This window comes from Schistocerca piceifrons, chromosome 9 (genome assembly GCF_021461385.2).
Source record: "Schistocerca piceifrons isolate TAMUIC-IGC-003096 chromosome 9, iqSchPice1.1, whole genome shotgun sequence".
Lineage (NCBI taxonomy): Eukaryota > Metazoa > Arthropoda > Insecta > Orthoptera > Acrididae > Schistocerca > Schistocerca piceifrons.
Genome location: NC_060146.1, coordinates 140,822,210 through 140,875,185, shown reverse-complemented (window position 1 = coordinate 140,875,185; position 52,976 = coordinate 140,822,210). Strand labels below are relative to the sequence as shown.

At 42.1% G+C, this 52,976-nt stretch overlaps 1 protein-coding gene across 1 annotated transcript; it reads right to left on the bottom strand.

Moving 5' to 3' along the window:
- Window positions 1-5,442: 5,442 nt before the first annotated feature.
- Window positions 5,443-36,300, bottom strand: LOC124716765. Its single transcript, XM_047243311.1, has 5 exons — window positions 36,277-36,300; window positions 35,497-35,592; window positions 30,431-30,803; window positions 28,707-28,750; window positions 5,443-6,627 (listed from the first exon to the last, which is right to left on the bottom strand). Exons 1-5 carry the CDS (start codon window positions 36,298-36,300, stop codon window positions 6,307-6,309), a joined length of 858 nt encoding a protein of 285 aa, XP_047099267.1. The 3' UTR covers window positions 5,443-6,306.
- Window positions 36,301-52,976: the final 16,676 nt, after the last annotated feature.

Below are 52,976 nucleotides of genomic sequence, written 5' to 3'. Positions count from 1 at the left end.
CTGAGCGTTGTTAAGCCCTCTCCTGCATCACAGAGAGACCTGAATATGAAGTACTGTGTAAAATATGGTCATCCCTTAACAGAATACACAAAAATCACGGAAGATGTGCAGATACACTTTAAAAATGGAGAACACCAACTCCCAATTGTGACTGCGGAGCCAACAGACAGACCATCCACCACATTGTCCAAGAGTGCGACAGAAGAGTATACAGTGGCAAGTTCAGTGATTTTCTGATGGCAACAGACATTGCAAGAGACTTAATACATAATCTTGAAGTTTGTATTTAATTGTATTGACCATATATAATCTTGATGTTTGTATTTAACTGTATTGCTCATCATCTGTATGTTTTATACTTCTTATATAGCATATTTTGTTTTTTTCTTGTATATTTTTGTTTCAACATTTGTAAGAAGCATAAATTGATGTGCTAAATAAATAAAAACAACATCTTGTACACAAGAAGAACCTTTTATCAGTATTCTGCACAGCTGGAGCTGAATGTAAACTCATTACATTCTCATTAAAATTGTTCCAGTGTTACAACAAGCACTGGCATAAGATGAAGAATGCAAGAGCAGAGATGGCTGTGAGACAATTTGAGCCAATAGTACGCTGACTAGGACCGCACCAAGACAGGATTGGTCTCTATCTAAAGAGAATAGAAGCGCCGCTCCTGCCAGCCTCGGCCGGACAGTAGAAGATGGACACTAGTAGACCCGGACTAGAAAAGAGCACTAGAAGAGCAGTTGAATCACTGATTGCAGAAACAACACTTTTCCACTTTTTGGTTAAATTGAGTTAAGAGCTGATTTCCATGTTACGGCACTTCCTCTATCGAATGAATGCAGAAACAACATTTGTCCATCATTCTTAATGGGACAAACAAGATCCCGACGTTATGAGTCAGAGGAGAAAGAACACTTGTCCAGGACTAGTGCTATTTCTGCAGCCAACGTTGGCTAGCCTGTTGTGTAATATCATCTCTGTGTTCGCATGGTTTTTCTTCGTGAAGCACGACAATGTCGAACAGGGAAGATATGGATGTACATGATGGTGGTGAAAGTAGAAAGAGGAAAAAAGGTATAAAGAATGTTGCGTATCAGCGTGAAATCATAAAAAGGTCGCGAATTAAAGCTTTAGAGTAAAAAAACTACAGTGGAGAGTTAGTTTCAAAGAAAAGCATTGGTGTGGACTGCAAGTAAGTAATGTTCTAATATGGGAGGTTATATGTCAGTAAAATAGTAAACTAATGATTTATTGCGTGACTGAAATATCTGTGTAATTTTGTAGATGTCGTAGAAACTGCTTTGGAAGAATTCCTGAAGAAGAAAGAAATGAAGTATTTTCACTTTTCTACAACATGACATCAAAGGATGCACAAGATTCTTATCTCCAAGGGCTGATTACAGTAGGTAATATTTCCAGAAGATGATGAAGAGTACCAGAAGGAGGCAACTGCAAACCAAGATGCAACAGTTTTCAGTATTTTATTAATTCCAGCACTGGACGATCAGAGGTATGCAGGAAAGCTTTCTTAAGTACCCATGGTGTCACAAACCAAAGGGTAAGGAGGATAAGCAATCTGCTTGCTTGTGGGAAGTCACCTAGTGACCAGAGGGGTAAAAATGCATCAGGAGGGGGGTGCAGAAATAAGTCTGATAATTGATCACATAAATTCTTATCCCCAGAACATTACTCACTATGGCAGAAGAGAACAGCATTATTTAAATACGCAACTTAATGTCCAAATCATGCATGAGCAGTTCAGATTACGACATCCCCAAGCAAGTAATATTAAGTATGAATTTTATTTAAAAATACTCAAAGAACATTTTTCACTTACTTTTGGTCGACCACAAGTTGACACATGGTACTTGTGAAGCGTTTCAAAATAAATTACGAAACAAAATACTGAATGAAAAGGCTAAGAGGGTTGCCGCTGCAGAAATGATGGTTCATAAATGCAGGGCTGCAAAGTTTTCTGCTCGTATTTGTGATGGACAAGTACTGTGTCAAAAAGATGAGGATGCTGCAGGTATTGCCATAGATTTTATGCAAAATCTGTCCCTTCCTACCATTCCACTTCAGGAAGTTTTCTACCTTCGGCAACTCAATGTTAATATATTCAATATCCACAACCTGAAGACAGGATATGCAACATTCTACATTTATCATGAAGGTGTAGCAAAGAAGGGTCCCAATGAAGTCTGACGTTTCTGCTGGATTACATACGAAATGAGTTGCCACCAAACAAAATACCTGCATATATTTTCAGATGGCTGCCCAGGGCAGAATAATAATAATAATAATAATGATAATAATAATATGGCCATGTTCCTCATGGCAGTTGCACCATAATCTCGGTGTTTACTCAGAAATTATCATTATTTCCCGGTCAGAGGCCATTGATTCTTACCCTGTGACAGGAACTTTGCAGTGATTAAGAAGAAAATTCGAGCTGTCGATAGGATTTATAGCATCATGCAGTTTGTAGAACTTATTGTTGCTGTAAGTACCTTTAACAAATACCAGGTTAAAGTTGTTTCAACAGAGTTTGTACTGGCTTTCAAACAATGGTGGCCTAAATTTTACAAACCCAATGCCTTGTCTTTGGACACAATGAACAGCAAAGTGCTCACACGGAATGAGAGACAATCCTTCACCGTTTCAGAATTCATGGAATTTGAATACAACAGTGAGTGTAGTGGGAACGTCATTGCAAAATCATACATTGGAAGCCCGGTGACACACACTTTCTGTTTACTTCTTGATTTAAAAACAACAGTAACTCTACCGACGGCTGCAGCATACGAAAAATGTGTACCACTAAGTGAGAAGAAAATAGCTGACCTCAAGAAATTGGAGCCATATATCCCTGAACAGCACCTATCGTTTTACAGAGCTCTCTAAAACTGGCCTTCAGTAGACAGCAGAGGGCCTGACAGTGGATAATAGACATAGGTACAAGCAATATTTCACTAAGCTTGCTATTTACCTGATCATAATTTGTAGTTAAAAGTAGTTGTTCAGAATCTGTCATGTACACATAAAATAAGAATTGTGGTAATGAGAAATAATATAGCTGATCTTCAGAAACTAATAATAACAATTTTTGTATTGAACATAATAAATTTACAAATAAACTGCTGAATAACACAGACTTACATTTCTGGCAACCAATTGATTTCAGAAACAGCACATGTCCACGAACTTTGCGTATTTAATTCATTATATAATCTAATAATTACATCATTGAAAATAGTGTCTGGACATCACCAGAAACTGTGTCGTTCAAAGTAAAATAGAGCTGTCAAAGAAAATAGAATACTCAGGCCCACAAACTTATTTTTCCATTTTTCTCAAAATCAACATGCATGGACTAATGCTGTTTCTGCGATCAGTGATTCAGTTACTTGTGATCATATCCATTACTTGCTTTGACATTCTATATAGCAAAAGACATTGATTATTTCCATATCACCAATAGCTTGCGACATGACATTGTAAACAAAAGTTAAGTATTGTCAATCTACTTTATCGTAATAAAAAGCATGCGGTTTGCTTGAATTGTTGCGTAGCTATCTGAGAAAGCAGCATCCTTTAGGCACCCTATAAGAGACGAGTGAACGGGACACCACAAAAAACTTCCTCATCAGCCATTAAACATAGTTTGTTGCTGAGCAAATTCTGTGGCTCCTCTTCCTTTTCTACTTCAAGAAAAGGTTGGTTACTGTTTGTTGCTGAGCAAATTCTGTGGCTCCTCTTCCTTTTCTACTTCAAGAAAAGGTTGGTTACTATCAGTACCTTCACTTCACCTTCAGCAGCACCACCACCAGTCCCTACCACCGTCTGTATCAACATTTTGTGACGGTCCCAAACATGTTTGTCTCTATTACTGGCAACACCTCCAGTTTTCCATTTCCTTCATGTTGGTGCAAACTAAGTCAAATTCATTTTATCCAATTTTCTCGTAGCAGCCAACACCTTTCCACTTCTGCTTTAGTTAGTGTTTCGAGTTAGCCAGAGTGACTAGCAGTACTTATCCGCACTGTCATTACACTATTACCATTTGTGGTGGATGTGGCAGCAGTCTGATGGAGCCAATAGGGATTCTCATTTACATGTGTGACACTTTATTTCAACCACTCATTTCCATTTCCAGCAGTGTGAATAGACCACATCTATGCATAACCTTCTGTCAGCACTGTTACCATTTCTTGTTGTGCTTGAGGTTGTCTCCGCAGGATTAAGAGATTCTGGCAACCACTGTGTGTACTTCCTCAGCACTTGTAATTCACATTCTAGAATGTTTTGATCATCATGTTCTAGACTTGGCTCTACAGTGTTTCCCGTGTAGCACAAGTCATCCCAATGTTGATCTCAGCTATCCTCTACCATGTCATAACGTCCTTTGATCATTCTGCACATGTTGAGATGGCCAACTCCTTTTGCGTAACATTATCAAACCAAGTTAATTCAGCAAAGCCAACTGTTTCCAATATTTTTCTTCTGTACCTTCACTACAGGAGCTATTTTATGGATCGACAATCACCTCCTCTGCATATGCTTGTGAATCTTATTTTTGCTGCATAACTCCTTCCGATCTGCTTCATTCAGCTCATTTATGATTTACATTCTCACTGTCAATCATTACCAGATGGTTTTTGAGCAATGGAAGACCCGATTAAGTTTTCACAAAAGCTTTGTTTAAACTTTCTATGAGTACATTTTATCCCCCATGGACATCAGTTTTGTCTTCTGTATCTGTTGGTTCCAAAAACATTCCTCAGTGTCTTGCTAGTACAGCATTACTGAAAATATTTTCAGCTGAGACATCATGATGAGCTTATATACTTTTTCTTGTTTTATTTGGGAAAGTTTTAACAGTATAAACATGGTACTAATGGATTCATGTAAGGATTCCTAGTCACACTTTATGATTCTGATTGGATACACATCTTGCCATTTGATCTTTTCATATGATATTTTAGTAGTTTACATTGGTAGGCACTTCATAATGCCTACTTTAAAGAAATATAATATTAGCTAAATAAGATTTTACTGATTATCAAAGACTGTCATCAATTTATATCTGCAGCCAAATATGTGAACACACAATTATTCAGAAAAAATAAATTACAAAAGAAAGAAAGATACATATTACATGTATCCAAGTCTCCAAGTGTTAACGTCACAGAAACAGTCATTTTACTTCCAATAAGAAACCAAAAGAAGAAAGTTACAAACTGTGTAATTATGGTAAAATATAATTTAAATTCTCTTTTGGAACTTTATATCTCACCAGAAAGCTTAGGAGACAGAGAGACAAACACTTTCTAGTTTTTGTCAAACCTATCCTAAATAGACAATATCCAAATATAAAATGTGGGAATTGTCATAATTTTGGATTTGAAAACATATTTTATTCGCAAAACTAACCACACCAAAATTCCTTTTATAATTTGTTATTCCTGATATTGAACACAAAACTTACGTAACTTAGACCTGGAAACTACAAACGTGCAAGAACTGATTTGACAAGCGGATTGAAAGTACCCCCTAGTCAAACTAAGGATACCAATCTCAACAACACAGAAGTTAACATTCTCATACATGAATATAAATGACTAAACTATATTCACAACATGTATAGTTCGTATTGTACCATTTTTTTTACGAAGTTATTAACTTGTCACAAAAATGTGCAAACAAAAGCTAGAACAACAACACCAGCCTGAACCCAGTGATTTTATAAAGTCTTCAACTGATTGCAACAGACTACTTACTTTTTTGTCATTCATACTATGTGGTAGACTACTACTACTACTACTACTACTACTACTACTCTCTCTCTCTCTCTCTCTCTCTCTCTCTCTCTCTCTAGCTTGTTCTGGGAACTATTACACCACCAAAATTGGATGTGAGAATTTATGTTAACTGCGAGATTATTGAGAAGACTTCAACTTCATCCAATTAAGTACAATTAATCCAGTTGCTCCTCCTCCAGTTATGGATAGGTGACATGTTACTGTATTTTTGCCAAGTCCTAAAATTTCACCACAACAGGTGAACAAAGTGAGCATAGAAAGTCAGAAGGATATTAAGTGCCCCTTGCTCAATACTACTCACATCCTCATATTCGTAAATGATACTTATGTTTTGTTTCACTTAGTGTAGTAGGAGTTACAGGTTTCACTGTAGTAACAAAGCCAGCAGTATGTATTTCTCCAATCATTGTTTCCACATAATCTCTCATTTCTGATGCTTTAGTATGTGGAATGACATTTTTGTTGGCAGTTTCTACATTGCCTGTTTCTGCATCTTCGCTATCCAGTAGTTTAAATCCTTTGGCAATAATTCACAGCAGAAATCACACCTATAACTACTTTGAAGGTGTCTCTGCAAATGGAAGAGGAACACTGACTTATGTTTACTTTGAAAGTTGCAGATTTTGCACTGATAATTTTGCTTATCCTGCTCAGCATCAGTCTTTTTTTCAGGCCCTCTGGCTATAACTAATGTTTGGTTCTTTTTTTCACTCTGAGCCACCGTCTTACTCCGTAACAGAGCACCATTAGATGTCACTGTCTTACTCCGTGGCACAGCTTCATTAGAAGTTTCCTGTAACAGAAAATATTGGTGTTAGAAATACGCACATTTTCTTCGCAACTAGTAGCTCCAACAACATAACTGCCATTAAAAACAGTGGAGGGCACCAGCAAGTAAAATAGTTAAAGACTGGAAACATTTCAGAAAAAACCTGCATTAGTATCCAAATCAGCCAAAAACTTGAATCTTTAGTTTTTCAATTTAACATTATTGATCAGAAGTAAGATAGCGAACAGAAGAGAAAATAGCACACATTTCTACAGAAGGAAAGGAAAAGTTGCATCAAATGAGATACTAGATGCAGGAAATAATGTAGAAGCAACAACAGACTAAGTTCTATGTCATATACCGATAATTAATATAGTACTGGAAAGTTCTAGGTGGAATACAGGTAGCGGAACGCGTAGAGGTACATATTCATTGTACAGCTGAGGTGACCAACTTCTGACAGGCACATATATACAATTAAAACATTACTAAGCTTTTGGATTATTTTCTTATCCAGAGCTAACACACACACACACACACACACACACACACACACACACACACACACACACTGAACTAGATAAAAAAAATCAGTAGTGCCATATCTCAATGAGGAACTTGAAACCTTCAGCCCAAGGCAGGAGCACATAGAGGAGCTATGGCTCAAGTTTCAAAGAATAGTTGACCATGCACAGGACAGATACGTACCCAACAGAGCAGTGCATAATGGGGGGGGGGGGGGGGGGGGGGGGGGGGAGGCGGACAACACCTCCATGGTATACAGTCACTGTAAAGAAACAGAGCTTACTACATAATGTGTGTAAAACAAAACATAGCACTGAAGATAGAGAGATAATGAATGAGACACGTTTGGCTGTCAACAGAGCAATGCATAAAGTCTTCAATGGCTACCGTAGCGGAATACTGTCAGATGATCTTTCACAAAACCAAAAGGAATTCCTGTCGTATGTAAAGGCTGTTAGAGGCATCAAAGTTAGTTCCCAGGTCCTAGCGAATGAGACAGGAACTGAAATTGAGAGTAGCACAGCAAAAGTTGAAATGCTTAACTGCATCTTCAAATGGCCCTGTACAAAGGAAAACCCAGGAGAATTGCCCCAATTTAATCCTAATAACACTGAAAAGATCGCTGAAATAAGTATCAGTATAAGTGGTGTTGAGAAACATTTGAAATCATTAAAATTGAACAAAGCTCCAGGGCCTGATGGAATACCTATCAGTTTACATACCGAAATCGCAACTGAGATAGCCCCTGTTATAACTACAGTCTATCATAGATCCCTTAAACAGAAAAGCATGCCCTGTTCTTGGAAAAAAGCACAGGTCATAACAGTCCACAAAAATAGTAGTGGAAGTGATCTACAAAACTGCCATCCCATACCTCTGACATTGATTTGTTGTAGAATCATAAAACATATTCTGGGCTCAAACATAATGAGGTATCTTTAACAGAATTATCTCCTCAATGCCAACCAACATGGATTTCGAAAAAATCAATCATGTGAAACCCAACTCGCACTTTTCTCACATGACATACTGATGGCTTTGGATCAAGGCAGACAGGTATATGCAGTATTTCTCGATTTCTGAAAAGCATTTGACTCAGTACCACACCTGTGCTTATTGTCAATGATCATATGTGGTATCAAGTTAAATTTTTAACTGGACTGAAGACTTTTTGGTTGGAGGGGAGGGAGGGGGAGGCACAGCATATCTTGGATGGAGAGTCACTGTCAGACGTGAAGTAACTTCAGGTGTGCCCCAGGGAAGTGTGTTGGGACCCTTGCTGTTCATGTTGTATATTGATCACCTTCCACACAATATTGATAGTAACCTCAGACTTCTTGCAGATGATACAGTTATTTATAATTAAGTATTGTCTGAATAACGTTGCATAAATATTCAGTCAGGTCTTTGATAGGATTTCAAAATGGTGCAGAGATTGGCAACTTGCTTTAAATGTTCAGAAATGTAAAACTGTGCACTTCCCAAAACGAAAAAACACAGAATCTTATAACTGTAATATCAGTGAGTCCCAAATGGAATCAGCCAACTCATGCAAATACCTGGTTGTTACACTCTGTAGGGACATGAAATGAAATACCGTGTGGCTAGCTAGGGTCTCCCGTCGGGTAGACCGTTCGCCTAGTGCAAATCTTTCGAGTTGACGCCACTTCGGCGACTTGTGTGTCAATGGGGATGAAATGATGATAAGGGCGACACAACACCCAGTCCCTGAATGGAGAAAATCTCCGACCCAGCCGGGAATCGAACCCGGGCCATTAGGTACGACATTCTGTCGCACTGAGCACTCAGCTATCAGGGGCAGACAGGACATGAAATGGAATGATCACACAGTTTCAGTTGTGGGTAAAGCAGGAAATTGACTTCAGTTTATTGGTAGAATACTGGGGAAGTTTAAGCTATCTACAAAGTACATTGCTTATAAATCACTCGCGTGAGCGGTTCTACAATATTGCTCAAGAGTGTGGGGCTCACACCAGATAGGACTAACAGAGGATATTTAACATATACAGAGAAGAGCAGCACAAATGGCCACAGGTTTGTTTAATCACTAGGAGAGTGTGACACAAATACTGAAGGAACTGAACTGGAAGATCCTTGATGATAGACATAAACTTTCCTATGTATCCATCACAAAGGGATCATGAGGATAAGATTAGAATAATTACTGCACGCACAGACGCATTCAAACAATAATTCTTGCTGAACTCAATATGTGAATGGAACAAAAAACACCGTAATAACTGGTAATTTGGAACATACTCTCTGCCTTGCACTTCATGGTGGTTTGCAGAGTATAGTTGTAGATGTACAACCATATGGTTCTGGTTGTGCGGAGGTTTGCCCCAATTTATTCCCCGTACCACTAAAAACATGAATGAACTAAGTATCAGTGTCAGTGGCATTGAGAAACAACTGGAATCATTAAAATTGAACAAAGCTCCAGCATACAATGGAATCCCTATCAGATTCTATACTGAATTTGCAGCTAGGTTACCCCTCTCAATTATAATCTGTCTTAGATCCCTTGAACAAACAACTGTGCCCAGCACTTGGAAGAAAGCAAAAGTCACACCCTTCTACAAAAACGACAGCAGAAATCTTCCACAACATTACCCTCCAATATTGTTGACATCAATTTGTTACAGAACCATGAGGTATTTCATTATGTTTGAGCTAAGAATATTTTCTAATATAATGTCCTCCAAGCCAACCATCTTGGATTCCGAAAATGTCAAAATCAACTTGCAGTTTCCTCACGACACGCTTGAAGGTAGGGATTAAGGCCATCAGGTAGATGTAGTACTTCTCCATTTCTGAAAAGCATTTGATTCAGTACCACATTATCATCAAATTTAAGATTTACGAGTATCAGGCAAAATTTGGGTGTGGACTGAAGAATTTTTGGTACGGGGGATGCAGCAAGTTCAAGTTATCTTATACGGAGAGTCATCGGCAAATATAGAAGTAACCACAGGTGTGCCCAAGTGAAGTGTGTTATGACCCTTGCTGTTCCTGTTGTACATTAATAAGCTTGCTGGCAACATCAACATACTTGCTGGCAACATCAACATACTTGCTGGCAACATCAACATACTTGCTGGCATACAATATTAATAGCTCAAACATAATAAAATACTTCTATGGTTCTGTAACAAATTGATGCCAATGATATTGGATGGTAGTGTTGTGGATAATTTCTGCTATCATTCTTGTAGAAGGGTGTGACTTTTGGTCTAATAAAGCACTGTACGAGATTATCTTCATAAGATATCAATTTGGTTCAAATGTTGGAAACTTGCTTTAAACATTCAGAAATATAAAATCACACACTTCACAAAATGAAAAAAAGTATTATCCTATTACTATGATATCAATGAGTCACAGATAGAATCAGTAAACACATACAAATACCTGGATGTAACACTCTGGAGATGGCTCAGTCATGGGGAAGGCAAGTATAGTGTCATAAGAGTTCAACTGTCAAACTACTGTTAAACCTTAATTAACATGTTTTCAATACACTGTATTTACATCATTTAAAATCTCATCAAAATAGTAACAGTTATAAGACAGTTCACTAATGACCTAATATGGACATCACATCAGTCTAGATGTACTGGACAATGGTGAGAAATGCTTAAACAGTCTGTCGTGAATAAAGGATAGTTAGTATAAGCTGATATTCTGGTGCAGCTTTCCAATAATAATGTCATTAAAGACCTTCCTTGAACAGTGCTTGAAGCATGTGGGATCTGTATAAAATTGAACTAACAGAGGATATTGAATGTATACAGAGAAGGGCAGCATGAATGGTCACGGGATTGTCTGACCTGTGGGAGAGTGTCACCGAGATGGTGAAGAAACTGAACTGACAAGACTTTTGCAACGAAATGGTCCAATCCCAAATGTCAAAACCTACGCTGAAATTTTCATACAATAAGAACAGACTGAAATAAAAGTGTTGTTGAAACTTTAGCTGCTAAGGCACATTGCAAATATTTTTAAAAAGTTACTCAGTTTTGCCATACAAAGAACTACTTATACCAGCAGTTTGTAAAGCCCTTCCTGCCTGGCACAAGAACTGACAAATGAGCAGATGCAGCTGTGACAAGAGGACATATCTCCACATAGCGCAAATTCCAAAGTGCACATATGCACATTTTAAACACTTAAACCACACCAAAAACTCTCAAATCATTAATTTCTTGAATAACTTGCAGTTCATATCATCAACTGAACTGTTGCAGATTTAACTGTTACACAAATAACAAGCAGAGGAAAGAAAATCAAGGCAGTGTACAACATTAAATTACAGCTGACTTCCATCAATTGGGACTTTAGTATGTTGACATGAAATATTTTATAATAATTTCTGTAGCACGGTTCCTGTGATATTTTTTTTAATAATGTATATTTTAGTAATAATTAAACATTTCCTTCTTTATTTCCAGTAGCCACAACAAAAATGCTGGCATCTACTGGATGACAAACATTTTCTTTACACCATGCACACCTTGTAAAAGAAAAGGTATTTAGGCAACTCACAGTAATTACTAGTTTTATTTAAACAGAACTGGTATGGCGTTAAGAAATGGTTGTGGCTGCTGTTTTGCACACTGTGCTGCATACTAGGCATACTTGATCAAATTTGTAAAACCTGGTGATGCAAACTGACAATGCATCAATTGCAAAACCTCAGAATGTGTGGATGTGAAATTACACCAGACTGATGGAACTGCCCAGACTCTGCTTAATACCTGATGTTAAATGTTAACTGCCTAATGGAATTGTTATATCAAAAGTGACCGTAACACGGAATTCTACTGTGGTGAATTGCTATAAAATTCTACTGAATGACTATTTTTACTCAATAACAATAATAATAATAATAATAATAATAATAATAATAATAATAATAATGGACTGAAGGAAACTACAAGTTACTTCAAATAAAATAAATTGATGCTTCATTATATTAAAAGCAATGACACAGCATAAGACTTAGTGACAAGACCAATACAATTGCAATAAAGGTATGAAGGAACTGGAAGGGACACTACCATAGCCTGGCTGCACATTCAATCACTAGCATGAATGCAACCCTCTAAATGTTTTAGCTGCTCAAGTGGTTGGTTGAATAATGAATGAATGTAATACTATCACTGAAACCGGGACAAACAGTGTTGAGGCAACAGTATGCCCCTTCACAAACATCAATGCCCACCTATTGGCAATGCTGATGCATTCTCACATGAATCAGCTGTGGTGGTAAGTCAGCTGCGTGTGGTCACATGTGAAAATCCAGAAGCTCACTCGTTAGGACTCTGTGACACCGGGAAGTACCTCCACTGTCTGAACTCTTAAGCTCTCAACATCTAAAACCAGCAACCTTTCACCCTTCACACCCAAACCGAGGGTGTGTCTTTTCACATGTCTCTGCTCCCAATTCTGCTGTTTGCACTGTGCCAGCCACAACCCCAACCCAGCAAAAAATATGCTACTGTTGCATGAAAACTGCCATGTTTAACAAACTCCTACTACACAATGTCTCCACGTGTAGGGCAATCAGAGCACATATTCCTTGTCACTTTGCTCTATATTCCCATCTGGCATTCAGTAGGTGATGGGCAAATCAGAGAACTGTTTATATGCACGAGTAAAAATTTCTCGGTGTACATGCCGCGCCAAATCAGGATAAATCTCCGAGCTTTCGACCACTACCTCCATGGTCGTCGTCAGGGCTAAAACTGACTGTCGTGAACTAGCGAGGTTCCCACTTTTATATGCAAAGGACGGCTTCTTATTGGCTGGAATACGTCAGCGATATGGCGCGTAGCGAAGTGGTGCCCTCTACTTCCATAGATGTAGTTGCTATCCCGCATTGCTTGCAGCGCCATCCCTTAAATCAGGAGGTAAAGTGCGAGAAGTTTTTCTCAGCGATTTTTCTTTATCCAGTGCACTCTTCCAAGTGTTGCTAAGTGCATAGCCGTTGTCTCTATTAAAGTTATTATCGCTAAGCCTAATTTCGACTGCTTCCCGGATCACAGAGTCCCAGTAATTCGATGTGTGGGCTATTACTCTGGTTTCTTCAAATAAAATCTTATGCTTGTTAAGCAGGCTATGTTCAGCCACCGCTGATTTTTCCAAATACCTGTATTTCAGGTGACGTTGGTGCTCGATGCAGCGGTCGGCAACGGTTCTTACAGACTGGCCCACGTAATTCTTGCCGCATTCGCAAGGAATAGTATAAATTCCCGGCACTCTTAAGCCGAGACTATCTTTGACTGGTCTCAACATTTCCTTAATTTTCCTAGGTGGTCGGAAAACTGGTTTTATTCCTTGCCTCTTCAGGACTCTGGCTGTCTTGCTCGTTGTAGCACCGCAAAAAGGAAGCCGCGCTAAGTGTTGGTCCTCTTCTTGTATGTGGCCGGCATCGTGTCTTACTTTCTTGGACAATACTGATTTAATTTCACCGGCAGAATAACCATTCCTCTTGAAAACAGTCGTCAAATGGTTGATCTCGGGACCGAGGTGGTCCTTGTCGGAAACAGTCCTGGCTCTGTGTACTAAAGTATTCAGCATAGCTCTCTTCTGAGACGGATGATGGAAGCTATGGCTATGCAGATATAAGTCTGTATGGGTTGGCTTCCTGTACACAGAATGGCCCAGTCGTCCATCCGGCTTTCGCTCTACCAACACATCTAAAAAAGGTAACTTCCCTTCCTTCTCTACCTCCAATGTAAATTTTATGTTTGGATGTACACCATTCAGATGTTCGACGAACTGCTGCAGCGTGTCGCTGCCGTGTGGCCAGATTAAAAAAGTATCGTCGACGTATCTGTAGAAGCATGATGGGCGGAGGTGTGCACTGCTCAGGGCTCGTTCTTCAAAGTCCTCCATGAAAAAATTCGCTATTGCTGGTGACAGTGGCGAACCCATGGCTGTTCCATCCGTCATTTCATAATAATTTCCACTGTATAAAAAATAAGTGGTCGTCAAGGTATGCCGGAACAAGCAACGCGGGATAGCAACTACATCTATGGAAGTAGAGGGCACCACTTCGCTACGCGCCATATCGCTGACGCATTCCAGCCAATAAGAAGCCGTCCTTTGCATATAAAAGTGGGAACCTCGCTAGTTCACGACAGTCAGTTTTAGCCCTGACGACGACCATGGAGGTAGTGGTCGAAAGCTCGGAGATTTATCCTGATTTGACGCGGCATGTACACCGAGAAATTTTTACTCACGAAATACGTCGCGAAAGACTTCGTAGCCATGTTTATATGCACTTCTGAAATTCCAGATGCCCTGACCATGGTTTTGTTATGTTTCAGGGTGCAAAAACAATGAGGGTCATACGTGCCCATGTCAGAACTGTAGAACATGAAGACAAAAAAAAGGAGTTGACTACATGTTAAGCCCAATCGCTGGAAGGAAAGGTAGCTAAAAACAGGGAATTCGAGAGAGGTCCATGAAGTACGCCATAGAGAAACGGAGGTCCTGAACTGAAGATTACATGGTCCTTCACCATACTGCCATGACAGACAAAAAGTAAAATGCAGTCGACAGCCCATGCATCGTTTGCTAAAACGGCCGATAACTCAGACGACAAACATAAATGAGAACATAAGTAGTTAAAAACATCATGTCAGAAATGGCAAACCATCGAAGGCTGGGGGCAATGAGCACAAACTGGTTGTGGAGCATCACTTAACACATGGCGATAGTTAAAAGGAAAGTGCCCAATGCGCCACTTAGTTAAAATGATCTCATGGCGAGAGGGCCGAGAAGAGTTCGTCCAAGCTGCTGGGAGAGGCTTAGTTCCCTGTAAATAGTTCCATGAAGGGAGGACCAGTGATGATGCCAAAATGTCACCACCTGCTGACAGACAGAAAAACAGATCATCAAAGGGAATGGAAGCACTAGCGGGTCGAGGTAAGAGGACTGCAGTCTTGGCAGCAGCATCAGCAGCCACATTTCCTGCCAGACCGATGTGACCAGGAACCCACATAAACATCGCAGTGGCTCCATCAAGAGTGAGCAAGTGACAGCTTTCGTAGACCTGTTGCACTAAGGGATGGATGGTGCACAGCACACAGAGGCTCTAAAGGGCACAGAGAGTTAGAGCAAATGACTAGAAGGAAGCTCTTACTAGGCTTAGGTATGACAGTTGCTTCACACCAGCATCTGGGAAATGTGCTATCTGCCCAGATGCAACTGTATGTATAAAGGAGAAAGTGCTTGCCCTGAAGAGAAAGGTTCTGCAACATCTGAATGTGAAGGTCATCTGGCCCTGGGGCAGAGGATTGGGATGAAGCGAGAGCACGATCTAGATCCTCATAGTAAAGGCAGCTCTGTAGCATTCACGACTCTAAGAGAAGAGAAGGATATTAACCGAGTCTCCTCCATTTATTTTCGATGTGAGGAAGGCAGGGTGATAGTGTGTGGAGCTCAAAATCTCCTCAAAATAGCAGCCAAAGATGTTGGAGATAGCAACAGAGTCCACTCTGACATCATGTGCTACTGTGTCAGGCCAGAAGTTGGGGAAGGGACCTTGGTCACATAGAGCCATTGGAGGTTGGCCCACACGATGGAAGAGGGAATGGAACTGTTAAAAGAAATAGTGAATGAAAGCCAGCTAGCTGTTTTGCTGTCCTGGAGAATGCGACGACACTGTGCACACAACTATTTGTAACGAATGTTGTTTGCCATCGTAGGATGACTGTTACAAACGTGGAGAGCACATCTCTGTGCACAAATTGCATCGCGGGATGCCTCAGTCCACCAAGGGACCGGGACACAGCACACTAAAGACGATGTGCATGGAATGGAACATTCTGTGGCAGTAAGGATAATGTTTGTCAGATGTTCTACCTGGTCATCACAAGTGGAGAACTGTTGTTCACTGAAGGTCGCCAAGGATGAATAAAGCCTCCACTCGGCCTTAGAAAGCTGCCATTTGGGTGTGCATGAAGAAGGGGTAGGAGTCAGCAAACGGATAGCACATGGAAAAAAAAAATTGCTTGATTAAATGTCAGAGAATGGATCAATCGATTTGATGGGCAAGCTGGGCAGTGCAGAAGGAGAGGTCCAAATGGGAACAGGTATAAGTAGAGTCTGAAAGGAATGTGGGTGCTCTCATGTTAAGGCAGATGAGGTCAAGTTGACTGAGAAGGTCAGCCAAGAACACACCTCTCGGACAGGTTCCGGAAGAATTTCAGAGGGGATGGTGTACATTAAAGTCACCAAGCAGCAGAAAGGGGTGATGATGTTGCCCAAAAACCTGGAGGAAGTCTGCCCTTGTGACACCCAATAATGGAAGGATGTAAATGGTACAAAGAGAAAAGGTCATGCAAGGAAGGAAAATGCAGATTGCAACAGCTTGAAGCTAGGTAGTCAGGCAGAAGGGTTGACTATGAATGTCATCCCAGAGAGCACCATGACTCCCCTATGAGATGGAATGCATGTGGGCACTAAGGACGTATCTACCTTTCTCATCACACGCTAGACTCCAATGACAACCTGATCAGAGAGGTACATTTAGATTTCTGCCTTGGTCAGACCATTGAGCAGCCTAATGTAAATAGCACCATGGGAAGAATTCAGCACTTTATGGGGCTCAACAGGATAGCTGTGGAGGAGTGAAGTTGCAAGCAGTTGTGCTTGAGAATCAGAAGTAGTATCCAAAAGCAAATTGCCTCTGCATAAACGAGAGCAGGATTTCACAGGGTACTGATGTAGCCATCTTTGAGGTGGAGGTCAACATTTAGGAAGGTGGCTTGTTGGGTTGAGTAGGACCAGGTGAAACAAATGGGGGAGAAGTTGTTGAGGTTCTGGAGGAATGTGGACAGGGGGTCCTCACCTTCAATCCAGATAGCAAAGACGTCATCAATGAATCTGAACCAGGTGAGGGGTTTAGGATTATGGGCTTTTAGGAAGGATTCCTCTAGTTGGCCCATGAATAGGTTGCATAGGATGGTGCCACACGGGTGCCCACAGGCATACCTTGGATTTGTTTATAGGTAATGCCTTCAAAGGAGAACTAATTGCGGGTAAGGATACAGTGGGTCATGGTGACTAGGAACGAGGTTGTTGGTTTGGAATCCGTCAGGCATTGGGAAATGGGATTAGGAATGTTAGTGTACAGGGAGGTGGCATCAACAGTGATGAGCAGGGCACCATGAGGTGAAGGGACAAGAACTGTGGAGAGTTGGAGGAAATGGTTAGTATCTTTTATATGGGAAGGTAGGTTCCAGGTAATAGGTTGAAGTGCCACAACACGATGTGGCATGAACTCTACTAATGACCGAAGTAGTGCTGGAGGGAACTGACACCATTAATTCTGCAGGGCTGTTCATAAATCCGCAAGAGTACGAGGGGGTAGAGATCTGTTCTGAACAGCATGTTGCAAGGCATTCCAGATATGCTCAATAACGTTCATGTCTGGGGAGTTTGGTGGCCAGCTGAAGTATTTAAAATCATAAGAGTTCCTGGAGCCACTCTGTACCATTTCCGGACATGAGGGGTGTTTCACTGTCCTGCTGGAACTCGCCAAATCTGGCAGAATGCACAATGGACATGAATGCAGGTGATCAGAGAGGATGCTTATGTATGTGTCACCTGTCAGAGTCGTATCTAGATGTATCAGGGGTCTCATATCACTCCAACTGCACATGCCCACACCATTACAAAGCCCCCACCAGCTTCAACAGACTCCTGCTGACATGCAGGGTCCATGGATTCATGAGGTTGTCTCCATACCCATACACCTCCATCCACTCGATACTATTTGAAATGAGACTCGTCTGACCAAGCACCATATTTCCAGTCATCAACAATCCAATGTCAGTGCTGACAGGCCCAGGCGAGGCGTAAAGTTTATGTCTTGCAGTCAGCAAGGGTACATGAGTGGGCCTTCAGCTGAAAGCCAATATCGATGATAGTTTTATTGAATGGTTCACATGCTGACACTTGATGGCCCAGCACTGAAATCTGCAGCAATTTGTGGAAGAGTTGCGCTTCTGTCATGTTGAATGTTTCACTTCAGTTGCTGTTGGTCCCATTCTTACAGGATCTTTTTTCAGCCGCAGCGATGTCTGAGATTTGATGTTTTACCGGATTCCTCTCACGGGACACTCGTGAAATTGTCATAAGGGAAAATCCTCACTTCATCACTACCTGGGAGATGCTGTGTCCCATCTTTCATGTGCCGTTTATAACACCACATTCAAACTCACTTAAATCTTGACAAGGTGCCATTGTGGCAGCCGTAACCGATGGAACAACTGTGCGAGACATTTGTTGTCTTATATAGGCCTTGCCGACCACAACACCGTATTATGCCGGTTTACATGTTTCTGTATTTGAATATGCATGCCTATACCAGTTTCTTTCATGCTTCGGTGTAAATACATGCACAAGCTTATACAGGCAACAACATAAAGTTATCATAACTTCAAAACAAGAACTAATCTTCCATTTTCATTAACATTTTCACCATCAGCAAATCTGAAAACATAAAGATTGGATGTTTTCATGCCACTTACAGGAAAAAAGTAAACTTTTGTTTGCTAGTTTAATAGTTTGAGGTGGTGGCTTATGATATTTAATCCTGAATTGTATCTGAGCTGCAGAAGTGAATTTGGATTCATAAAACCGTAAACAACACTGCACAAGTTCTACACCATTATATGACTCCATGATCCATGATTACTGTTGAATAGCTCATTTGTGCATGCCACCTAGAGGGAACATTGGGAACCAACAGTGTTAGGTGGGAGTAAAACTTTAATACATACTGCACTCAGTGCTGTTTCAAACATTTCTGTATCATTTAATTGGATACATAAAAAAATCTTCTACCCAAGCAGTGGCAGAACACACACATAAAAGAAGGTTGTGAATCATTATTTGGTTGCTTCAGTCCAATTTCAGTAGTCAATTTTTGCAACTCGTGTGCACTGAAATAGTAGGTCACTGATTGCAACGTTTTCATAGACAGTGCTCAGGCTGAAACAATTAATGAGTACCTAATCATTAATGGACCACTTGATCAGGAAGCATAATTAATATAAATAAACAATATAGCAGCTTACAGCCATGAGGCAAGTTCATACACAGCAGTGAGGCTTATTAATGAGATCAGGATACAACGTTTTAAGAGTAGGTGAAAAGGGGTGGTACGGGAGGAAGTGTATACAGCTAAAGAGTTACTAAATGTCAAATTCAATTTATCCCATAGTAAATCTGTGTCAATATTCCAAAGTTGCTTTCCTAAAAAATTATCCACAATATATATTAGAAACCAAGTAAACCATGAATAACTGAGGGTATTAAAATCTCTTGTGTAAGAGGGGGGAAAATTATATAAAGGCTAGAGTATGTTAAGATAAATAATTGGCATATTACAAAAAAAATTTGTATTATTTTAAGGAAAGTCTTACAATGTCCAGAAGTATGCATGTCCTGACAGGAATAAATAATGCAGATAATAAGATTAAAACTATATGGGATATTGTCAAATGGGACACAGGACAGCTAGCCAGTCTATAAGATACCATAACATAAACCAGTTGACAATGGTGTGATTGATAATACATAAGTTGCGAGTACTTTTGGCAGTCACTTTCTAAATGCAGCAGCAAAAATAAGAATAAATGGTCCAGTCAAAGAAGCAAGAGACTAAAAATATCATTTCACTTACACATCACTTTAAGCAACTACAAGTAGCACCAGCATCGTTCACCAAAATTGAAAGAATTATAAAAACTCTAAAATACAAAACCACATGTGGTGTTGATAGAATGTCAAACAGAATTCTCCACATAAAAGTGGTTTCAACTTAGTAAGTGATGTCCTTAATGATACATGTAATGCATTGCCGGCACAGAGAATTTTTCCCGACATGTTAAAATATGGTTCAAATGGTTATGAGCACTATGGGACTTAATATCTGAGGTCATCAGTTCCCTAGACTTAGAACTACTTAAACCTAACTAACCTAAGGACATCACACACATCCATGCCTGAGGCAGGATTCAAACTTGCGACCGTAGCAGCAGTGCAGTTCCAGACTGAAGCACTTAGAACCGCTCGGACACAACGGCCAGCGTTAAAATATGCAATGGTTAAACCTCTTCATAAGATCGGTGACAAGACAGGCTTAAACAATCATCATAAAATTTCCTGACTTACGGGGAACGCTATTTATACAGTCACTCATCAAAGAGAATACACCTTAAATAGTTAATATCGCCAGTTGATATTTTTTGCGGTTTTTCCATGGCGTTTGATTGTGTATATCATCTTATTTGCTAGTTTGAATTATACTTAACAAAAGGAATACAAAAGATTATGCTGAATAATTCAAACAATGTCTGAAGCGAAGAAAATTTTAGTGACTGGGGAGAAACGACAAAGGGAGTCCCACAGTGTTCAATTTGGGGTCCATTCAAATTCCTTATCTAGGTGAATGACCGTACACCTAAAATACAAGCAACATTGGTTTGCAATGATACTAGTGCTATAATAAATCCCATTAAAGAGAAAGCAACAGAAGGGATGGTAAACAATGGTTCTCAGAGAACTGTTAAGTGGTTCTCTGAAAATGGACTTCCCTAAATTTTTTGGGGGAAAAAAACACTAATTAAGTCAGTACAAGTAACTCACACCACAGCACATGAGCACGAGTCAGTGAATAGGATAGAATGCTCCAAATTTTTGGGTGTACATATTGCATATTGATGAAAACTTGAACTGGAAGAAGCATATTACTGAGCTTCCCAGACAGATCAGTTCAGCTGCTTTCGCTCTTTGTATAACTGCTAACCTTGGGAACAAATGAATCAGCTTCCTTAGATATTTTGCTTAGTTCCACTCACTCAGTAATGTCTTATGGGATATTTCTGGATTAACTGAAAACTCAAAAAAGAAGTATTGGCTACACAAAAGTGAACAGTAAAAACAATATGTCGCGTTAACCTATGGACGTCAAGTAGGTACCTCTCCAAGGAGCTATCACTAATGAAATTCCGCCACAATTTGAGAAGTACAGTGATGTCCACACCTACAACACTGAAGGGATAAATGGCCTTTATTTTCCATTATTAAAACTGCCAGTGGCTCACAAAGGAGTGTAACATGCAGCAACAAGAATTTTGATTATTTGCACAACATAAAACATCTGACAGATAGCAAAGCAAGTCATTTCTCCTGGACAGCTCGATTTTCACTTAATTACTGGTAACCAGTAAATAAAAATATAAAAATTCAAAAATAAATAAAAATTGTTTTAAGTGTAGCTGCAAACTCATGTATCCATTCCTGTGAACTGGTGTGTCCCACATCATTTTGACAAAAGAACATTGAAATGATTTATGGGACATGTAATTAACCAACTAATACCTCTTCTGGAAGCAAGTCTGCCTCAAAAGAGAGAATAAATACATCACGGTCTTGAATACACCATAGTCTATATTGCTGTCCGGTGGTCCTTTATATACACAATGTATGAAGTGGATCCCTTTCCCCTCTAAGTGTTCACATAGTTTTCCATTGGTGTGCAGTGTGAGGTCACTGTGAAAACTAGCTCACGGAACACGCTGAGGTTACCATGATGGTAACAGGGGTATCACCCAGTTGCTTACAAAGACAGTAACACCTGAGACTGGGTGGCATTTGATGAATTAAAGGTGGAACCATTTTGCAGTTTGCTAAGGAAATAGAGTTTGTCAAACATTTTCAATATCTTCCAGAAGGAAGAAAAAAACCAGTAGTTTTGTAGAAAGTAGGACACTTCATCTGCTTGGGTGCAAACCAGGAACTGAGGGGAATAACTCTCCAAAGGTCACCTGCATCGGCTTTCCTCCATCACATGGTCAAGGAAGGAAAGTTCCTTGGGTGGTAACACTTGGCTTAGTATACTCTTACATCTAATTGTGATCTGCCCCCATCAGACCCTGCCCAACATTGAAACCCACCTTACATCCACAGAAATCCATCACCTAAAAACTGATCCCAACCAGATAATCTTAACTGCCAAAAAAGGTTTTACCAGCAGTCAGGTATGTCCATCTGCAAGCCCTGCCACTAAGATGCCAATCCACAAATCCAGCTGACATTTCCTAATCTCCATTGACTCCAAATTTACAACCTTCTACATCCTCACCCATAATTACTTCTCCACAAACAAATCCATGGTACAGCAATGGGGACCTGCATGGCACCATCCTAAACTATTCATGGACCATCCAGAGGAATCCTTCCTAATCACTGACAATCCCAAACCCCACCTGTTTCAGAGTCATTGACGAACATGTCGACCAAGGCAGAGTGCTCTCACCCCACATTCATCCAGAAACTAAACACCTTTTCCCCACTCGCTTCACCTGGTCTTCCTCTGTCCAATAAGCCACCTTCCTTTGTTTCTACCTCCACCTCAGGCATGGCTACATCAGTACCTCCACCCTCCGGACCTACCAACCACCAACAAAACCTCCATTTCAACAAGTGCCAACTAATCCATAGCCAGTCATTCCTTCCATACAACCTATGCACCTGTCACTGTTTGCAGTAATGAGCAGTCCCTATCCAAATATGCCAAGAGTCTCACTGAAGCCTTCACATACCAAATTACCCTCCAAACCTCATCCAGAAACGGATCCCTTGTGCTTTCCCACCTGTAACCTACCATCCCCCACCACCCACTGTCTAGCCACAAAGGAGCACTCCTCTCATGACTCAGTAACAGCAAGGACAAGGGCAACTATATCACATTCACTGCCCAGATTTTGACTATTACCTGTTGTGCCCTGAAATTAGGAATATCCCCTCCACCCCAACCTAAGCAATACACTTGTCCATTCCTAGTCCAACCTTGCTCCCAACTAGTTGCCTCATGATTCACAGACCCAGATGCAAGACCTGTCCCATAGAACCTCCCACTACCACATACTTCATTCCTGTCACTGGCATCTCCATCCCATCAAAGACAGAGCCACATGCAAAGGTAGCCATGTTATCTACGAACTAAGCAGTAAACACTGTGCCACATTCTACGTGGGCATGAAACCAAATCGCTGTCTGTCCACCACCAAACTAGGGCTGAGAAACAGCTGGACTGCCCAGTTGCTGAACATGCCACACAACACTTAAATTATTGCTTCATAGCCTGTGTCATCTGGATTCTTCTCGGCAACAGCAGCTTTATTAAATGCACATGTGGGAACGCTGCCTACAAGAAATCCTTTGTTCCCATAGCCCCCTGGCCTCAACCTTCACTAGTCCTTCTCCTCCACCTGCCTATCCCCTTCCCTACTCCCACTCCAGTACTACTCCCACACACCTTCTATCCCACCAATGAAACTAATTAGTACTTTCCTCTTCTGTATTTCTATCCTCCCCCTCCCCCTCCCCCTACAGAACAGCCTCATGACACTGCACCTGACAACCCTGCCCAGTTGTAAAAAGTGAACTTTCACAACTGGAAATGTCACAATTAATACAACATTACAGGCTATTATGCTGTGGTCGGACAGATTTCACATTAAAACCCAATGTTCTGTCTGCATCTGCAGACGACATTTTCAAGGGGGATTGTACTTTCTTTGAGAGTCCAATTCACATCCTGACTTACTACCATTTGCGCGTGCTACCATGCAGTGATGCGACGTCACATTTTTGAATAACTGTGTGCAACTGGCCAATGTCAGTTGCAACCGAAAAAGGTGAGAGTGATTAAGACAATACAGAGAGCAACTTTTTCTTCATATACCTTTTGTGACAATTGAGAGCAGAGCACATATGAGACAAGGAAAAAAAATTCCTTGATTTTTCCCAGATTTCCCAGTTAAAAATACGCTTTCTCCCGGGTGAAAATTCACTTTTTCTGAGTTAAGTGACAGTATACTTTTCCTGAGTGTAGAACGTATCAACCATTTGAATGGTTATAGTTTTTTTTCCATCAGTGTAGAATTTCCCGGCACTTTAGAAAACAAAACTCAGGGGAAAAAGCACGTTTTGGAAAAATGTTTGATGTGCAGCAACATGTATACTGCATATTTTTGTATTACGAAATTATAAATTTGAATTCCACCAAACACCACACGTTACTTTCTAAAGCATTGAAATTGAGATTGCTATGTGCTTTTCTAAGAGTCATTGCTCATGTCACGTGATTTCGGCAGCTGATGACAGCGGATACTCAGAGCAAAGAACACGTGACGTCAGCCAACAGCAACATCACTGTTAAGTAGTGCGAACACACAAATCAAATAGGAAAAGTTAATGGTTTAAATTAATTTACATAGTGTTGCTACAAGAAAAGCTTTCACATATAATATTGGTCTCAAAGATTAATTAATAAGCTACAAGAGAAGCTAAGCTTTCACACATAATGTTAATCTTTTTTGAGTGTGTTACACTTTAAGATACGTCACACAACTGGGCCAGTAAAATTTTTAACAATGACATAAATGTTTGATCTTTTGGGCTCTAAATTCTTCTAAATGGTCATCCTCAAAGAGTTGATTTTTAAATGAGAGTTAAATGCTCTGTGATTTAAGAAATTCATCGTACATTCTCACACACAGTTCACCTAGCGTAAAAGGAAATTTACTTTGGAAGTAATGCTTTTCACACAACCATTTGCAGTATTTTCCCGTGATCTGTTAGAAATAGTTTCATTTCAGCAGTAGCCAGACAGCGCCAGATAACCGCTTGAACAGCTACGATGACGCAGGAAGCCGGTATGTTTGTACTTGTAAAACATTGAAAGATCTTACATTATGTCATAAAAGAAACGAGACATTAGAGAATATTCCAAGTGCATCGGAATTTCATGAACCATACTAAAATGCATAATTCGGCCTAAACTGCACATTCTTATGTCCACATTTGATTGTAAATTTTCTTAGAGTACCAGTTCTGTATTATCTCGTGTTTGGTTCTTTATTATGGCATAATGCCATACGTGCTAGAAGATGAAAACATGCACTTGAAATGCAGCGAACAGTTAAAACTAGCCAATAGTGTGGAATTAAACACTTCATTTCAAATTAATTGACTGCTTCAGCAGAAAAGATTAATAAAAGCCAAATATCTTCAGCAAACCGACAAAAATAACTTAATTGTTCTGCAAGGTGATTAATACTTGACTGTCAGAAAGGCGGAAATAAAAAAACCTGAAACTAAAAACATATTTTAGTGTTCCATAATTATGTGAATGTATTTTAATTGGCTTGATAGCTCCCAGCAACAGGAATCCATTTTGTTTTCATTTGACGTGAGAGCAATAAACAAAGAGGAAATAGCAAAATCACTAAACGTAAACACATGTCATGTGGAGACTACCTACCCCACCACTGCAACTCAGACTGCTCTTTGCATCAACCCTGGATCTCCAATATTTCCGAATGGGGGCAATACTAGATAGTAGTGCCCCCTCACCCATCCTCCCTTGAGCGTTTAAAATAGGATGCCAAAAATTTAAAAAATCGACTTTTCAAAAATTTGTTCACAGTGCACATCTTTCTGAAGAGTCTGATACATAAAACATATGTGTGAGGAAATGTAAGACATGTTATTTGGTCCTAAGTGTGCCAAAGTGCAGTGCCACACCTCTTCACACAGAATTCTGCTATCACACGTCACGGTATTTCACTCCGTGGAATTCAAACATGTAATACTTTGCAATGGATGCCATTAAACTATATTTAGGAAAGAAAATTAAAATGTCCTGTGGTGCCTCTCCTGCGAATTATTTGCAACCGGAAGAACAAGAACCCTTCAGGAAATCCGCACTCTTTTTTGTCTACTAGCTAATAATTTGCTGTTTTGTGTGACATAAAATTAAATATGGGATACATAAAAACAATAAAGACAGTACACATTTCTTCAACCCTTTAAGTCTTAGTACTTTTCCTCTCTAATCCTGCTACAGGTTTACATGCCATGCTTTCCTTTCTGGAAAAGAATCTATTACCTCATCAAATTTCGTCAAACGTTTTGCTAAATGAAAAACAAAATGTTGTCTAATATTGAAAAAGCTGTTAATACAAATAGTACCTAAGACTGACAATTTCTCAATCTGATAACATTTATTTTGTCACTGTTTGCTAAATAAAATGAAACAGGTCTACTTAATATTGCAGCAATTGTACCGCACACCAAATAAGCGAGACTGTTTTGGCACAAATGGTCATTTTTATAACAGAATATAATTCATGAAGTACCAATATCAAAAGTCTGTCAGGCCTACTACAAGCAAAAAGTTTTATGTTGGAAATTTCATTCATAAGCCCCAGCTTCTGAACCACGAGATCGAAAAGTAGTAGCACCAAATTTTTGTATAAATGTGGAATCTTCTCATTCTTCCACATTTTGTGCGATTTCTCCGTTTCTTCTCCTTCCTCATTCTAACAATCTTGTCATCAATAATTCTATAACTATTCCTGCCAGTATCAAAACTTATTCTCCAGTTAATTTCACTAACCCTGCCACAATCACCAGTTTAGTTATCCCATATTTATTCTCCAGTTAGGAATTATTACGTGTTCATAAAACGTGTTTTCCATGCTACCTCCAGAATAGAACTATAGCAGCTGTACAAATGACCCTTACTAGTCTAGCGGTCTGGTCAAAAATTTTCTGTCAAAATTTCATTTTCTGGGATACACCGAGAAGATAATATGCAATCTTTTTTACTTGTTGTTCTTGTTAGTCGTTTATTTCCACTCTGGTAGTCCAAATCTATGGATTTCGCTAGTAATTACAACAACGTTGATCGTTCGCAAACCCAGTCAATCAGAACAGCAATTGGTATTCACCCATTCGGATTTGTATAGCCCCATCCTCTTGTCTGCAGGAAAGTTAATTTCTAGAGGCGACGGGGATTCCCCTGGCAGAGACACCATGTACACTATGCATGCATTCAAAAATCAACTTGTGATTCATTCAGAAATCAACTTAAAATGTGTTCAAAAATGTTCAAATACCAATAGGGATACGTTTCAAAATCACATGAATAATTGATAGACTAACATGCACTGGATGCTAGGCACTTTCTGAAACAAGGGTTTTTTCCTCAGGAATATGAATTTGGCAACCCCCCCACCCCCCTCCCTGAAGTTGCCACCCAGGGCAGATACCCTGGTTTGCACCTCGTCCACAGGCCTGTTGCAGATGCATAAATATGGCAGCTTAAGCGCACCAGTAAAATTTTTCTGGGTAACAGCTGGCTGCTTGCTACTATTGTCTATACAGCTAACTGCCACACTTCTGTAGCCAAAAGCAGGAGAAGGTACTACTCATATGCGACTCAACTACGCATGCGCATGAGCTCGCTCGCAACTGCTCGAATGAACCTAATGTAAACAGTTGTGACGTCACGCCCATTGGAGGCAATTTGTTTTTATGAAGTATTGCAAAGTCTTTCTAAAGCCTTTGACACATTTAGCTGTTGGCAGACACTTGTATGAGCACTGAGTTTTGTTGTTGTATATGGCGCATTTCCTTTGCAACTTAAGGTTTTTTTTTTATTTCTGTTTCTCTTTTTTTCCTCTCATTCACGATATATTGTTGCAATAGCGAGATACAATAATGTCCTTTGTTAGAGTATTGGTTCTTACCAGTCAAAGTTACAAACATTTAACTGAAAACTAAAACAATGAAAAATTCCTGGAATTCTAAAAAATTCCCAGGTTTCTCCCAGATCTCCTGGTTGTCCGGGACTGTATACACCCTGGAGAGGGATGAACAAATGCTGATGAAGTACTTGTTGTTACTTTTTGACATGTTCATTTAGTTTCAATCTTTTAAATTTTTCTCTCTTCACTTTCCAAAAATAAAGTTTTAACCAGAACTTGTGGAATTCAAAGTTTTGGTTGCCTCAAGTTATGAAATGTTGGGTTGCTGAATAAATCAATGTAATTACATCACACTTCATCATACTGAAGAGTTAAAAGCCTGCTGATAATTTGTCAGAAACAAAGACCAAGATCAAAATTGGCTTCAACCTCATCCCTTTCTTCTTTTAAAGTAATCATCACTTGATGTAACTGAAGGAAAAGCACATGCAATTTAACTCAGGCTTTCAAACCATTGTTTATTAATATGAGGCTCACGCCTTTACTACTGCAGTAATCTAATCTGAAGAAAGACCTTCCAACTAGTCTCAAGAAAATACTTAATTGCAATTCTTAGTGGGGAGGCAAACCATTCATACTTTAACTGAAACTTTTAACTCAATGGCTCATTTTAGGATTTTGTAAAATACAATATTAAAAATTTCAACTTATGCCCATAAGCTCTTTTACAGTCATTGTTTACAAACAAATACCTCTGCACGTCTTGTTAAGTATCTAAGTGCGACAAGAGACTAAAGATTTAAAATCAGTACTTCTGTGGCTATCAGCAGACCTGATATTTTGCCTCCTGGAGCCCATTCCTGGCCAGCAATTCTGGTTCCATTTTATAGTTTTCTCGGGTGGATTTCCTTTTGACATAAAATCTAATTTTAATAGCTTTCAATACAAATATCTTGTGTTTACTGGTGTTCTTACCTTTTCAGGCAGGCCTAGGCAAATATCGTGCTTCTCCGCAGGAACTGCATACACAAAGAAAAAAATTTCAAGAAACTTTCTGGGTATTTCACAACAAAAATACAATTCAAAGAAATTTATGCTTAGATACTTACTATTCTAGCTTTCTAAGTTAACATACACTGAGATGACAAAAGTCATGGGATGGCAATATGCACTGCACAACAGGAATTAACAGACTTTGAATGTGAAATGGCAGTTGGAGCTGAATGCATGGGACACTGCATTTTGGAGCTCACCAGGGAATACAATATTCTGAAATACACTGTCAGAGTGTGCCAAGAATACCAAATTTCAGGCATTATCTCTCAATACAGACAACACAGTGACCAACAGCCTTCACTTGATGACAGAGCAGTGGCAGTTGCATAGAGTTGTCAGTGCTAACATACATACAACACCGCATGAAACAACCACAGAAATCAATGAGGGGTGTATGACGAACTTATCCATTAGGACATTGTGGCAAAATCTGGTGTTAATGGGCTATAACAACAGAAGACTGACAGAAGTGCCTTTGCTAACAGTACATCATCTGCAGTGCCCGTCTTGGGCTCGTGGCTACATTAGTTGGACCCTAGATGACTGGAAGACCATGGCCTGGTCAGATGAGTTCCAAATTCAGCTGGTAAGAACTGATGGTGGGGTTTAAGGGTGGCACAGGGCCCACGAAGCCATGGACCCAAGTTGTCAACAAGGCACTGAGCACGCTGGTGGTGGCCCCATAACAGTATGGGCTGCATTTAGATGGAGTGGACTGGGTTCAGGTCCAACTGAACCAATAATTTACTGGATATGGTTATGTTGGGCTACCTGGAGACCATCTGCAGCCATTCATCAACTTCATGCTCCCAAACATGTTATCAGGCCACAATTGTTTGTGGTTGGTTTGAAGAACATTTTGACCAATTCGAGCAAATGATTTGGCCGCCCAGATCGCCTGACAAATTCCATTGAACATCTAAGGGACATAAAGAAAAGGTCAATTCATGCACAACATCCTGTGCTGGCAACACTTTTGCAATTATGGATGGCTACAGTGGCAGTATAGCTCAGTATTTCTGTAGGTGACTAGAACCTGTTGAGTCCAAGCCACATTGAGTTGCTGCACTATTCCAGGCAAAAGGAGGTCCGATACTATATTAGGAGGTATCCCATGACTTATCACCTCAGTGTAGACAGAAAGAACTGCCATGTAAGCCTAATTCTGTGAAATACAGATGAGAATAATGGCTTAAACAAAATATTTGTATAACTTAATTTGTCAGCTAATTCAGAGATGAAGAAATAAATGTCTATATTAAATATTCATTGTCATCAGTAATATGCTTCAGAGCTTTCTACCATAATAACTAAACAATAAAAATATATGGAAAATGGGAAACTACAGCCAGTCTTTGTCAACTGTCAAAAATATTACCATAGGTGAATAAAATATAAAACATGATGGAGCATTAGTAGTTTCCCTCTAACACCATAAAATGGAAGCTTCATTTCACTACAACTGACATGCACAGGTGCCATAAATTACTATTCAGCAAACTAGAATGATCACACAATTCTCTCACCTCCTCCCCTTTTCTGTTATGCTTAAAATCTCACAAAATTAGTCTCAAGAGTTTTTGTCCTCAAGAAATATCAAACAAAATGTTCATATACACTAAAAATCAAATAACATGACTCACTTCTGGAGTTTTTGCTGCAATTTTCTATGCTGGCGAGAACAGCTTCAGGCATATGATTATCACCTTGGATGTAACCAAGACCAAGTGTCCGTCGCATACAGTCCAAAACTGATTTTGTGAGCAATCTATGCTCCACTTCAATTCGGTCCATGTAGTTCAGTAGACGACAACAGCCATGGCAAAGTACTCCATCTTCATCAACAACAAGATCCAATTCTGCTCCTATAACTCTACCCAGCTTTTGATGAAGCTGGATTTTTGTGGTGGTTGTAAGAGCTGCCATAGGTGATCCTGTTGGCCCAGCTGCTTTGCCGCACACAAAGCATTTCCCCCCAGGCGCAATGACAGCTGCAGGCACTTCAGGTTCTTCTACCTGCAATTACAAGGAAATAAATCTCTGTGGTAAATGTTTCTCAATATTCATTTGTTACAATGGGTAAAATACTGGATACTCTAAAAGGAGAAACTACTGTATTTACTCGAATCTAAGCCACACTTTTTTTTCCCAGTTTTTGTAATCCAAAAAACTGCCTGCGGCTTAGAATCTAGTGCAAAGCAAGCGGAAGTTCTGAAAAATGTTGGTAGGTGCCGCCACAACTAACTTAAGCCGTCTAATATATGTAGCGCTGCACAGGCATCCTTTGTAGGCACAAAGATAAATACTGGCGCCAAAACCTCTGCGTCAGTAAATAAATTAAAAAAAAAAAAGGTGGAAGACAAGCTTTTTTTTTCTCCACCCAGAGTTTCGACTATTGCATTTTCATACATTATCCAACGAAGTAAATACAAATTCCGTATTTTTCATCTTCGAATGTAGCAGAATTTCAATGTACTACGAAAATCCAACTGGCAAGACTGTTTGGGATTTTTGTCAATATGGCCAACTCCACATTCTGAATTTTTTCCTACCTGTAAGAAGAGATGGTTGCTAATACGAACCTGATGAAATGTGAATCACATGCAGTATTCTCTTCACTGTAAGAATAATACAAATATAAACATTCTGCCATGTATTCTTTCGTGTTTGCTTCTATCTCATTTAAATCCTGTCTGCCTAATAAACTACGAAACTAGAGCGAGACAACAGAAAAAGGCGGAAGAATATACGTATCGTGTCATGTTTATATTCGTATTATTCTTATGCCTAATAGTGATACAGTCAGAAATGAAGCACAGCAACTGACTAGATTTTTAAATCTAAGATGACTAATTTCTGTGCAGCATTTGATGTACTAAAGAAGCGGCCGCAAATATTGTCAAACGGAGAAAAATTTTCGCCAAACTCTCGTTCAGAACATGTCCTATCATACGCAGTCTATTATTTGGTTCTTGTTGATCATTATCAAAGAAAGCAGCAGTGTAAGTAACAACGAATAGCAGTCTCTTGCCATTGTTTCGCTAATGAGATGATTCCTTTCTTTTTTTTTTTTTAATTGTAAGCGGCGGTAGCGCACACAAAAGCAAGCTATGCCGCGAGCAGCGACAGGCTGTAAACACGCACTATCAGAATGCGACAAACAATGCATGACACAGAATAGTAATGCATTTTCAGCTTAGAGTGACTGATGTAAACACCTATAACGAAGAAAACGGCACTTATCAGATCAAAGCAAAATAAGCAATCGATTCAAACCAGACGAAGCACGTGAAAAAGGAAGGGTATCCGTATAAATACGGACGGAGCACCTGACGCATAGCAATGGCTACCTGGTAAAGCTTAAGTGCTAAGCTTACGACTCGAACCAAACTACTGTAGCTGTATCGTCATTCATTTGACCTAAATTGTGTGTCACATTGCAATGGATCAACTTTGTTTCGATTTGGAGGTGCGGCCTAAAACTTTTCTCCCCCTTCAATTTCGAGTCTCAAATTTCATGTGTGCCTTAGATCCGAGTGCGGCTTAGATTTGAGTAAATACGGTAGTATTACCAGCAGTTAGAAGCAACACAAATCATAATACAATGATCTCCCTCATGCTATTTGTGGCTGATGATCATTACTTTCAATATTAACTCTAGTGCCTCAATTTATATTTCAACATACAGCTGTACTGTACACAGCAAAGTCATACACATAAAAACTGGAAAATTCTGGATGAAATATTAATAAACAAGCAGGCTGCAGCTTGAGCATGGTACTTGACTCGACTGAAATCTTGGTCGTGCTGACAAGACTGTTCTGTAGCACAGCCCGAGTTCTAGATTAGGCAGAAAGGTGATAATTTGGCTTCAAGCTAGTGAAACCAATGAATGTTAATGTCAAACAGAGGTTGTGGCAACAGAATGACATGTGGCATAGCCTAATGTTTATGTTTATTTGATGGTTAAACTAAACGACCTCTGCTCTTCCTGGGTATGAGAAAATAAACAGTGTTATTGATATCCCCTCACAAAACTGAAACATAGTTCACAATGCTATGTACTTTCTAATTGGCAAATGACAAATCGTTCAACATAAACAACAATATGGCTTGCCACTTAGAGAGAGGCACACCACCTTCAATAAAGTCATGATCATGAGGCACCAAATGGCTTTCCGCATCTACTAACTGTGAATGATCTGAGGTGAGACTGATGTCTTCTTCAATGCTCTGACCATCTTAAGTCAGAATAGAGATTACTCCCAATGCTACACAGTTGCCTTTCTTATACTAACGAATCTCATCGTGCACTAATACTCACTTGTAGGCAGACAAACTGATGAGACAAATGGCACTGAAAAACATTTCTAAATGGTTCTGGGAGCACTTTTAAGTGGGAAGGAATTTTATTATGGGTGCGGAAGACTGAGGCTCAACCAGCCTTGCATAGAGATGCAAGACATTAGAAATAAACATAAGAAAACTGACAAATCCTGTCTTCCTGTCCATAACTTGTGCCATGAGGTACTGGAGACCTAAGTACTTTGATGGACAAGGTGGTTATAATTAAAGTTCCAGTTTCCAAACACTGTAAAAAAAGAACCACTGCTCCGAATGACATCAAATTTGAATGGAATATTGTCTTGTGGGGGCGAATACCTTCAAAAAAACTTTTCCCACTTTATGGCACTGTGTCATAATGCAAATGGGTTCAGCTACAAATGACAGAAGAATCTCAATACAACACCTACGGTATGAGCTGCACATTAAATCACCCATACTGTGCAATGTGCATGACTGCACACTGCACAAGTTTTGGCATTCAACATTTTTGGCACTGTTAGTTAGGTAAGCCCAACCGCCACAGCAAGGTCATACAAATCAGATGGCAAAAATCTGTCTTTAAGTCTCCTGAGGCCAAATTCCACATAAAAAGCAGCAATGAAATCAGTTTTGCATTTCATGAGACTAGTGCAACAGATGTTCAATATGCTGTACTTGGTTGTCTGCCCCTAGTTGAAGTCGAGAACAGCATTCTCCACAACAATGTGTCCAGAACTTCTGCACAGCTACTGGCACGCAGTCACCATTCTTGTAAAAAAGCTTTACCAGCAGTGCACAATCCTTCATCGAGACAGTCATACTGCTCATCTTGGACACAAAGTGAGGAACAACTGTGTACCCCGCATCTTTCATTTTGCATATTCGGTCCCTTACAGCACCATCTAGAAACAAAATCTTCATTAAATTTTGTTTCTATAATGTTTCCCCACTCTTCAAAAATATTCCATTCAAATTGGATGTCATTCCGAGCAATGGTTCATTTTTTTTTAGTGTTTTGAAACTAACTGATTAAGTTCACCCTGTAGGTCCATTTCTGCACATCAGACAAAACCACATCAACAATTGTAAAGTTAACTGTCAAAAGCTGCTTCCTCTGATTCTGAATAAGGCACCTGGAATTCTGCAAATCAAAAAGATGGTTGAATATGATACTAAATTTGACTGTTGCAGATGCATTGTCAAAGCCATGTACTTTCATGCCAGAGAAATCTTGTATGGCATCTGCTATGGGGCTGCTGAGCAGGTGGGTTGCTAACCTCACTTTCATTTTATTACTGAGAAAATTAATGTGGCTGCTTATAGTTCTGTTGCTTATATGAAGACTTTCATTCACCTGTACCTTATGAAGTAATTCAAAGAGATACCATGAAATATCATCACCCTGCTCATCCAAGAAATGTTTGTTTATGCCTAAAGCAGTGTAACAAGCATCAACATGAATGGGAGCTGTAGCAGAAATGTCACTTCATATCCGATACCTTCATCAAAAAGTGCAGTCCTTAGCAAGTGTTTGACACAACCATCACAAGATAGCAAAACTACCTGAATGCCACGGCACTGGCAAGACTGATGCACTGTTCAACTAGGCTATCTTTCTGCTCCCCTGTTGTCCCACAAACCATAAAGTATCCTGCTGGAAGTCTCCGAGAGCCATTAATAGCAACTAGCATTAGTTTGACTACAAATGCCTCTTTTGTTACAGGTAAATTATACACGGCAATAGGCAACCCCCATATCAACACCAACCAAATATTCAGTAGCACTGGACTCTGTGTGTTCCCTTTGCAATCTCATTAACCAATAGGCTGCAAAGAATGACATTACTTCATTGCTAATGGAAAGCTTTTGCTCTTTTTACGTTAAAAGCCTCTGAGGTAAATCCATGTGCCCCATTGGTACCACTTTGTTAATGTTCTAGGATGCGGCAGGCCCGCATTAAAGTAGCGTTCAACATACCTATACGCTCTTGGTGAGCAAAAATCTAAAGTGAGAGCAAATGAATGTAGCTCTAGTTTGTACGTTCTAGACTCATTCAGAGAATTACCTTTCCTAGTTTGCCACTGCAACAACTCCTTGTGCATTCTGCAAGTACTTTCAAGTAGACCAAACCATTAATACGTTTTTTCCTAAGCTCATCAACTATTGTGCTCAGAGATGTAACATCCTTTCTTTGGCATCTGAATGCTAAACAACTTATTTTTTCCTTTAATTCTTCATTTTTTGTTAACAGAAAATTCATATTGCATTTGAGGATTTTCGCTACTGACACTTCAATTTTTTCACTCAAAAACTGAGGGGTTGTCAGCAACAAGAGAAGATACTTTAAAATGAGTTCCATTGATAGTAGGTAGATCAACAGTACCTTTGTAGCCTCCTGCCTTTGTGGTGGTGATGGTGGTGGTGGTGGTGGTGGTGGTGGTGGTGGTGGTGGTGGCGGCGGCGGCCTCTTCCTCGTTTTCTGAAGAAAATAAAAACGAACAATTACTGAAAATGATGCAACTGAAATGTGTGTGTGTGTTATAAGCTACGGCTACAATGCACTTACAATGCCAGAAAATTTTCACTGCATCTTGCTGTTGGCAATCTTATCATTGGTCATAACCAATCAGGTGATAACGTACAGCAGTCATCAAGAATCACTCAATATTATAATTATGGTTATAGAAAAAATCTGGTTGTTTTCTTCCAAGCAGATCATGATTTCTGACATTGCGCTTAGGTTGTAACCCAACAGCACAGATTACGTTGGTACAAGTGAAACAAACTTATGAAGCGAAGGAAATTATGACCCCTCATCATCAACAACAAACAACATAAAATACAGCTAACCATCAGTGCACTTTCACTGAAGCTACTGCTTATTTTTAATTGTTCTCATTCTTTCAGAAGAAGTCAAATATTTGCAATATTTACAAACCTTTAATTGGGTTGGTTTGTATGTATGTATTTATATCCTATTCCTTCACAACAAGATGTTACATGTGACTAACACATGGGGGGGGAGGAAATAACTACTTATGGAAGAAGCTCCATTTAACTAGGTGAAGGAAAGGTCAAGGAAGTGACTGTACTGTTAAGGTCCTAAGCTGCCACTGTTTAAAGTCACTTGTGTATCTTGACATTCTTTTCACTAGGATCTAACCTGCCAGTACTTCCACAAATGCATGCAAGTGTGAAACTTTCATGCAAGAGACTGATACAAATTTATGAAATCTTAAAAAAAAATGAATGATTTATAGTTAAATATCTAGTCTGCATTAACATATGCAGCAACAAAAATAATGTCTGTTACCCTGACAGAAAGCAGTCAAATAATAAAATAAGACATTGAAGAACATCAAAACTTTATAGTTACAATTTGCTGAAAACTTTTAATTAAAACAAACTCCTACATTACAATTCAGAAGTCATACATACTCTTTCTATAAATACAGGGTGTCCTAGGGGGAATCATCAGTATTCAAGTATATGACAGGAATGCTCATTCAAAGCAAAAACGTCTAGAGCCTACGTCTACTGGACTTTTTTTGCTTCAAATGGTCATTCCTGTCATATCCCAGAACACTGACCATTCCTCTTGGACACGCTGTATAACATTTCTGTGTAGGAGGACCTTAAAAAATAGAGTAACATAAATGTAAATGAACTTCCCCTCCAAATTACATTCACAAACTGAAAATGGTAACTTCAAAAGAGATCACTAAAAGTTTGGATACCACCCATCGCCTTTGACCCATTCCGTCATCAAGATGGTGGACATCGCTAATTCAAGTATATGCAATATGGTGACCAAACCTCACTCATTACTCCCATGAACAAACATCAGTAATATGTGAAATATTTGACTCAAGAAATAAAGTTAAACTAATGGGGCAACTGCAGAAATTAGGCGATTTTAAGCAGGAACAAACTAAATACCTGTAACGACAATCATGACATCATTACAAACAAATGTTCACTCAAAAATGATGTACACAAAATCGTCAACAATCAACCCAACCAAAAAAAACACAAGAATATGCACCACTGGTAACATACATTTAGCTTGCCCTATATAGCTCAAAGAAACAAAGCAATACCAGGAACCCCCACACAGATCGAAAACCTGGTACTGGAAATTTCATTTTACCCATAAGAGTAAATGAAGTACAAGACGACAAAAGCTCCCACAACACAGAGTAATATAAAGCATGAAGTCCAACGCTTCACTAAAATCTCTCACAAACAGTGGAGAAACAGAAACATCCCACACTAGAGTTCATCGCCCACGGAGGTAAGAATAAAGGGAGATGTACTAGGGACCTGCGCTGTACTATGCTTTGGAGCCAAGAGGGCAGGACTTGCTGCCATGCCACCCTGACCAAAAAATGACAGTGCGTTATTGCTCTGTATATCTGCCGTTGCTCAACACAAAACGTAGATAATTAATGTTCTCAAAATTGGTTGTTTCAAAGTTTTTGCTTAAAATAAAATGTCAGAAAAGCAATGTCTCACAGCTCTTACGTTTAAAAGTAACTTTTAATGCAAGATTACAAATATCTACGCTAGTCTTCAGCATAAACAACACAATTTTGTTAATTTGATAATAAATGGGGGGGGGGGGGGGGGGGGGGGAGGGGGATACCATAAACATGGGATCTTCCATTAGATATACTTCCTGTCAACTCATACAGCAATGTTACTGAGTGACGCAAAGTCAGACTTATGAGCTCAGAGAGCATGTCAGTATGTATGTGAAATGTTCACACGGGGGGGGGGGGGGGGGGGGGGGGGGGGGGGGGGGGAAATCACAAACTGTCAACAAGTGGGAGTTCTGGCTTAACTAGTTGCAGTTCAATGAAAATTTGAAAATATTAACATTTTATATTACAGCTGCATTTAACATTGGTTGAGTTTGAATGTGATCTTCTAGTGCTGTATGAATATTTCTCATTACTATATGCAAAGTGCTTAAGTTAGAAATAGAAATTTTTGTAGTGCTGTTGAGGGCTTCACAGCTAAATAGGGTCATTTGCCATTAAAAAGTAAGTAAATAAATAAAAATGCAGATATCAAGGAGTAAAGTACAATGAGTACAATATTACCTTTGTTAATTAGATATAAATAAAGTACCACAGCACATACATGGTGTACTTAGCGCATGCATTATTCACTGTAAGAACAAAAAAGCACATGGTTCTGCTCCATCTTCAAATAAATAAAACAATAATTTGTAATGTTTTCCAAGGTGATGAATTTGGTCTATTATGATTCTAAATTACAAAGCCATTGGGTCACCTAAAATCTGTGCTGCAGCTCCCTATCACAGTCACTATCCATCTCTCTCATTATTTAGCAAACATCTGTAAGAGTTATGGTGAATGGGAGGAATGAAATAAAGCATAGACATTAAATCACTGTATTCTGTATTTTATTCCAGCAAAAAAGTCACTGTATGCTTACTTAAAGGTTTAAGTTAATGGCACCAATAATGATACCTTAACTGGATGCCTCCTCCTGCAACGAAGAACACAGTTGGTATTTTCTATTTCATTCAGGTTATAGCAAAATAACCTTGAATGGCATTTCAATTTGAGCTACTGTGTCTTTTTACTACATTTACATTAATTATGCATTAGCAAGATTTTTTCAGGCCTTTAGCATTAATGAAATCAGATCATTACGGTTATGCACAACAAAATTCGTCTTTTCTACATTTTGTAACGTAATCTAGTCATCCACTGACAAAAAAAAAAAAAAAAAAAAAAGTTTTTGCCTTCCTTTCTGCCCAGGGGCACTGTCACTTGACACACTGTTAATGTAACTGGTCCAACACTAACATTAAGTGTTATATTATCTCTAATTTCACAGTAGCAGTCGATGATATATTCAGCGTTTCAGAACAGTGCACAACTTTAAAGAGAAGATAGTGTCAAAGCTTTCTGATCGGTAATGTTTTTAAACAGAGACTATCAATTAACGGTGCTTCAGATACAAAAAATGCGCATTTGCTGTGATTAACCTCAAATACACAGTTCTATTTTAGGCAGTCAATGCTTATTTATGTGAATTTATTAAATAATTATACAAGACATACTTCTGTTCAGTTTAAACACACACATAATCTAAACAATGAACCTGAACTTCTCCAAAATTCCCTTGTGTGCAAAGCCAAATGTTCATCAAAAAGGATTTTTATCCAAATATTTTCTTTAAAATATATTGTGTGGGGTAGAGACAATTCACAGCTCCTTGTTTGAAAATCTGGATACAAATTCTTGAACCCAATTCCACATGTCAGTTTCAACCGATTACTCTATACCTAAGCCAAAGACACTATATAGAGGAGATACCTAAAGGCAACAAGGGTTGAACAAGGATTATTCATATGCAAACAAATTTATCACAGAAAAAAAGAGGTAATACAAATACATACACCAATCAGTCAGAACATTACGACCACCTCTCTAATAGCCAGTATGTCCACCTTTGGCATGGGTAACAGCAGCAACCCATTGTGGTCCAGACGCAATGAGGCCTTGGTAGGTCACTGGAGGGAACTAGCATCACGCACACGCACACACACCTCCTGTTCCGTGACATCCCAGATGTGTTTGACTGGATTCAGATCTGGCAAGTGTGGGGGGGGGGGGGGGGGGCACATCAACTGGAACTCACCAATGTGTTCCTTGAATGATTCCATCACACTCCCAGCCTTGTGACATGGTGTGTTTTATCTTGCTGAAAACTACCAGTGCCATCAAGAAACATGAGGTGTGACCATGGTCTGCAACCAGTGTACGATACTCCTTGGCCATCATGGTGGCTTGCACATCCTCTATTGGACCCCTGGATGCCCGTGTGAATGTTCCCCAGAGCATAATGAAGCCGCTGCCAGCTTGTCTCCATCCTGCAGTACAGGTGTCAAAGAGCTGTTTTACTGGAAGACAAGAGATTTGTGCCCTGCCATCGGCACAACAAAAAAGATATCAGGATTCATCAGAGCATGCAACGCACTGCCACTGCATTACTGTCCAATGTCAATGGTCACATTCCCATTTCAGTCATAGTTATCATAGTGGTGGTGTTAACACTGGCATATGTATTGGTCGTTGGCTGTGGAGGCCCATCATTAGAAATGTTCAGTGCACTGTGTGTTCAGATACACTTCTACTCTGTACAGCATTAAAGTTCAGCACCTGCCCAGTTTTACCAGTCTGCCCAGACTACAATATGCTAAAGCTGTAATGCGCTGTGGCCCCCAATCCCACGATTGTCAGATGTGGTTTCACCTTGGTCGGTTGGTTGGTTTGTTTAAAGGCGGGAGAAGAGATCAAACTACGAGGTCATCGGACCCTTGTTCCCAATAAAACAATGCCACAAGTGTGAGAATAAAATGGACGAAACATATAACACAAAACGGAAAGAAAGGAAAAGCCACAAGAATAAAGAGAAGGCAACAAACACTGAAAGGAACAAAAGAGGACAAGAAGACAACAGAAACAGAAGAGAGTAAAACATGATAGGAGATTACAGTGGCTGGCCAACCACGAGAATAAGAAGGGAAAGCCCGCCACTCTGCAACACATTAAAACTTCCACCCTAAAAGCACTAGGGTGGAGGACACAGAGGGACAAAGGACATGCACTAAAACCTACATAGAAGTATAAGACCCCACTCTCACAGGTAAAATGTAAAACTAAAGCTGCTGTGGAGGCATTGTCACCCAACACCGAAGGCAGGGTGCTGGGAAAGCTGAAAGCCTGCTGCAGAGTGGCTAAAAGTGGGCAATCCAGCAAGAGGTGGACGACTGTCATTTGGAAGTCACAGCGCCACTGAGATGCCTATCTCCAGAAGCGGTTTCCGCATTGCCTGTTTGGCCAGCCTGTTGGCAAATTCATTGCAAGGGATTCCAACATGTCCTGGGGTCCACACAAACAACATGGAACGGCGGGACTGTTCCAGGGCATAGATGAACTCCTGAATGGAAGCTACCAGAGGGTGGAGAGGGTAGCACTGGTTGATAGCTTGTAGGCTGCTCAATGAGTCAGTACACAGGAGAAATGACTCGCCAGAGCATGAGCAGATGTACTCAAGAGTACAAGATATGGCTGCCAACTCTGCAGTGAAAACACTGCAGCCAACTGGCAAGGAGTGCTGCTCAGTATGTCCTCCATGAACATATGCGAAGCCTACATGACCCTCAGCCATTGAGCCATCAGTGTAAACCACTTCAGAGCCCCGGAACACGTCAAAAATCGAGAGGAAGTGACAGTGGAGAGCAGCGGGGTTAAAGGAGTCCTTAGGGCCATGCAAAAGGTCCAGACGAAGCTGCGGCCGAGGTGTACACCATGGAGGCATATGTGAAGAGACTGCAAGTAGAGGTGGTAAAGGGAAGGACTCCAGTTCGGAGAGAAGGGACCGCACGCGAACTGCAATTGTTAGCCCTGATCTGGACCACCGATGCGGGAGATGTACTGCAAAGGGCAGAAAAAGGAGACGGTAATTCGGATGCTCAGGGGAACTATGAATGTGTGCTGCGTAACTGGTGAGCAGTTGGCACGTCTGATCTGCAGTGGAGGGGCACCAGCCTCCACCAGGACACAGGTCACCGGACTCGTCCTAAAAGCTCCTGTCGCTAATCGAACCCCATAGTGGTGCACAGGGTCGAGTAAATGAAATGCTGAAGGTGCTGACGAACCATAAGCCACCATAAGTCAATTCGGGATTGGACAAGGGCTCTGTAGAGCTGCAGCAACATAGAGCGATCTGCACCCCCAACTGGTGTTGCTCAGGCAACAGAGGGCATTGAGGTGCTGCCAGCATTTCTGCTTAAGCTGATGAAGATGAGGGAGCCAAGTCAATCAAGCGTCAAAAACCAGTGCTAGGAATTGATGTCTCCACTACAGTGAATGGAGCGTCATTAAGGTAAAGTGCAGTTCCAGATGAACGGTACGACACTGACAGAAGTGCACGACACACGACTGTGCCTGAAAACTGGAAACCGTGGGCTAGAGCCCATGACTGCACCTTGTGGATGGCTCCCTGGAGGCACCGCTTGGCAACAACAGTACTGGAGCAGCAGTACGAAATTCAGAAGTCATCTGCATACACAGAAGGTGAGACGGATGTCCCGACAGCTGGTGCTAGACCATTAATGGCCACTAAAAATGATTAAACATACACTCAATACAGAGCCCTGCGGAACTCCATTCTCCTGAATATGGATGGAACTATGGGAGTCCCCAACATGGACATGGAAAGTACGGAGAGACAGGAAGTTTTGGATAAATATTGGGAGTGGTCCCCGGAGACCCGACTCAATGTGGCAAGGAGATTATGTCACCAAGTCGTGTTGTATGCTTTATGTAAGTCAAAAAGACGGCAATCAGGCGCTGCCATCTGGAAAAGGCTGTTCAGATGACTCGAGGGACACAAGATTATCAGTGGTAGAGTGACCCTGGCAAAAGCCACCCTGACATTGGGCAAGCAAGTCACGTGACTCCAGGACCCAACCCAACCACCGACATACCATACGTTCCAACAGCTTACAAAGAACTTTGGTGAGGCTGATAGGCCGATAGCTATCCACATCAAGTGAGTTTTTACCGGGTTTGAGCACCGGAATGATGGTGCTCTCCCGACATTGTGACGGAAAGACGCCATAGCACCAGGGCCAGTTGAAGATGATGAGAAGATATTGCTTGTAGTCAGATGAGAGATGTTTAATCATCTGGCTGTGGATGCAATCAGGACCAGGAGCTGTGTCGGGGCAATGTGCAAGGTCACTGAGTAGCTCATGCCCTGTAAATTGGGCACTATAGGGTTCAGTGCAGCTTATAGTGAATGAGAGGACATTCCCTTCCAGCCGCCGCTTGAGTGTGCGAAAGGCTGGGGGTAATTCTTCGACGCAGAGGCTCGAGCAAAGTGCTCGACAATCGCACTTGCGTCGGTACATAACTCACCATCTATGGTAACACTGGGGACACCTGTTGTGGTCTGGTACCCAAAAAGACTTCTGATCTACGTCCAGACTTGGGAAGGTGACATGTGGCACCCAATGGTGGAGACGTATCTCTCCCAACACTCCTCCTTCCATTGTTTGGATAAGGTAGCGAACACAGGCACGGAGATGTTTAAAAGCTATGGGGTGCTTCAGGGAAGGGTGCCACTTATGCCACTGTAGAGGTTGCCAATGCTCCTTAATTGCTTCAGCGACTTCCGGCGACCACCAAGGGACTGCCTTACACCTTGGGCAGCCTAAAGGGTGAGGAATCGCGTTTTCTGCTGCAGAAACAATTGTGCTAGTCACCTGCTCAACCATCACATCGATGTTCCCATGTGGGAGGAGATTCAGTGGTGACAGCAGAGGTGAAAGTTCGCCTTGTTCAAAGCCCATCTGGGCAGGCATCCGCATGCTTGACATTGGGGCAGTGACAGAAAGATGGGGAAGTGGTCACTACCACACAGGTCATCATGTGCTCTCCAGTGAATAGATGGGAGAAGCCCTGGGCTGCAATTTGATAAATCAATGGCTGAGTAACTACCATGAGCCACACTGAAATGTGTGGTGGCTCCAGTATTTAAGAGGCAGAGGTCGAATTGCGTCAGTAAAGTTTCGACATCTCCGCCTCTGCCAGTAAGCATGGTACCACCCCACAAGGGGTTATGGGCATTAAAATCTCCGAGAAGTAGGAAAGGTTTAGGGAGTTGATCAATCAGTGCAGCTAATACATTCAGGGGTACTGCACCATCTGGAGGAAGATATACATTGCAGACAGCTATTTCCTGCGTCGCCCTTATTCTGCCAGCCACAGAGTCAAGAGGGGTTTGAATAGGCACATGTTCACTACAGGCCAAGTTTAGGACACAAATGCAAACTCCATCTGACACTCAATTACAGTCGCTACAGTTCCTGTAACATCCCTTATAGCCGCGGAGGGCAGGGGTCCGCATTGCTGGGAACCAGGTTTCCTGGAGGGCAATGCAGATAGTAGGTGTAAAGCTTAACAGTTGCCGTAGCTCAGCCAGGTGGTGGAAAAAACCACCGCAATTCCACGGAAGGATGACCTCATGAGACTGGGAAGGCATGGAACATTCAATGAGGCAGTTTACGCCTCAGAGTCACCTGCTGCTACTGATTTATTGCCTGAGCAGTCTATGTCCATTGTCTCTGAGGGTCTGGCGAGATCTAGGTCCTCAGTGGACACCAAAATCTTCACCCCATCTTCAGCCGCAGAGCTTGTAGGTAGCGGTGGTGTGGGTGCCACCGCAATTTCCCTGGTCTTAGGGGTTTTCTTTTTGGATTTCTCTCACTGCTCCTCGGGTTTCCCTGGCTAGGAGGACTTCATTGGCCCAATCTCCGGGACTGAGGATGACCATGAAGCCTTACGACCAGCTGCTTTTGGGCCGGTGTCATCTTTCCCACTAGAAGAAACCTGGGAAGGGAGTGACCCAAGGGATCCCCTTCCTAGCAAGAGAAGCTGAAGAAGACTTACACTTCTCCAGCTTAGAAGTGGGGACGGACGTCCCTGATGGTTGGGGGGGTGGGGGGTGAAGTAAGTGGTGCAGGAGCAACAGGGAGGGAAATGCCCCCACCATCAAGGGGGCAGGTGTAATCTTCCGGCTCTGGGAGGTGACCCGGGTTGGCGGAGCTGATGATGCCAAAACTGTTGTAGTGGCTGTGTAAGACGATGTCATACGCACAGGATACAGGCGTTCAAATTTTCTCTTAGCCTCAGTGTAGGACAGTCGGTCTAGGGTCTTGTACTCCATGATTTTCCTTTCTTTCTGGAGAATCCTGCAGCCAGGCGAGCAAGGCGAATGGTGCTCTCTGCAACTGACACAGATGGGAGGTGGGGCACATGGAGTATTGGGGTGTGATGGGCATCCACAATCTCGGCACGAGACGCTGGAAGTACAGCGGGAAGACATATGGCTGACCTTCCAGCACTTAAAGCACCGCATGGGGGGAGGGATATAGGGCTTTACACCACACCAGTAGACCATCACCTTGACCTTCTCGGGTAATGTATCTCCCTCAAAGGCCAAGATGAAGGCACCGGTGGCAACCTGATTATCCTTCAGAGCCCAGTGGACACACCAGACGAAATATACACCTCACCGCTCTAAATTGATGTGCAGCTCATCGTTGGACTGCAAAAGAAGGTCTCTGTGAAATATGACAGCCTGGACCATATTTAAGCTCTTATGGTGCATGTTTTTTTTTAGGGCGCAAAACCTCCATGGTCATTAGCGCCCGGTCCGTGACTTAAACAGTAAAAAACCGAAATTGAAAACCAGCAGCAATGGGAACGAAAGTCATAAAATTGGAGAAACTAAAAGCAGAAGGAAGGCTTAAAAATCCACTACAGAAAGGGGTTGGTTGCCCTGCCCCCCCCCCCCCCAAAAAAAAAAAAAAAAAAAAAAAAGAGCAAGCTTCAAATGACTGACGTCATTTCACTGGCACTAATAAACTTGAGAACGCGATTGGCTGGGCGCGTGTCATCTGCTAAAATCAACGATATATCAGGCGATAGCTGTAGACGGGAGCGTAACGGATTAAAATAGGGGCACTCAATTAAAAGGTGTCTTACCGTCCACAGCTGAGAGCAGTGGGGACAGAGTTGGGGAGGATCGCCGCTTAAAAGATGTCGATGGCTAAAAAAGACAGTGCCCTATCCGGAGTCTAGTTAAAATTACCTCCTCCCGACGACGCGTTCGGGAGGAAGAGGTCCAAGCACAAGGAAGAGCTTTCATGTCCCGCAATTTATTATGGGGAAGTGTCGACCAATGCGTGTGCCATAAATGAACAACACGTCGACATAGAACGCTCCGTAGATCGGCGAAGGGAATCGATTGAATAGCTGGCCGAGGAAGAGAGACTGCAGCCTTGGCTGCAATATCGGCCGCCTCATTTCCACAGATACCAACGTGTCCCGGGAGCCAGAGGAACGCCACCGAGACGCCCCCCAGGTGGAGCAAGTGCAGACAGTCCTGAATCCGGTGGACCAGAGGGTGCACAGGATAAAGAGCTTGGAGACTGAGGAGAGAGCTGAGAGAATCTGAGCAGATAACGTACTGTATCCGCTGATGGCGGCGGATGTAGTGGACAGCCTGGAGAACAGCGTAAAGCTCCGCAGTATAAACCGAACACTGGTCGGGAAGCCGAAAGTGATTTGGGGTGTCGCCAACAATATAGGCACTCCCTACACCTAACGATGTTTTCGAGCCGTCAGTGTAAATAAATGTGGCATCCGTCATTTGTGCACTTCGAGCAGCAAATGCCCGACGATAAACAAGTGAAGGGGTACAGTCCTTGAGAAATCGACAAAGGTCACGGAGCAGGCAGATCCGGGGACGGAGCCAAGGCGGTGCTGTACCCCAAGTTGTCAAGAAGGTTTTAGGAAAGTGGAAGGAAAGAAATTGGAGCAGTTGACGGAAGCGGACTCCCGGTTGTAGTAGGGAGGAGGGGCGGCCTGCATACCCGACATCAAAGGAGGCATCGAAAAAAAGGTCATGGGCTGGATTAGCAGGCATGGAAGACAGATGGCTAGCATAATGACTCAGAAGGACTGCTCGCCGATTGGACAGCGGAGGTTCAGCAGTCTCAGCATAAAGGCTTTCCACAGGGCTGGTGTAAAAAGCTCCAGACACTAAACGTAATCCACGGTGGTGGATAGAGTCGAGACGCCGAAGAATAGACGGCCGAGCAGAGGAGTAGACTATGCTTCCATAATCCAATTTCGAGCGCACTAAGGCGCGATAGAGGCGGAGAAGGACCACTCGGTCCGCTCCCCAGGAGGTACCATTCAGGACACGGAGGGTGTTAAGGGAACGCAGACAGCGAGCCGAAAGATAGGAAACGTGGGAGGACCAGCACAGTTTTCTGTCAAACATAAGACCCAAGAATTTAGCGACGTCGGAAAACGGAAGGTTGACAGGACCTAGATGTAAGGAGGGCGGAAGAAACTCCTTACGTCGCCAAAAATTAACACAAACGGTCTTACTGGGTGAGAAACGGAAGCCGGTTTCGATGCTCCAAGAGTGGAGGCGATCGAGACATCCTTGAAGACGTCTTTCAAGAAGGCTGGTCCGTTGAGAGCTGTAGTAGATTGCAAAATCGTCCACAAAGAGGGAGCCCGAGACATCAGGAAGGAGACAATCCATAATTGGATTAATGGCGATGGCAAACAGTACAACACTCAGCACGGAGCCCTGGGGTACCCCGTTTTCTTGGGAGAAAGTACAGGAGAGAGTAGTGTTCACCTGCACCCTAAATGTGCGCTCTGCCATAAATTCGCGAAGAAAAAGGGGCAGCCAACCTCGAAAGCCCCAAGAGAACAGTGTGCGGAGGATGCCTGTCCTCCAACAGGTATCGTATGCTCTCTCCAGATCAAAAAATATTGCTACTGTTTGGCGTTTCCAGAGAAAATTGTTCATGATATAAGTGGAGAGAGCAACAAGATGGTCAACTGCAGAACGACGCTTTCGGAATCCGCATTGGGCAGGCGTTAAAAGACTGCGGGATTCCAGCCACCACGCTAAACGGTAATTCACCATACGCTCCAAAACCTTACAGACACTACTCGTGAGAGAAATGGGGCGATAGCTAGAGGGGAGATGTTTGTCCTTTCCAGGTTTCGGAACAGGAACGACGATAGCTTCCCGCCATCGTCTGGGAAAAGTACTGTCGGTCCAAATTCGATTATAAAGGCGAAGGAGGTAACGCAGACTATGGGTTGATAAACGCAGCAACATTTGGACGTGGATACCATCCGGTGCATGTTGGAGTTCCCACAAGGAGAAAACAGTATTGTAGCTTTCGCGATTTTGAGAGGAGAAAGCAAGAGGTCGCACTTCTGTTGCACGTTTCTTCGGGAGAAACGCTGGCGGGTAATTTGAAGAGCTCGAAATCTCAGCAAAGTGCTGACCCAACGAGTTAGAAATTGTGACGGGGTCCACTAACGTGTCATGCACGACAGTGAGCCCAGAGACCGGGGAGAAACTAGGCGCGCCTGAGAACCGTCGAAGCCGACTCCAAACTTCCGAGGAGGGAGTGAAGGTGTTAAATGAGCTAATAAAGAATTTCCAGCTTGCCTTCTTGCTATCGCGGATGACATGACGGCATCGCGCTCTGAACTGCTTATAGTGGATACAGTTGGCCAAAGTAGGATGGTGGCGGAAAACGCGGAGAGCACGTCGCCGCTCACGTATTGCATCACGGCATGCCTCGTTCCACCAAGGAACTGGGGGGGCGCCGGGGCAATTCGGAGGTGCGTGGTATTGAATGTTCCGCAGCTGTAAGAATAAAGTCGGTAATATGTGTGACCTCATCGTCGACGCTGGGAAAGTGACGGTCATCGAATATCGCTAGAGACGAAAAAAGTGTCCAATCGGCTTGGGCAAACTTCCAGCGTCGCGGGCTGATGTAGGGCAGTTGAGGCTGCAGTCTAAGAACACATGGAAAGTGGTCACTCGAGTGTGTATCATCAAGGGCGAACCATTCGAAGCGCCGAGCTAGCGGAACAGTACCGACCGCAAGGTCCAAAGGAGATAAATTTGTCGTGGAGGCAGACAAAAATGTAGGGACCCCAGTGTTGAGGCAAACTAGATCTGCTTGGTGGAAGACGTCTAGCAATAGTGAGCCACGTGGACAAGGATGCGGAGATCCCCAAAGCGGGTGGTGGGCATTGAAGTCCCCAACCAGCAAATATGGGGGTGGAAGCTGACCAAGAAGATGAAGGAGATCAGCTCGTGCCATTGGTGTGGACGATGGAATGTATACAGTACAAAGAGAGAACGCGTATCCGGAAAGGGAAAGACGGACGGCGACAGCTTGGAAGGAAGTGTTTAAATGGAGAGTTTCATGGAGAAGAATCATGAGTCCTCCATGTGCTGGAGTGCCTTCAACAGAGGGGAGATCATATCGGACGGACTGAAAATGAGGGAGAACAAAGCGGTCATGGGGACGCAGCTTTGTTTCCTGAAGACAGAAGATGACCGGCGAGTAGGATCGTAAGAGGATCGACAATTCATCCCGATTGGCTCGAATACCGCGGATATTCCAGTGGATAATGGACATAGGGTGAACAGAAAATGGAGGAATGTGACCAAGGTTGCCGTCAACTCAATGACTGCTCAGAGCTTGCGACCGACAGCATGGAATGGCATTCAGCCGAAGGCAGAAGATCCTGATCCATAGGTTGGTCAGGAGCAGCTCCTGCCACCAGCGATCGGCCGGTTGATCGGCCGCTAGCAGTGCGCCTCGGCGACACACAAGACGGCCGAGGGCGATTTCCACCAGGTGGTGCTGTAGATGGGACACACCTTGGCGGAGAAGGAGAGGAACTGGGTTTCTTTGTAGCCTTCTTGGAAGTATGATGTTTAGAGGAAGGAGGAACCGATGGTTGGGAAGTTGCCGTACGTAAAAACTCTTCACGAGTATGCTCTTTTTTCGAAGTCTTGGTGTCGGACTTGTGGGCTCGAGATTTAGCAGAACTCGACGAAGGGTGAGCCAGAGATTGGGCAGGCGAAAGTGGTGAGGTTGAACGGGCGATCTTTGCGCTGGCTGATCTGACGACCGTGGCACTAAAGGTGAGGTCGCAAGTCTGCGTGGCCGCCTCCTTTGTTGGCCGAGGAGAAGCAAGGACAGTGCTGTATTTTCCTTTCTGAGGCACGGTGGGCTGTCGACTGGCGAATAATTTTCGAGCAGCAAAGGTCGACACCTTTTCCTTTACTCTAATTTCCTGGATGAAGCAGCATGGTCACCCATACAGTTGATGTAATGAGGGGATGGAGGTGGACAAGCACCCTCATGGGCATCCTTGCCACACGTAACACATTTGGCTCAATTGGAACAGGACTGGCTGGTGTGATTGAACCGCTGACACCGATAGCAACGCGTAGGGTTTGGGACGTAAGGGAGAACGGAAATTATCTCATAGCCTGCTTTGATTTTCGATGGGAGTTGAACTTTGTCAAATGTCAAGAAGACAGTGCGGGTTGGAATGATGTTCGTGTCAACCCTTTTCATAACCCTATGAACAGCTGTTACGCCCTGGTCAGACAGGTAGTGCTGAATTTATTCATCAGACAATCCATCGAGGGAGCGAGTATAAACGACTCCACGCGAGGAATTTAAAGTACGGTGCGGTTCCACCCGGACAGAGAGGGTGTGTAGTAGTGAGGTACGCAGCAATTTTTGTGCCTGGAGGGCACTGGCTGTTTCTAACAACAGGGTGCCATTCCGTAATCTGGAACAAGACTTTACAGGACCTGCAATTGCGTCGACACCTTTCTGAATAATGAAAGGGTTGACCGTGGAGAAGTCGTGACCTTCGTCAGACCGAGAAACAACAAGGAACTGTGGCAACGATGGAAGAACTGACTGTGGCTGAGACTCTGTGAACTTACGTTTGTGAGCAGACATAGTGGAAGGTGAGGAAACCATTGCGGAAGAATCCCCCATGATTACCGGCGTCTCTGATGGCGCGCTCCTCCCTTGTGGGGGCCCTCTTTGAGGGCACTCCCGCCTTAGGTGATTGTTCACACCTCAGGTCACACCTCCCGACAAACGGACGGAGGGAGGGACCAATCGGCACTTTCGGAAGGTATCAGCTCGGGTAATCACCCCTCCCTGCGCCTGGCCGTTACCAGGGGGTACGTACGTGTCCTACCTGTCTACCCAGGGCAGGGAATTACGCGTTACCCCGTCACCGGCTACGCATGGAAGTGCATGGGTCGGCCTTCAGACACACACAGGGAGGAAGAAAGAGAAAGGGAAAGGAAAGAAGAGAGGTCTCAAGTGCTGCAGCGGAGAAAAGGGTAAAGAGAAGAGGTAAGGAAAAGAGAAGGACAAAGAAAGAATGAAGACATACAAGCAAGGAAGGCAAAGAATGCGGTTCATTTACAAGTGTCCGTCTCCGGACGTAGGCACAAACCATACTCCCAGAGTGGGAGAAAGGGAAGGAAAGAGCCAGAGGTGAGGGGGGGGGGGGGGGGTGGCGAAGATGGGGGATGGGGAAGGATGCGGAAAGGGAAGGTATGCAGCCCGGAAAGGAAGGAAGGCCACATTAGCTCGGGGTCCCGTGCTCGCTACGCACGTATCCACAAAAGAGTTGTGGATCCCCTGGGGGGGATGGGGCATGATGGTTACAGAAACATCCCCCAGCTTGCCACAAGCGAGTAACTCCGATGACAGGGCAGAGGATGCTGTTTTGATCAAGACTGACCCACATCTCATTTTGGACAAGCCCTCCACCTCCCCGAACTTGTCCTCTAAATGCTCAACAAAAAACGGAGGCTTCATTGTCATGAAAGATTCCCCATCAGCTCTCGAACATACAAGGTACTGGGGTGAATAAGATCTGCTGCCATCCTCAGCCTGAAGTTCCTCCCATGGTATGGCCAGGGAGGGGAAAAATTTGGGGTCGTACTTCTGTGTGTTGAACTGAGCTCATGGTTGCTTAGAGACTGCTGGTGTTTCACCACCAGTAAGAGACGATGGACTACACTTCATCGCACATCATCTGCCCTGATGTACCCATTCCGACCAGGGGCCCTCACCATGGGTGCCACCCAGCCGCAGCAAAGGCCACCTGGCAGGATGGCCATTGCCGGGAGTCCCGATGCATCAGGGGGATAGGCATCTGCCCGTTGGCATATGTGGGGAGTTAATGGTGAAGGCATCAGCAAAGAGCGATCCCTGTGTGGTCAGGGGGCTACAACCAACAGGGTACATGGTAGCCCCACCACAACAGACTGGCTACCATGCTGGATATCAGGTGCAAAGAAGTCCATGGTCATCGTCAAAGCAGAAATCGACACTGCGTAGTGCATGGTGGAAAATGCACCCAGGAAGGTGTCCTCATCCAAAATGTGAAGAATGGGCAGGACTACAATGCAACGACGAGAAAGTGGGCTAAAGATCTCAATGCTCGATGGACATGATGCACCTTGTAAGGCTCCCTTCCCCAATTGGCTTGGTCTTCGGGAAAATTTTGAAGAATGGAGGTCAAACCCCACAGGGGACCATCACATGAAGACCGCAATGTGCGATACTCCTTTTAGTCACCTAGTACGACAAGCAGGAATACCTCAGGTCTATTCTAACCCCCGGATCCGCAGGGGGTTTTCCACCTTGGTTTCGCCATGTATTGAAGACAGTCCTCGAACACCTGACAAGTCGTGCAATTTCCAAAATGCTCGTGCCAAGCCTCCGGGTCATTACAATCTACCCTTGGTCAAATAGGTCCAATAGGTCATGCATCTTCCCCATTCTACACACGGGCTGCACACTCAACACTGATATTGCATGCACTGCTTGTGTGTCTTGACTAGCAGTCATTCATAGCCATGTGACACTGCTATGGCCTGCATGAGTTTATATCAATAGTAGGTCAATGGTCATAATGTTCTGGCTGATCAGTGTATGATAAAATACAGCCACAGTTCACACAAGTAATTATACAGCCACAAATTATACTGCAAAGAATTTGGGGGTAAAAAAAAAAAAAACAGAAGGCACGAAATAAATCATCATATAAGTGAAAGAACTACAGACAATCTTTGAAGTTCACCACAATACCACGCATCAACTAGTAATATATGGAATACCAGTAATTCTTAATAAAAAATATTGAATCTAAGGGGACAGTCACACGAAAGTTGGCATTTAGGACAAGGTCAAACTAAACTCAAACACAACAAACACATAGTGAAATAAACAGTAATATAAAGAAAATGTGTAAAGGACATAAAAAGGAAATAAGGAGAAAACAGCAACATAGAAAACCTAAAGGAAGAGGCACTACACAGAAATTCATGAAAAAATAAAAAATTTTGAAATTGGTAACTAGACTG

What these genes read in the sequence shown, in the direction of transcription:
- LOC124716765 (XM_047243311.1), bottom strand. Translation starts at nt 36,300, where the DNA reads ATGCATTTGTGGAAGTACTGGCAG. An exon ending in ATTTGTGGAAGTACTGGCAG is followed by an intron (nt 35,593 to 36,276) that starts GTTAGATCCTAG and finishes TATTTTCTTCAG; the next exon opens with AAAACGAGGAAGAGGCCGCC. An exon ending in GCCTAGGCCTGCCTGAAAAG is followed by an intron (nt 6,628 to 28,706) that starts GTAAGAACACCA and finishes TTTCTGTTACAG; the next exon opens with GAAACTTCTAATGAAGCTGT.